A 59,473-nucleotide genomic window follows, 5' to 3' on the forward strand; every position below is an offset into this window, starting at 1 on the left:
CTCCCCTCTCCTTCTTCCCCATTTCTCCATTACTGGTTACTCCGGAGTTACAATCTAACACGGTTATCTAAATGCTCCTTCTGTGGTTTGTAGATATGCCAGTGCTGTCAACTCCCTTCTCAGAGATCCTCTAATTACATTTGCCCTTAAGACCCTTTAATTACATTTGCCCTTTGTTACTAATGACTTTTTACTGGTTTGGGAGTAACTATGTCCTTGTTTCTAACAAAGCTGGCAGCACTTCTAGTATATAATTCTCATAAATGTCGTTGGCCTCCCATGTAATTTATGAGGGTCCAAGCTATCAGACGTGAAGGTCTTCCATGGGTCTTTCTTGCATAATTCTATCTCTATTCCTGACTTCTACTGAAATGGCTATTTGGATAAATAAGTCACAAACCTAATCTTTTTAAGGAAATGGTTGGCCAACCATACACTTAACTGTTTTCTCCTGAATATACTTTTATTTTTTGCAGTATGGATAAGCTAAGAATTTTCCAAATCTTTAAGTTCTAGTTCTTTTTTGTTTAACAATTCCTTTATCAATAGCTCTCTCTCTCTTCTCTTTTTATTATACACAGCAAAGTAAAATCAGGCCACACCTTAAAGACTTTATTTAGAAATATCCTCAGCTAAATATCCAAGTTCATCACTTACAAGTTCTACTTTACACAAAATTTTGAACACAATTCAGTCAGTTCTTTGACCCTTTATAGCAAGAATTACCTTTCCTCCTGTTGTTATTCATAACATGTTCCTTCTTCTTGTCTGCATCCTCTTCAGAAGAGACTTTGTTGTTCATATTCTACCAACATTCGGTTCATGGTGATATAACGTTCTCTAAAAAGATTGAAATTTTCTCTACCATTTTCTTTTCTTTCTGAGCCCAAACAAAAATGCCTTTAATCCTATATTTTTAACCAAAAATCACTACAAGGCACCCTAGGCTTTTTCTAACATACACTTCAAAAGTTTTCCAGCCTCTGTCCATTTTCCAGTTCCAAGAGTACTTCTGCATTTTTAGGTATTTGTTACAGCAATACCCAACTTAGAACTGCACAAGCTCCCCCAAACTGGGAGTGTTTAGTCAGAGGCTGGATACCACTGGCAGAGAGTTACCAAGAAGAGGTAGGTCCTGCATCGCATGAAATGTTGGTCCTCATGTAGGTCCTAAGTGAATAATTAAGCAAATTCCCAATAACTCAGGCTTGAAACTCAGATTCTCAGTCTTCTCTTAAGTAAGTAAACTTACAAGAACCTTTATATCTTTAGGTGACATAACCAAAAGGAGAGTGGGCTAAGCCTTTGTCAAGCTCCTGATAGCAGTGAGGACTCTGAGAAAACAGCAAAGTCAACAGTTTGAGTCCAAAGAATTCAAACCCTTGAGTCCTGATTAGACTGGTGATACAGTGAGTTTTAGAACATATATTTTTTTTTTTATTATATGAGGAAAGAACTAAACATAGACAATCTTGCAGCCCTCCACTTCCTATCATATCCACACCCCCACTGCAGCATTCAACCCACACCAGTCTTTCTCCACCTGTCCCTCACTCTCCATTTATGCATCCTTTCTTAGTAATAGTCCTAAGACTCGTTCACGAATCTGCTTGGTCTTGACCCCATAGATAATGGGATTGACCATGGGTGGGAAGAGAAGGTAGAAATTGGCAAGGAGAATGTGCACATGTGGGGAAGCCCGGCGAGCCACACGGTGCATAACTGAGGAGATAACAACAGGTGTGTAGAAAGCTAAGATAGCACCTATATGAGATGCACATGTCCCAAAGGCCTTGTAGCGAGCCTCCTGAGAGGCAAGCTGTAGAACTGCCTGAAGGATGAAGATATAAGACAGGATAACAAAAAGTAGATCCAACACCACTATAAACATGGCAACAGCAATGCCATAGATATTGTTGAAGCGAGTGTCCCCACAAGCCAGCCTTACCACAGCCATGTGCTCACAGTAACAGTGGGCAATCTCGGGGCCTCGGCAGTAGTGGAAGCGTCTGAGCAGAAAGGGGAGTGGAGTCATTAATGTCACAGCCCGAATCACAGCAGCCATGCCAATCTTGGTGATAAGGGGCCCAGTAAGGAGTGAGGTGTAGTGCAGTGGCTTGCAGATCGCCATGTAGCGGTCAAAGGCCATGGCCAGCAGCACCGCTGACTCCATGATGGAGAAGGAGTGGAGAAAGAACATCTGGACCAGACAGGCATAGAAGTTGATCTCTCGATCTCTAAACCAAAAAATAGCCAGCATTTTTGGCAGTGTTGAAGAAGAAAGGACTAGATCAATGGCTGCCAACATAGCCAGAAATAGGTACATGGGCTCATGGAGGGCTACATCAACCTGGATGATGAAGAGGAGGGTGCAATTGCCAAGAAGGGCCAGAGTATAGGCTGAGCAGAAGGGAATGGAGATCCAGATATGTAGGTTCTCCAGGCCTGGGATTCCCATCAACAAGAAGAATGCTGGATGAGTTGAGGTGATATTGGAGGTTAACATGGCCACTGGAATTTTTCTTTCTGTTTTCTACTTCCACAGGGCCCTTGTAGAGTGTATCTAATGTCAGCTGAATTACAGTGCTCAAGTTCAAGCTCGGGTCATTCACATGGGAGAATTAGCCCTCGATCCCATTTATAGACCTTAAAAGAAATTAGAAAATTTTTCTAATATACATTGTCAAACATTATACATGATGTCTGCCTTAAAGGTGCTTATAAAATTATTGGGTGGTCAGGACATTAAATAACAATATAGTATCACAAGACAGCTTTCATTAAGGAACTGAGTAAACAAAGAGCTTTCTATGGTCTTTGTATATGGTCAAAAACAGCTTTATAGAAGATGTAGATCCCTGCCTAATTCAAATCTTACCCCAGAACATTCACTATCTTTCTATTTCCTCCAAACTCAAGCGACATTTCTAATTATGAAAGGAGAGTATCTGTCCCGAAATGCCAAGTTTGGCTGTATAAGAAATAATTAAGCATAGCATCTTCTAATAATTCACTTTCCTCCAAGGTCTATAGATTTTCTCTAGCCAGTTTCCACTGGTCCTTATTTGACACCCAGAAATCACACCATGAAGCCGTACCCCTCCAGCTAACTTGATAACATGAGTTCTATTGTTATCTTTCACCTAACTTTAGTTTAGCTTCCATATATGCATGCTTCTACCTTCACCTACTTTTCTCCACAGCATTTCATGACATTCAGAAAAAGCAATAGTCCACTCCCACCTGATTGTAAGACTTACCTCTGAACTTCACACCATTCTTTTCCCACCTGGAATCCTTTATCTAGCTTCCTGTTTCCCCTTTGATCATCATTTCCTTTGAAAACACTTAATTATTTGACCTATGCTCCCTTCTCTAATTTTTCAGATCCTACCTAAAAAGTTTCTTTTGAGGATTAATTTACATAACCTTTTAAAAAACTGAGCACAATGAATGAATGCATAAAAAATGTGGTATCTATACACAATGGAATACTATTCAGTTATAAAAAGAAGGAAATCCTGCTATTTGCAACAGCATGGATGGACCTTCAGAGAATTATGATAAGTGAAATAATTCAGACAAAGAAAGACAAATACTGTATGATCTCACTTATGTGGAACCTAAAATAAGCAAACTCATAGAAACAGAAAACAGATTGGTGATGGCCAGGTGTTGGGGGAAATGGGTAAATGTGGTCAAAGAGTACAAACTTCCACTTTCAAGATAAATAAGTTTGGGAAATAGTAATGTATAGTATTGACTATAGTTAACAATATTGTATATTTGAAAGTTGTTAAGAGAGTAGATTTTAAAACTTCTCATTACCAGAAAAAAAAAATTTAGCTATATAAGGTGATAGGTGTTATTTAAACTTGTAGTGATCATTTTGCAATATACTTGTATACTTGTATCAAATCATTATGCTGTGTACCTTAAACTAATACAATGTTACTGTCAATTATGTCTCAATAAAACAAATTTTTTTCTTAATTTTTAAATTAAAAAATTTATTAGCACAAATTTACATTAAAAAGTGCTTAGTAAATATTACTGCTCTTTTGGATTAAGAAAACTAAAGGTAAAATTACTTAATGATGATATCATGGTTGGTAAATGTCAATGATTAAACTTGAACTTTGAGAATTCTGGTTTCCTGCCTTTAGATACAATGTCTTAAATCACTATACTCTTCTGCCTCCACCTTGTTACTCCACGATTTGTTTGAACCCAGCATGTTCAAGTTAAGGAAAACTCGAACTCGTTACCATGGTAAAGGGGAAAGCTTTAGAATGTAAAGAGCTGGACCTAAGTGATGATTATGCCATCAGTCTACCAGCAAAAACTGACATTAATCACTGATATTTTCAATGGTTTTGTCTTTTGACTTATAAAGAAAGGTAATAACTATATCTCCCATGATCATCTTACTGAGTTTAACTGTGAGGAAAGGTGAAATCACATATAAAAATAGACCTTGAAAACTGTAAAGCATTATACAAATACTCTGTTATTCTTATCTTCCTTCCCTTTTACAAATCTGTCCCTTTTTCTAAAATGTATCTTTTAATTAACATTAACATGATCCTTTACTCCTTGGTTTTATATCCTCCTCCATCCAAAACTCTAATTCTGTTCCCCTTCACAGAACAACTTGTTTAAAAATTTGACAGTGTTCAATCTCTACTTCTTCATCTCTCATTTAATTTCCAGTTCTTTCCATCTCCACTACTCCCCTTACACTGATCTTGTCATCACTTCCTTTTTCCTTCATTCTCTCCTTTTCTTTTTTATTCCCTTTCTAGTCTCATACTTCTCTAGGTGCTCTCTTGGTTTTTTTACCGTGTCTATTCAAAGAATTCCCAAATGTATAGTTTCTACTTCCAAATGCAGAGTTTCACACTAGTATCTTGCTGCCTATTAAAAATTTTATCTTAGATGTCCTACATTTGTCTCAAACAAAGTACAACCAAAACAGAAATCTTACCTCCTCATACACTGTTCCCTCCCCATGCGTTATCTAACTTAGTACATATTACTAGCACCCATTCTATAGCAAGTCACTTCAGAAATGCAGGGACAATCCTCCTTCTTCCTTCATATCCAGTACATTATCAAATTTTATCAACCTGAAAAATGTGTTTTACTCCCTCCTCATTTCCTTTCCCTTACCAATAATCTTTTTAAATCACCATCATCTTTCATCTGGGCTAAAAAAGCCTCCTCACTGATCTTTATGATCTGAGTCTTGACTCCTCTATCATCTATTCTCTATACTGCAACAAAAGAGAACATTTATATTTAAAAGCAAATTATATTACACCAGGCCTTGCCTAAAACCTTCGTAGAATTACCATTACACTGAGGGTGGCATCCACCTTGGTTTACAAGTCTCTGCATGGTCTGGTCCCTACTCACTTTTCAGCCTCATCCCTTCCCACCTCTCCCTTTTTCGTTGTACTCTAATCACACAGCCTTCTCCCAGATGCTAGAGCTCTTGGAACTCTGTCTCAGTAGATAATGATTGTCCCTAGATTCTGCCCCTGAATTCTCTCACACCACTTTCCCCTCTCTGTGCCATTTGTATCTTCTCAAATTCACATCATCTCTTACCTGTATCACTATCAAGACCTCCTCTTTAGTTTTCCAGTCCCACTCAATCCATCCACTGCAATGCAAGAATGCACAGGGACTTCACATGCTTGCAAACTTGTTCCTGCCTAAATTATTGATCTCACTTCTTATCATCTCCCTAAATATTTATTGTAGGTTCAGCCACATTAGATTCTCTGTCACTTCCTAAAACAGTCATGCTTGTAGCTTATACAATTTACCTGGAATTCTTTCCTCTGTCCCCTTCCATACCTGGCCACCCTTTTGGTGAAGCCTATTCAGACTTCCCCAGGCAGATTTTCTCAGTATTTTCAATGAGGACTTGTTAACCCACTAAATTAAGTGAGAAGAGTTTGATCTGTGTTGCCAGTGCACGTGTCTGTCCACTTATAGGACTGTGAGTACTTTTAGTACAACAGTGGCTTACTCATTACTATATTCACAGACTACTGAACATGGTTGGTACACAAGAGTACTTTTTAAATGAATGTGTAAATTACTCCCTTCCTGGAGAAATTTTCTTCTCTCTTACTGTTGCATAATATACCACCCTCTGATCCAAACTGAGATTTATGGGTATCTCCCAATTTAGACACCTCCACAAATATAAATTGTATAAAACTCTTCCATCAATTTCATTTACTTGGATCAGAATAAAAGCCCTCTTCACCTTAGAAATGTCTCCTCCAAGTCTAATGTGTATCTGTCCATTTCCTCTAGGGCTTAGCTTTGGGATGGACAACATGGAAGCCCCATAACAACAGGGCTGCGTCTTATGTTTACTGCCACTAATATCTATAGCAACCATATAGAAACTTGCTAAATAGTTCTTGAATAAATGAACAAAAAGCCTCTTATACATGCTGTCACCTTATTCTTAAGTGAATATGCTTCTCCAATTCCAAACAGGTGTCTCCTCTTGCTGAATGCCCTTGCGCCCCTTCCTTCCTGTGTACTCCCTTCAACATACCTGGCCCTCAGTTTACTTGCCCTTACACCTCAGTCTCACAACTAGCCTATTCTGTCTAAAATTTTTAATAATCCATCAACATTCCTTCTTTCCAGGTTCAACTACAATATGCCTCTAGTTCCATTCACACTCCAGCTCTGCTTATCTGGTTTCCTCCTATCCCAACCCCTTCCACCCTGCTTGGCACAAACACTTTTCCAGTCCTTACATGTCATTGTCCTGTGTTTGTTTCCTGCCTCCACAGTGAAGATATCAGCAAATGACAAAATGAAGCCCGAGTCATTTATTTCTTTGTCTCCTAAGTGAAAGTGCCCATGGATCCATACCTAGAGAATATTCAGTCAATGCTGTAAACTATTTAGTAGACCACACCTTTATCGTGAGAGGACCTTATAAGAATGTATTTGGGGAACTAACCAAATCCTCAAATGGTCAGGGAGAAAGTTAGTAGCAGGTCTAACACAAATTTTACATCTCCTAACTCCTACACCAAGATTCTCTCTATAGAACCATACTGCAAAGATAAAGTTGTTTCTCGCTGAAATCTTTAATTCACAAGTGTACCTGACCTGTTCCTTCCATCTCTGTATTTCAGGTGCTTTCTTTACTCCCCACCCCCTGCCCCGGACTATTATAGCAGCTATGACTGATGTGGGGCCAGAAAGTGAAGTAGGAATAAAGCAAGCCGCACTCACAGGAAGAATGTGACTAACCAGATCTGGGTTGTTTAGCTAAGGTTTTCCTAAGGTGGCCCCTAATGCACAACACAGGAGCACAGGCCTGGGTGGCAGAAAAGAGTTTCTTATAATAATGGTGGGACAAGAGGATCTGGAGCTCATAGAAGATAATGCATTTCAGGAGGATATAAAGATGGTCTTTGGTTAGGTACAGACATCCAAGGATGAGAATGACAGAAGACAAGAGAATAGGGAGGTGAAGTAAGGCCTGAGGCCAGGGTAGTGTTTGGACACAAGAGGTACATGAAAGATGGACTCTGCCTTGTGCACCCTGGACTCATCCCCCTAACCTCCCCTATTTCCCTCAAACATTAAACATACTCTTCTCTTAAGGGGGCTCCACTCAGCCTTTGGGTATTCCCCTTAGTGATTATTATTTTCAGTTTTATTTCTATCCTGGCTATTCCAGTTTTCTCTGCCAGTCTCAGCTCGCATGGCCTCTTACCTTGACCCTGTTCTAGACCTCTGGTAGCCAGCCGATCTCAGTATAAGTACTCCTCCCTGGTCTACTCACACCTCATCCCATTTGTGCCAATGTCCTTACCATTCCCCATGTACTCCCGGTCTGCCCCAATCACCACTGTGCTCTCACCCCTTAGTGGGATGCTCAGTTCACTTCCTGTAGGCTTCAGGAAACACTGACGGAGTTTTCCTCTCAGTGAAAGGAAGGTGGGGAAAAGAGTTGAAAAGACGAGATCTGGCTATATCCTCACAATCAGCTGGTCTTCCCCCAAAAGACAAAGGAAACAGCAGGTTCTCTCCCTGAAGAATATCTTTAAAAGCCCCATGATGGACCTGGTGTCTTCTCTAGGAGTGACTCTAGGGAACTTCTCTTTCCCAGTCACCAGTCTTTTGGGGTTCCAGCCCCAGGCTTTCCACTCCCTCACCTCTGTGGCATTCAATTATGCCTCCCTTGAGGCAGATTGTAGTCTGGTTTCAGTAATTACCGTGACTTTTACCACCCTCACCTCCCTTCCCTGCAGAACCTACTAAGAATATACAAACAGATGCCTGCTGTGTGTGCTTTGGGTCTTTTGTTTTTGTTTTTAATTTATGATTCATTAAAGTATAGCTGACAGGTAATATATTAGTTTCAGGTGTACAACACAGTGATTTGACATTTATATACCTTATGATGGGAACACCACATTAAGTTCCGTAACCATCTACCACCAAAGTTATTACAATATTATAGACCATATTCTCTATGTTGTACACTACATCCCTGTGGCTTATTTTGTAAATGGAAGTTTGTACCTCTTATTCCCGTTCATCCCTTTCACCTAACCCACACCCTCCTCTCCTCTGGCAAGCATAAATTTGTTTTCTGTATCTGAGTCTGTTGCTGTGTTGTGCTGTTTTGTTTTGTTTGTTTGTTTGTTTGTTTGGTTGGTTGGTTGGTTGATTGGGTGTTTGGTTGGCTGGCTGATTAGTTTTGCAGAATTTTTTAGATTCCACACATAGGTGAAATCATACTGTATTTACCTTTTTCTGTCTAATTTTACTTAAACTAATACCCATGTTGTTGCAAATGTCAGAGTTTATTTTTTATTGCTGAGTAATATTCCATTGTATATACATACCATGTCATTTTTATCTATTCATCTATTGGTGAACACCTATTTTTTCTTCCATCTTTTGACTATTGAAATAATGCTGCAATGAATATAGAGGTTCATATACTTTTTTCAGATTAGTGTTTTTGTCTTCTTTGTATGAATACCCAGAAGTGCAATTACTAGGGTGTATGGTAGTTCTATTTTTAATTTTTTTGAGGAACCTCCATTTTGGTTTGTGACTTTTGAAAGATGAGTTTCAGTGATAATTGAAGTCAAGGTTACCTATTCATTTTTTTTTAATTTGTCTAATCTGGTTTGAATTTTTGAGGTTGTTATGTTTTGTGAACAGAGCTGTGAGCTAAGGCTAAGTGGGAGATTTAGGTTTGAGTCTCAGCTTGCAACCTGGATGAGGCACTTAACCCCTCTGTACCCTGGATTGTTTATCTATTGTGTAGGGACACCTACACCTCTCACAATTTGGGGAGAATCCAATGAGATCACTGAGGAATAGTTATCAATGTTGCTATTAATTGTTAGTAATTAATAATCATTAATAATAATAATACCAGTCTATCAATAAATGCTATCTGTTACATCTTCAAAGCATATCCAAAGTGTTAGCACTTTTCACTGCTTCTGCTGCTGCCCCTCTAGTTCAAACCACCATCATTGCACTCTTTGGCTACAACAATGACTTTCAAACTAAGTTCCATTTTTTATCCCTGTCTCTTTATATGAGTATAGCATCCAAAGTAGACCTTTTAAAATTTAAGTCACAGCATAACAGAATCTTGTTCAAAAATTTCCAAAAGCTATCTACTACCACGCTTCAAATACAACCTGGACCTTGCTTACCTCTCCAAATTCATCTCTTACCTTCTTTTCTCCATCATTCCATTCCAGCAACTGGCCTGATGCTATCCCTCAAATTCACTAAACACATTCTGGACCTCAAGGCCTGCAGATCTTCTCTTCCCTCTGCCCGGAGCACTGCCCTGCATATAGCTGCATGTCTTGCTCTCTCATTTCATCAATATCCCTACCAATTCAAATATCACCACCTTCCATGACCTCTGTGCCTAAAAATGTGCTCATTTTCTTCTTATCCTTTATATTTTTTCTTAGAACTTTTCAATACCTATTTATGTTATATATTATATTTAATAGAAGACTCTCTAATTAGCAGTAGAAATTCCATGAGAACAAGGACTTTGTCTTCTTTCTTCACTATTTCTTTCCTAGTACTTAGAGAAATGCTGGCACATAATAGGTGTTCATTAATATTCTGTTGAGTAAATATTGTTGATTGAACAAAAATCTGTCCAATGGTATCACAAATCAACAATTAATAGCCATGCTTATCCTTGACCCCCATCTAGATAACAGAAATCCTAGATATGGCTCTGAGTACTATGGTACTAGCAGAAAATTTAAGCGTCATCTCATTTATCTGCTATTGTCAGTTATTCCCTCTATTAGTATCAGTTGTATCTCTGAAAGATCTAAATGGGAAAAGGCCAAAACTCAGCAGTCCTAAAGCTTAATTATAAAAGTATCATTCCTCCATGCTCTCCACAGAATCTGTATGTTTAGAGAACAAAGCCTCCACCTTCCTCTCTATCATCTGGGCCACATTATCTCCACTAGTTCTTCCCTCCACCACCTGCATGCATTGAAAACTCCTGAATGCAAGAATATTTTCAATTCTTTGTATCTCCAAGACAATGTCAGGTACATATAAAGTCATCAATATATGTTTAACTTACTGATTGTCTGATATCCACCTTGTCTTCCTGACCTATGTTTGATTAAAATCCTATCTGCTTATTCAACAGCCTTCTCCCAAAAACCTAACATCATCATGATATTTGAAGCACTATCAGAGAGAGAAATTAACTCACCCTGGTCTCTGCCTTTGTATAAACTCATTGTGTGAAAGATAATATATTGACAATAACAACAAAAATGCATTGAAGACTTGCTATGTTCCAGGCACTGCAAATAAATATCTTATACGTAATATCCCATGACAATCCTCCCCATTTTTACAGATGGATAACAAGGGGTTAAGAGCTGTTATTTAACTTACCTAAGGTCATACCAACAAGATTTAGAGCAGACAATATCAGAAACATAGCATCTGATAAAATGTTCTGTGGACAAGAGAAGAGAGAGAACATGCAATGATGACTCAGAGTATCAGAAAGACTCATTAAAATGTTAACTTTGAACTAGACGTAATGGTTCCCAGAATATTCCCATATCCCTTTCCTGTCATGTTTTACACATGCTGGCCTCTCTCCTTGGTGTGCCCCTTCTTCGAAGCTCACCTTAAATTTCTAAACCCTAAATTCTTGGCTAACTTTTACAGAACTAACCCTTTCCCTTTTGAATGAGCCTCTGTGTCTTTTTTATGTCTACATCTATATCAATGAATTGTAATTAATTTGTATCTGTCTGCCCATCTTCTAAATCAGACTATGACCTCTTTGAGAACAGGGGCATCACCCTTCAGGTCTACGTCCTAACACCTAACATAGTCCTTTACATATAACAGATGCTCAATCAGTGATCATTAAATTATATAAAATAATAAAATAAAAACTATACTTTTTATAGAGCACTTGGCAAAATGGTAAATGCCTTGCATATATCATCTCATTGAATATTCATTGCCTCCCCATTTTACAGATAAAGAAATTACATCCAGAGAAGTAGCTTGCCCAAAAGAAACACTGAAAGACAAATATTTTGGACAGATGGGAGGGGATAAGAGAAAAAGCAAAATTAGCAAAATATTCTAAAATGTGTTACTATGTAAAAAAACCTTTAGAATTGTTTGCATTGTCCACCTGTTCCTTCTTACCCACACTGAACTTGCAGGGTACATATTTTCTGCTATCCTGTCTTTCCTCTCTACTCCATCATGGCCTAAATTTCCTAACTTCAATTTTCCACCTCTTTCCACCATCCCAGAGGTCCTTTTAGTGCTTTTATCCCCAGGGAAGTTTTACTGTCACCTAAGGCCCTAATCACAAGATAAATACTCCAGTTCTTTTGATCCCCACACTCTAAACCACACAGCACCTAAGACTCCACTACCACTCTTTGCCCCAGACCTGGTAAGTCTGTCTGTCTGTTCAACCCTACAATAGGCACACTATAATCAGATCAAAGACCTGACTGCTATTAATTTCAAATAAAAGGGATTTGCAAGTGAATCACACTTGTGTTAGGTAGTGTTATTGCTATTCATGTAAGTATCTCCCATAATAATTCCTCACAGTAGTCTTCCACTAATGAATGTTGAGTTCTTGGCAGGTGGCTTCCAGAAGCTCATGAGCACCTCCACTGATGAAGAACATGTTCCTTTCCTTGTTCCAGGTATCTGAGCTCCTATTCTTATATACAGGGTGTGCAAAAGTAGGTTTACTGTTGTGAGAACACAAAACACAGAGTTTATTTTTGTATTATTATTTGTTTATCATGGTATTATTTTTATTAACCTAATTTTGCCCACCCCTGTATTTTAGGTTAGGCCTTTCTTATACCAAACGCTAAGGTAATTCAGAACAAAGGGAGGTGTAGGACATAAAAGAAGTTATTCTGGATGAGTCATCTAAAAGAGGCTGGGAGTTTCTCCTTGCCTGACTTCCAGAGGGAGATGAATCCAAAGAAAATAACAGTAGGGTATAGCAGAAGCGGGTTCACAGGCAAAAAGAAAAAGCTGTAAGAGTCTCTAGCCATTCACCTTTACCATAGAGAGGCTTCTGCAGCCATGCCATTTACCTCCCAGCCCAGAGATCATTGAATCAAATAGACATGGCAAAGGAACCTTCGAACACTGGTGATGATAACCCACCTCCTGCTTTTCATCATTTCCCATTGCCCTACAATCTTCTTGTCCTGGACACTTTTCATGAGATCTAAATCAAATATTAGTGAGAAGACTAGGAAGGTCAAAACATTGACCTTGATCTCTTCCCTGAAATATGGTCATATTATGCTCAACATATGCTTTTCCAACTTTATTTTTCCCATCTGTGCAAATGAGACTGAGGCACAATGAGCTTTGAGGTCATTGTGCTATGTAGCTACAGAGACTGAGTAAAAGATTTTTGAGTGGCAGCTCAGGGACTGAGGAAACTTGATTTAATTATTAAAAGGCTGGGTGGAAGAAGGAAGGGGAGAGAAGAAAGCAAGGCTGCTTCTTTGTGGCTGAATAATTCAGCTCTACATTTTCTCCACACCAAAGAAAGAGCGCTGATGCATGGACAGTCCAAAAGCAATTTCTTACCTAACTATACTTGTCTTCTGAGCACAGCCTTGTTCATGCATTTGGCATAGCAACATATGTAGACAATCACATGCTCACTCAAACACGTAGTGTACTCATTCATAGAATGGACCAGTTTTACATATACTATTTCAAAAAGTCCTACTCACCCCCAACTCAGATTTTTCTCTTCTTGACACTTCAGCCAACACAAAAACTGAAATCCCTGAGAATATGCTTGGGCCAAGGCTGGATGATGGAAACTCAGGGAGGAAGATAGCACAGAAGAGAACATAGGAAACACATGGAAGAAGGGATCCTGAGACAGAAAGGGACAAGGTGATTAGTTCAATATCACAGTGACAGCCACAGTTGGCACTGAGAAGGGAAAACAGGCATCCTGGTCCAGCGTTCCTTCCCTTCTTCTTGCCTCTCTTTCTGGGTATGAATAGCTGATGCAAGGGATTTCAAGGAGTATTGCAGCTTAAAGTAAAGCATACAAGTGGGCTGTTTCCAGAGGGTCCAATTAGTCACCTACGTCTGTCCCAACTAGCAACCAGGACACAATCGCATTCCATTATATTAGAAATCAGTGTGAGAAAGGCACATTTCTCTCTCTCTCTCTCTCCCCCTTCTCTTTCTTTCTCTCTCTCTCTCTCCTCTCTTTTCTATTCTCTCCTATGTCTATTTCTTATTCTTTCTTTCCTCTTCATTCTTATCTCCCCTTCCTCTAATGTTCTTTTCTTAAGTATTTTAATCATCTCTTATTGTTATCCTATTACAGTTGTCCCAATTGTTCCCCCTTTGCCCTCCTCCACCCATCCTATCCCCTGCTCCCACAGTTAATTCCCACACTGTTGTCCGTGTCCGTGGATTGTTCATACATGTTATTAATCTCTCCTCTATTTCAAATTCTCAATAACTGGCTGTCTAGTGGATAAGAGAAAAATTGGAAGGTACATGTAAGTGAGGGAAGATGAGAGGATATAGAGTTTGGGTAATGGACAAAGAGATGGGGTGTGTATGTGTAGAAGCTCAGTACCATCATTTGACCAAAGTTAGTTTCCATATTTGCTTACAGTGAATGATTCTGTTCCCAGTGATCAAAATTGATTTCTTATCTCCTCTTTCTTTCACGTACCTTTGATTTCTGTAAGAAACTACATTTCATATGCAATCATCTCTCGATAGTCTTATCAAACTACATATTATGACCAAACCAGCCTAAAATCTACCACTGACCAGTTCTGCATGACCTCACCTGTTTCTACCAGCATCCACACCAGACACCTAAGGCAAGCATAGCATCTAGTACTAACATGAGCCTAGTGATGTTATAGCTGTAGCAAGCTGCAAGAGATTCAGCCCCTCACCATGTGTTTTGCTGTTTCTTGTTAGAACCTATGTTCTGAGCCTCATCTATGAATAACCACAGGCTCAATGACTTAAAAAACCCATCCAAGATCTCCCTGTTTTCCCTTATCTTCCCCTCAGTTCTGATCTTTCCCTCTTCTAAAGTAACAACATTTGAGTCTTCCATCCAATCTGCCTGACCTTTATTATTACATTACCCTTATATTATCACATAGAAAGATGATTCAGAAGAAAATAAAGTATAGACAGAAGAGGGTTCACAGACAGAAAGAAGAAAGCTCTAAAAGTCTCTAGCCTCTCACCTTCACCCTGGAGAGAATTCTACAGCTATGACATCGTTGAATTAGACACAAATGCAAAGGACTCCCTTGAACCCTGGAAATGATAACTTCACCTCCTGCTTTGAATCATTTCTCAGTGCTCTACAGTCTTCTCACCCTGGATGTTTTTCATGAGGTCTAACTTAAATATTTCCTGTTACCATTTCAGTTTCAGCCAAAGCATGAGAATAAATCCCAATGACTTCATCTCTCAGGGTTTTCTATAGCTGAGAACAATGCAATGAGCTCTTCTATACCCATCCAACTTTGACTTGGCTATGCAATTCACAAACCACAGCCATCAGAACCCAAACACTTTCCTGCTAATGGGAATTCCTGGCCTGGAGGCATCCCACTTTTGGATTGCATTTCCCTTCTGCTCCATGTATACCCTGGCAGTGTTCGGCAACGTGGCAGTGCTGCTGGTGGTGCATTCAGAGCCTGCACTACACCAGCCTATGTACCTGTTCCTATGCATGCTGTCCATCATTGACCTGGTGCTCTGTACTTCGACAGTGCCCAAGCTCCTTGCACTCTTTTGGGCAAATGCTGCTGAGATTGCCTTTGAAGCCTGTGCTGCTCAGATGTTTTTTATCCATGGTTTCTCAGCTGTAGAATCTGGTATCCTACTAGCAATGGCCTTTGACCGCTACTTGGCCATCTGCTGGCCACTGCACTATGGGTCATTGCTGCCACGAGAGGCTGTGGGCAAGCTGGGGGCTGCTGCTGTGTTTCGTGGCTTGGGGCTCATGACCCCACTCACCTGCTTACTGGCAAGGCTGAGCTACTGTAGCCGAGTGGTGGCCCACTCCTACTGTGAGCACATGGCTGTGGTGAAGCTGGCTTGTGGGGGCACACAGCCAAACAACATCTATGGCATCACTGCTGCCACCCTGGTGGTGGGCACTGACTCCATCTGCATTGCTATCTCCTATGCACTCATCTTCCGGGCTGTGTTAGGCCTCTCCTCTAAGGAAGCAAGGGCTAAGACCTTTGGTACCTGTGGCTCCCACCTGGGTGTCATCCTTCTCTTTTATATGCCAGGGCTCTTCTCATTCTACACACAGCGCTTTGGCCAGAATGTGCCCCGGCACATCCACATCCTTCTGGCTGATCTCTACCTCATTGTGCCACCCATGCTCAACCCCATCATCTATGGCATGAAGACCAAACAGATCCGGGATGGGGCACTCAGACTGTTGAAGTGGGGCTCTGCCCAGTCATAGTCTTCAACTCTACCCTGGAACCCTATCCTCTTCCCTTAGTCCTTAGGAAAGATGTTTAAGAGACCAGTGGCTCCCAGCAATGTGGGGAAAAAGAAATCCACACTCAATGCTGTCCTTATTTGATAAGGAGTGTTAGCACAAATCTGATGTGGGGAAGAACAACCAGGTGTTTCACACTTGTGATGTAGATATTGTTACAAAGCTTTGGGAGCCCCTGTCTAGTGGGAAACATGGTTACCAAGCTCACAATGGCCTCCCAGGGAATCCCACTCTGCTGTTCTGACATGGCTCCTACATTCCAGGAGACCTTGATAAAATGAGAAAGATACAACTACTGGTCTGACAAGGAAAAATAACTATCACCCACAGTCAGGTGTTTTTACCCTGATAAGGATACATGGATACCTTTCTCAGTGAGCTTTAAGTCTGATGAGATGAGAGAGAGAGAGAGAAAGAGAGAGAGAGAGAGAGAATTTGAGAGGCAGATAGATTGTTGGAGGAGGTAAACAAGAGGATGTTACTGCTGGTTGACCCTTGAGCCCAGGCATTCGAAGGCACCTCACCTCCTCCCTTGTCCTTTGAATATACACTCTGCCTACTGTTCCCACAATGGGAGCTGTTCCAAGGAAATAACCTTGGGAAAGTAATGCATTATTGAGGCTGTCTGGATTGAATATGTGACTGAACCTAGTTAAGGTCTATAATGTATAAGCTTTTAAGATTTTGTTGGGTGAGTGTAGAGATCTATTCATCTTGCAATAGCCCAAAACAAGCCTTGTATGTAATTTCCTGTGCCTATTAAACCTTCTCCCTACCCATCTGGAGTGGTCTGACTCTTTCTTTGGTCTCTCCCTGCCCTCTGTGTTCAGGGACCACTTTGTAAACTAACAGTGATGGAGACAAGTACTTGTTTTATTTTTAACTTTTAGTTTAACATTCCATAAAATTTTGGGTGGATTAGTCTTTGGAATTGCAGACAACAGTCAAAACCTTATTTAAACTCCAATATACTTGAAATGCAATAGCAGTAGCATTATTTTAGTTATTTCTAACCGCTATTTGAAAATGGTTTCTGCTTGCAATTGCATTTTGAGTTACATAAGAAGCCAGAAGCATTGAGCAATATTTAGAATTTAATCACAACAAAAGCATGTTACATCAAAATTTGTGTGATACAACTAAAGCAGTACTTGAGAAAATCTGAAATCTTGAATGTAAGTGTCAGAAAACAAGAAATAGTGGAAGCAAATGAACCTCACTACCACATGTGGTTGGTTGGGACATGAATAATCTATAACTCTCTCTTTTTCATAACAGACCAAAGAGAATAGGAAGGACCTCCAATAAGCTAAGGAGGTAGTTACAGCAAAATCTTTATTTTCTTTTTCAAGTACTTATCTCAGTGGATCTCAATCTTGAATGTATATACAATTCACCTGTAGAAGTGATTGAAATGTAGGTTTCTCAGCTCTTTTCTCTGAAGGTACTGAATCTCTTGGTTTAGGTTTGGACTGTAATACTGCATTTTAGCAAGCAATCTAGATGATTTGGACACATGATTTAAGAAATGATCCCCACTTATATGACAATGTATATCTACTGATTATTTCTATGGTGCTCTGAAATGGGGAAAAATGGCAGTTGAAATAATCAGTAATGTTTTCCATCACAAAGCAAGTTACACATTTTGATTTAATCCCACATTGAGTACTTTTTAGGTAGAAACCACTTAACATTGAGTTTTCTATGTTTGTGTTTTTGAGTTCTCAAGATTTAGGTGAGGCAAATATAGCAAAATTATCAGAATTAGTGTGCCATTTTGTACTTTATCTAGACAATCTTATAATTAAAAAGTATTACATAAGACATTTTTAGCAACCCCCCCCTTTCCAACAATTGTTAACAGATCAATTCTGCCCTTGAACTTACATCTAATTTCATCCAAATTGACCTCTATTGATTCACCAAGTAATATTTCTCAAGATAACAGGCTCAACCATTTTAAATTGTTATCCCAGGGATAATGTTAGCAGGAAGAATGAACATAACCCCATTAAATCAGAATACAATGTGAGTTTCCTCTTTGAATGTAAAAATTACTACAGATATTTATTTGAGAGAAAATGACATTTTGGAAAGAGTTAATTTTATCTCTAAAGCCCAAAGGACAAATAATTGAGCTCAATTCTAAAGGGCTTTCTTTTGTTTGTTTGTTTGTTTTCGTTTCTCTGTTTTTTAAATATGTTTTATTGATTATGCTGTTACAGTTGTCCCAATTTCTTTTCCCTCTGCTCCCCTCCACCCAGTGACCCCCTTCCCTTCAGTTGTCCCCCCCTTTTAGTCCATGTCCATTGGTTGTGCATATAGTTCTTCTCAACCTCTTCCTGTCTACTCCATTCCCTCCTACTATGCTTCTTAATTCCTGTACCATCTCCCTCCCTTTTCCCCCTTCTCTCTCTCCGCTGACTTCCTCCCAATATGTTCCCCATACTTATAATTCTTTTTCCACTCTCGTTGCCTACTTAGTTTGCCTTTGTTTCGATTCCCTAGCTTCCGTTGTTGGTTGTTGTGATACACTTTTCATTTTAATGTTCATAGTTTTGATCCTCCTTCTTCTAAACCAGTCCCTTTAACATCTCATATAACAGTGGTTTGGATCTAATGAACTCTTTCAGTTTTATTTTGTCCTGGAAACACTTTCTCTGTCCTTCTATTCTGAATGACAGCTTCACTGGATAGAGTATTCGTGGCTGTAGGTTTTGTTTTTCATTACTTTGAATATTTCTTGCCAGTCCCTTCTTTCTTGCAGGGTCTCCTTTGAGAAATCAGCTGATAATCTAATTGGGACCCCTTTGTACATAATTCTTTTCTTCTCTCTTGATGTTTTTAAGATTCTCTATCCTTAATTTCTGACATTTTGATTGTAATGTGTCTTGGAGTGGTTCTCCCTGTGTCCAGTTTTTCTGGAACTCTCTGTGCTTCCTGGACCTGTAAGTCTATTTCTCTCCCCAAATTAGGGAAGTTCTGCTTCATTATTTTTTCACATAATCTTTCAATTTTTAGTTCTTCTTCTTTGCCCTCTGGCAAACCTATAATTCTAATGTTTGTTCGCTTATAGCTGTCCCAGAGGTTTCTGAGCCTCTCCTCATTTTCCTCACTTTTTGTTTCCTCTTTTTGCACTGGTTGACTGTTTGTTCCTTCCCTATGTTCCAATTTGTTGATTTAATCTCTGGTTTTTGTTTCCTCACCACTTGTCTCGTATGTGTTTTCGTTCATTTCAGCAGGGTTAGTCTTCATTCCTTCCCCGCCGTGTTCAATATCTTTTGTTAATTCTGTAAGCTGCTTTATGACTATAGCTCTGAACTGAGCCTCAGAAAGTTTTCCTATTTGTTCATCGGTTAATTCTTTTATTTGCTGTTTGGTTATCTTCATGACTGGTATTTCAATCATTATTCCTGTTATTCTGATCATTTTCATTTATCTTTCCTTCTTGGGCAGGGTTGTCACATCTCCTATGCTATCGGGTGCAGCGCCCTGAGCACTCGTCACAACCTGGTGACCTTTTTCACCACACTGTGGCACTTTGTGTGGGGGCGGGAGTCCAAGATGGATTCCTGCTGCTACTCTCCGCTGAGAGACCGGGAGCCTCTTCCTCCATCCCCATGCCCTCTGAGCCTCACAGTCCGAGGCAATGGGGGTCTGCGTTCCCCAGCATTAGAATCGTGAGCTGACGGGTCTCAACTGCAGCCAGGACTGCTCCCCTGGCATTTCTCGCAGTCCTGCCACTATTAGCCCTGCTGCTTCTGCCGACAGCACAGCCTGACCTTTCTGCCCCGGTTTCACCCCTCTTACCCGTCCGGATGAGCACCACTGGTTTATCACTTCATACGTTTGACTTCCATGTAGTTTTATTTTCTGGAATTTCTGGTTATTTTTGGTTTTGAGGTAGTTGTAGTCCTTCTTAGTTGTGGAGGCAGACAGAGCGTGTCAGTCTAAGCCTCCATCTTGGCCAGAAGTCCCCTAAAGGGCTTTCATTCAACATAAACAACTAACATTATCAGAGGTTGAAATTTTATCCTTAAAATAGCATTATACAATAGAAGTGTAACTCTTAAGCTAGAGGCATGTAATTAAACAATAGGCCTAAAATTATTGATAGCTTACCATTTATCTGGAAGCTCTTATGGTTTTTTTTTTTTTATCTTAAACTCACTTCTGGAAGAAGTTTTCATACAATGAACTAAAATGCTGTTTCTTGGAATATAAATGAATGTGTCTTCCTGGTGATACAGTTTTGGCTTAAAAACTTATAGTGCAATAGACTTTTGGAAGTATTCTGTTTGAAAACATATAACGTTTAGGAGATTATGAGTTATTAGTAATATAAGCTGAAGTAGGGGAAATTCTTTCTATTTATCTGATGAGTCAAACATTGACTTTCAGAGCATGACTATGAAATAAAGGTCTGGGATTACTTTTTCATCTTAAAAGGACAACTATAGAGGAGTTTGACTGACTCCACGATACTCCAGAGTATGTACAGATTTATATCAAGTCTTAAACCTCACTACACTAACCCTGCAACCTTCCCCAAACCACCAACTGGCAATCCACGCTTCTATGTATCAGGCTTGGACTCCTTCCTTTCCAAATACTCTAAAATCAAATTGATTTCTTACATGAAGATTTGCTTGGTTTCTATGAGATATGGTTGATTTCTGAAATTCTTTTTTTTTTTTTTTTTTAATTCTTCGTACACCATCCCTAAGCAAATCATAACTGGGATTTTCTCTTTAGTGGAACAGTCAGACCCCATCAGTGGCAAATGCTCTCTTGTGTGGTTGTTTCTCTAGTCAAAGGTAATTTTATTGTAGTTACTGGACTCAAATTAATGGGGTTTACTAATCTGTTTGCTGCAGGTGATAAACCAAAGGAAATAATGCTGACGGAAATGTATCAGCACAAATGAGGAGAAGTCAATGTGCCCTACAGCCCAGCCTGAGTCGCTTCTCTTTTCTGCTAATAGAGGAGGGGGATGCACTAATAACACAGAAAACCACCATTCATCTTTGAATAGGTTACAGAGCTTTAGTTCACCACACATCCTGCAAAGCAGATCACTCGAATAGCATTCATTGCCGCTTCTTGAGGTGGATTAGTATTTACACATTAATTAACAATTAGAATTGGAGGGAGAGGAATTGAGTCTGACACAAGCTCTCTGAGGATGGCTTAATAGAAAAGCTCTGCTGCACCATTCTTAGTCATCCAGAGATATTGAACAATACCAAGCATAGCATCCAAAGCTCTCCTCTTCTCCAATTAAAGTGTTGGCCCATTTAGGTCTGACTCATTTTTTTAAAAGGCTCAAATTGGCCTTTTGCATTTTACATCAGTTATCATAACATAGAAAACCAGAGACACATGCTGCCAACCATAGGAAAAAATCCAAGTCTCAGAAGTTAAATAGATGTATATCTGTTAAACCAATTCTGAAAATAAATAACTAAAAATAAAACTTCACAAATTACATAAAAATAGGTAATAATTCAGCCCATTACCAATTATACTGTACCAGTTGTACCAGAAATACATTTCAGATATAAACTTTAGAATTTAATTTATTTTTATGTGGTTGGAATACAAGGTGCATCTATGATTATTAAGATTTCAGAAATAATGTAGCACCACTAGATTTATTTCTTTAGCCTTGTCCTACCTAAAACTTGATGCCTAGTTTCAAAGCAGTGATCTTTCCAAATAAAAGATGCTAGACTTATAGAGTTGGGTTTAAAAGGTGGCTCTGTTAACCCAAATGTCATGTGGGTTTTTAAAAAGTCATTCTCAGCTGCCTAGTTCCTCATTATTTTCATATTTCTTATGGCAAATTAAGGACAATACCATGTATCTTGCTCTTTACTATCCTGATATATCTAATTTGTGTGTGGGTACTTAGCATAGTGCATAATACATAGAAGATATACATATATAATAATTTATTCAGTATTCCTCTGTCCTCTCTTCTCTCTAGCAATTTAACATCCCAAAACAGGAAAAAATAGGTTCATATGCTTGGTTAAATTTATGGTATCTTCAAAAAGTATTTTTTGTTTCCCTAACACCTTCTCATACCTATCACACAACACATTTTTTATTCTTTGAAATTTTAGAAATTTTGCAGGTTCTTATCATGTTCCAAACCTTGAAGGTAAAGAGATCATTTCTAATGGATTTCTGTGTTTTGTTGAAATACAGATATCTCTTTGATGAAGTCTTTCATTTGACTTTTCTAGCACCTCATTCTGGATGCTTTCTTTGCCTTGAAACTAATAAACACAGCTCATGGCAGGTTGTCTCCCAAGTATGGGATGGGAGAAAAGAATGATCAATGGAAGTAAAAGTGCGGAACCAAAGACCAGTTCTATTTGCACATGAGACTGTTTCCAATTCAATTCATTCTAAAATCTACATTATCCAATAGTCTTAAAAATGCTTTTTAAAACTGGTATTCTTTATTTACTATGCTTTACCTGAAGATTAAATCAGGCATCAATCCTATCCTCTAGTAGCTTATGCCTCTACAAGACAGCTTTCTTCCCATCCCCCAACATAGGACTCAGCCCTGTTTGAAGGGTCTTGTGAAGAAAGGAGAAGCCCTTTCACCAAAGTAATCAAACCTGGTTCTAATAAACTAGAATTTGCACCTATCCCCTGGCTCTTTGGGGATTCTTAAGCCACTGAAGAAATAGGCAGAGTGTGTGGTTTCTATACTGTCTGGAATGACTTCTCCCTGTTACCAGGGAGAATGTGGGTTGCTGTGCCAGGGAGCAAGGAGACTATGCCTAAAACCCAAGTTATACACTAGAGAGAGTCCTCATTATCATCACCCGATAACAATGACTGATATGTTAAAAACGAGAATATTAAGGACACTGATCGTTCAGGAATGAAGATTTGGGTCATTGTCACCATGAAAAGAACACTGGAGTACCAACATACTGGCGGTGAGTGAGGGGAATTTGGCATGAGTGGCAACCGTGGTCTTAGAGCCAGTTACCAAGGTAGGGACTGTTGCAGCTATGAATATGTTATGTTAACTTATCTATGTGTGTATCATTGAACATGTACCAAAGCAACCTTGTGGTGAATGTATTAACATACAAATTTAATAGATTATTCCACTGAACCTGAGAGAGATGGCATATAGCTAGTAAATAGCGGGATTAGCACCAAATCCATGTCTGCCCTATCATGAGAGCTCTGCTTTTCTACCCCTCTTGATAGTGGCTTAGTCATTGCCTGCAGGAAACAACAAAGGGTCTGCAGTGATGTCAAAAAAGAGTCCTCTTCTAAGTATGTGCAAATTCACTTACAGGTCTCTTTTTCATTTAATTTTTTCACTCTCTTTTGACTTTGCTTTCTGATACTATGTTCCTGAAATCAAATCTGAGTACAGTGGCACAATTTGGACACTACGTGTTGCCTGATGCAAATTTACTAAGCAAATGCTCTTAAAAAGAGATTGGAAATTTCAAAGAAGTAGGAAATGTTTTTAAGTTTGCTAAACCTACAGTAAATATCAAGCAAAGTTCAACTGATGTATTTACTTAAATTATACAGGGACTGAATGGCCCTGGCTGGTTTAGCTCAGTGGATTGAGCGTCGGCCTGCGAGCTAAGTGTCGCTGGTTCGATCTTCCAGTCAGGGCACATCAGAGAAGGAAAACTCTGACTCCAAAAAACCTCCGCTGCCTTGCGGCATACCTCTTCAGGGGAAAGGCTAAGGGAGTAAACCCTGACAGAAAATCCGGAGCCGGAGTCCCTAAGGCGGTTTGACGTTGTAGTCAACACCGACAACTCCTGCGGCGCACCTGAAGCCAAGCTGTATTGACTCCGTCTTTCCCTTGGACCCTTCAGCTGCGAAGAGAGGGGGGGTCTGCTGCATGGGCAACAGCAGACCCTCCATATCACCCTGCCCAGGCTCTGTAGCTTCAGCTTCACTGGAGAGGACACTCCAGCGTCATCGCAAGATGTCGATTCAACACGGGAGGAGACAGATACCGTGTCACTCCCGAGTCGGACTGCACAACCATTCTCGGCGGTGCAGATAGACTCTTAAGAAGCTACACCATCGTCTCTCGAGACGGACGGCTGCCGACGACGACGACAGGGACTGAAAAAGAAAAAAGATAGAATGTCTGAGTTGGAAGAAACTGAGAATTCTTCCAGCCTCCCCACTGATCCTCTTTTCTCCCTCCTCCTCTACATCTTAGGACCACAACCCTACCACCTGCCCCTGCATCCTCTGCTTGAACAGACATGGCAGCCTGTTATCTCTGGGCTATCACTAAAAGAGGGTCTTCCCTGGACCTTTTACCCAGTGCACACATGCTTGTTCTGTCACTTCAAGCAAGTCACTTCCCTCCATTCTGCCTCAGCGGCCTCTCCTGTAATATAAATGTAATAACCCCAGATCACTAAATTGCTGTGTGACTATAATACTATAACTGGATATAGCAGCACTATTCACCATCGCCAAAGGGTGGAAGCCACCCAGGTGTCCATCGACAGATTAATGGATAAACAAAATGTACAGACATACAATAGAAATTATTCATCCTTAAAAAGAAAGGAAATCCTGTCACATGCTAGAATGTGGACGAACCTTGAGGTTATTATGTGAAGTGAAATAATTCATACAAAAGGACAAATACTTTATGATTCCACTTATATGAGACACCTACAATAGTCAAAATCAGAAACAGAAAATAGAATGGTGGTTGCAGGGGCTAAAGGAAGGGGAGGATGGGCAATCATTGTTTAACAGGGACAGAGTTTCTGTTTGGCAAGATGAAAAAAGTTCTATGGATAGACAGTGGTGGTGGTTGCACAACAGTCGTCGGCAGCCGTCCGTCTCGAGAGAGGATGGTGTAGCTTCTTAAGAGTCTATCTGCACCGCCGAGAATGGCTGTGCAGTCCGACTCGGGAGTGACACGGTATCTGTCTCCTCCCGTGTTAAATCGACATCTTGCGATGACGCTGGAGTGTCCTCTCCAGTGAAGCTGAAGCTACAGAGCCTGGGCAGGGTGATATGGACGGTCTGCTGTTGCCCATGCCCGTCCGTCTCGAGAGATGATGGTGTAGCTTCTTAAGAGTCTATCTGCACCACCGAGAATGGCTGTGCAGTCCGACTCGGGAGTGACATGGTATCTGTCTCCTCCCGTGTTGAATCGACATTGTGAATGTATTAAATGCCACTGAACACCTAAAAACAGTTAAGATGGTAAATTGTATGTTATGGGTATTTTAGCACAATTTTAAAAATAAAAAATAATAATAAGTAACCTAAGAAAATCTCTAGCTCAGTGACAGCACAGTTGGTGCTCAATAATTGTCCATTTCTTTCTTACCACACACTGGTGTGATGCACATCTTAGGGCCATGCAAAATAAATCTCTTACACCCTGATGTTAAAAGAATATCTAGTCTCCTGAAAAAGAACTGTGTCTGAAGGTAGGAAGCAGATGGTGGCAAGTGAGAAAGTGCTCCAGGCACCCTTCTCTCCACCCAAACCTCCGTGAGAACAGCTCCCACACGCGGGCACAGCACGTCGGTGTGGGGAGATGGCCACTCCATCTAGTAAATACCATATTTTACTATATTAGATAATGAGGACATGGGGTGGGGCACAAAGCAAGAAGCAAACCTGCAAAGCCTTCACTCTGACCCAGCCCCCCAGAAGCACTAGCCAAGCCTCCAGCAGCTTCTTACCTAGCCGGAGCTGGCTCCGCCTTCTCTCCTTGCACCTCCTCCTGCCCCTCTCCTGCCCCGCCCCACCCCTCGGTTTCCCCTCCTCCCCTTGCTCCTCCCACTCTCTCCCCTTGGCCCGCCCTCCCTCGCAGTCAGGCGCCTTACAGGAAATAGAAAGCGAAATAGAAAGCCGGCTGCCATCCCTTGAATCCAGTGAAAAGGTGAGTGAACCAGGCTGCACTGAGGTACCGCAGCCCAGATCTGAAGACCCCCTTCCGACCAGTCCCCACCCCTAGAGCTTGCGAGTCAGTTTCCCCTTCTCCGCCGCAGGGTTTGCTCAGCCCAAGCCCAGCAGTTCTTACCGCGCTCTTGGGTCTGCCTCGGAGAAGGCGGGGCTGTGAACGGGACTTCAAGTCACCTGGAAAGAACTAGGGCTGCCCTGCTGCTTCCACCTGAGCTGGGACGAGGGCTGGCTGCAGCTGAAAAGAAACGGGACGGAAACCTAGCCGGAGGGTGGTCCAGAGGATTCCGGTGTGGGGGAGGTCTTTCAAGTTTGAGACTCCTATCCCCAAAAGTCTCCCTGTGGAGGAGAGAGGGGCAGGGTTGTTTAGGATGTTAGAAATGTATGGGTCTATGCCCTGGAGGAAATGAAGACGGCTGCTAGGTTCAAGCAGCTGAGAGAAGAGGCCAGGGAGTGCTGACCACACATGCATGTATGTGTGTGTGAATATATATAATACATATATGCATATACATATGTCGTCGTCGGCAGCCGTCCGTCTCGAGAGACGATGGTGTAGCTTCCCAAGAGTCCATCTGCACCGCAGAGAATAGCTGTGCAGTCCGACTCGGGAGTGACACGGTATCTGTCTCCTCCCGTGTTGAATCGACATCTTGCGATGACGCTGAAGCTACAGAGCCTGGGCAGGGTGATATGGAGGGTCTGCTGTTGCCCATGCAGCAGACCCCCCCTCTCTTCGCAGCTGAAGGGTCCAAGGGAAAGATGGAGTCAATACAGCTTGGCTTCAGGTGCGCCGCAGGAGTTGCCGGTGTTGACTACAACGTCAAACCGCCTTAGGGACTCCGGCTCCGGATTTTCTGTCAGGGTTTACTCCCTTAGCCTTTCCCCTGAAGAGGTATGCCGCAAGGCAGCGGAGGTTTTTTGGAGTCAGAGTTTTCCTTCTCTGATGTACCCTGACTGGAAGATCGAACCAGCGACACTTAGCTCGCAGGCCGACGCTCAATCCACTGAGCTAAACCAGCCAGGGCTATATACATATGTACTTATAAGAATATATAAGAATAATTGTTCTTTTTTCTTTTATAGTTCTTATTTAGTACAGGTTTTTTTGTTATTTTTTAAATGAAATTTATTAGAGTAACATTGGTTAATAACATAGAAATTTCAGATATACAACATTTCAATTCAATGTCTGCGTGGTGACCCAAAGTCTAGTTTTCTTCCATTACCGTATATTGGACCCCCTTTACACACTTCACCTTCCCCCACCCCCCTTCGAACCACCATACTGTTGTCTGTGTCTATGAATTTGTTTTCTTTGTTCATTCAGTACTTTCATTTTCATATCCCACATATGAGTGAAATCATGTATTTGTCCTTTTCTGTCTGACTTATTTCAGTTGGCCTAATACTCGCAAGATCCATCCATGTTGTTGAATAATTTTTCTTGTGTATATATTCATATTATATATATAGATCTACTGCTGTTTTTGAAGATTAATGAGGATGTGTGCAAAGCATTGTTGCACCTTCTCTGGCACATGGAAGGCCCATGGTAAATGGTCACTATTACTATGGACAGAAAAAGCCTGGGCACTGAGGGTTTAAGCTGAGACAGACATGATAATGTAACGGCCCTATCTCTGAGGTTCTCAACAATTTTCACTGTCCATTTTGGGAAATCATTCTGTTTGACTGGATCAATGGACCTGACTGTGGAGGAGAAGTTCTTGTTATTCAGGTTAATGTTCTTATCTTGTTTTAACCCCCTCCAGTTCACTCTCCCTCATATCTTCCTTTGAATTGTTTTGTTTTTCTCATCCAACCTTTCTCATCTTCTCTCTAACTTTTTTCCTCTCCCCACTAGGTCACCTCAAGCTCTCTGCAGTGCTACTTAATCTGCACATTCTCACTATGGCCTCAGCAACGCCCTTGACAATGATGTGGGAGGAGGTTACATGCTCTATCTGCCTGGACCCCGTAACAGAGCCAGTGAGCATTGAATGTGGCCACAGCTTCTGCCACGAATGCATCTCTCAGGTCGGGAAAGATAAGGGTGGCATCTGTCCTGTGTGCCGGAAAACATTCCTGCTCAGGAACTTCCGGCCCAATCTCCAGCTAGCCAACATGGTGGACAATCTAAGACAGATCAGCCAAGATGCCAAGGAGGGCACAAAGCGGGAGCAATGTGGGGTGCATGGAGAGAAACTTCACCTGTTCTGTGAGAGAGATGGGAAGGCTCTTTGCTGGGTGTGTTCTCAGTCCCGGAAACACCGTGACCACCCCATGGTCCCCATTGAAGAGGCTGTTCAGGAGTACCAGGTGAGACCTTGGAATGGAGGCATGAACAGGTAGAAAGGAAATGGGGTCCTAATGTGTGCTTTGTTCCCCAGAGCTGGGGATGGGAGAAAGTCGCCTATAGAGTTGAGGGACTAGAGAAAGGGGGAGTGTTCCCTACTTTCTCTGTGTAATTTAAGGCTCATCACAGCTTTCTCATTCCCCAGGATCAGGAAAGCTGCTATGGGAAAATGCTGGAAGGATCCTGTTTCCTTGTGACTTCCTGGTTAATTTAGAATGAGTAGTGCCCTCATCCCTGCCACCCCAACAGTGTGGCTCTTTTCTAAGAAACATGAGGCTTTTCCCAAAGTATTCCCATCCACAAAATTCATACACCAATCAGACTCTAGTCCTCCTTCCTCTGCCCTCAGGCTTTTCTAAGAACCCATATGATCTTTCCCCACCTCACACCACGCAACCCTCCTTCTTGGTCTGGTTGGGCATTAACCTGGTATCTTTCTCTGCAGGAGAAGCTCCAGGTGACATTAAGGAAACTGAGAAAAGAGCAAGAACTTGCTGAAAAGTTGGAAATGGATGTTGCAACAAAGAGAACAGCCTGGAAGGCAAGAGTCACATCCCAAAAGAAATCTTAGATCAAAAGCCTAGGCAGGGTCCAGGGCCTAGCCACAGGAAAGCCCTAACCATAGCTATACCTGTCTGAGGAGTGATAGAGTCAGCATACCTCACTCTTCAAGAATCAACAGTCTTCTAGGTCTCCTGATAGAAGGAAATAAAAAGTATGGAGTTCAAAGAGAGTTTCCAATCAGACACAAAGATCAAGAGTCTTAGGAGAAGGTGCTGAGGAAAAAGCCATCACCTAAAGCTCCTGTTCCTTAAGCCCAGTATTGAGGGATGATGGTAGCAGTCTTTGGTATCTGCGCCATAGCTATCCCAGGAGAGATACAGCTATGTCTGTCAGGAAATGACAGGGGCTGTGAGATACAGACTTAAGGAAACCACCGAGGCCTGAGGTAGGAAAACCAGCCTGACCAGATGGTTGCTTGACTGTGTCTAGACCACGGGTCCAAAGTAGAATGGAGAACTAAAGTTTATTCTGCACTGGTGATTTAGAGGTGGGGGTGGGTAAGGGATAAAGAGGAGTGGAAGGAACTCATGGCCAATAAATAGCAGAAGAGGAAGATTTGGGACCAAGGAGAGGTGAACAAAGCTGTGATGACAAAAGGGGTCATCCTGTGTCCTCAGGTGACCTTCGAATCACTCGCATAAGAGGGCAAGCAAAGAATATCACAAAGACTCTTTCCCCAGGACTTAAGAATGGTTTTGTGGGCCTGTCTTTGTGAAGTTGTTTGACTGGGGACAGGTGTTACTCTTTCAGTAACACTGAGCTATGAAGACAAAGGACACATTTGGGTGCAGACTAGGTTTTGAGAGAAGTTGAGGCAAGTCTGATTCCCATAGGCTGATGCAGCTGTTGTTCTAGCACAGCTACACTGTGCCCTATTCCCATTGCCTTCTTAATCCCAGAAGCCTGACCCACCCACTTCCCCAGCAAAGTGTGTGTGTGTGTGTGTTTATTTCCAGACAGACCCAGAATGGTAAGTCTACAGGGAGTAGTAGGTATGGACACCTCCATCCCCGAAGCTTGGGAGATTTTGATAAAAACCACCTCTCTTTTTTCATTGACACCGTAGGGGAAAGTTGAGACACACAAACTGAAAATTCACGCAGAGTTTAAGCAGCAGAAAGAATTCCTGGCTGAAGAGGAACAGAGGCAGCTGCAGAAGCTAGAGAAGGAAGAGAGGGAACAGCTGAGAATCCTGGGGGAGACAGAGGCCAGACTGGTCCAGCAGAGCCAGGCCCTACAGGAGCTGATCTCAGAGTTGGAACGGAGAAGCCGGAGCTCAGAGCTGGAACTGCTGCAGGTGAGGTGGGAGAGGCTCCCACTCTGCACTCAAGGTGGAACCAAACAGAAGCCAGAGCCCTCTGGGGCTACCATGAGAGCAAAGAGAAACCCAGTCCATGGAATTTTCTTAAATAAAACAAATGGAATTCAGACCCATGAGCTGTCGCGGACAGCATTGTGGATGCAACAAACAAAATCACATGGGCTGCACTAATCTGGTGCAGAAAAGGGACAGAACGGTTGCTCACTAAATCAGTATGAGCGCCATGACCCTTGCCTGGACAGGCTTTTATTCCTTTCTGGGCGGATCACAGCAAACAAAGTTACAAATCTCTGCTAAGGTTGCTTTAGAGGGTTGTTGTTTACAGATAATAAAGAAAAGAATGTGCGTGCAAGGAAATGATAAGTATGGGAGATCTAGCCACATCCACTCCTTAAAACAGTTCAGAATAGACCTTGAGAAGTTACTTTAAAGTTGTACATTAAACATCTGTTGTTTTTCAGCTCAGGGTGAGCAAGTTTTTTAGCAAAAGCAAGCTTTTAAGCAGTATAGATACAATGCAGGCCTGATTCTCACGGGAAAGCCAATCTGCGGGCCTGGCTCCTGTGTGCCTCCTCGTGCCTGTTGGTTTTCCGAACCAGGGCTGAGCTACATTCGCCATTGCCACGCGGACCGGTTCCCTATAATGAGTGGTTTGCATTCAAGGCATGGAAAGATACAGATTAAGGAAGGAGTATTCCATGCAGCAATTTTTTGAAAATGGACATCTCTGGTAAGTGCCTGCTCTAACATGTATCAGGTTCATGACCTTGAGAAAGGTCCTTAATCATTCTGAGTATCAGGTTTCTCATAATTAAATGGATAGTATAATATTATATATCTCAAAGGTTTCTTGTGAGGATTAAATGAGAATCCACTAAGGCTCTTTGATAAGTGTCTGGCCATGGGGAGGTTTTCAGAAAACTAAAAATAACAACTAAAGGTTACGAGACAGTAGCCCAGCCCCAGCCATCATCATATCTCTCCATAACTCTAGGTTAAGTCATGTTTTCCTTTCCTACACCTAATTTCTCCATTTGTGAAACAAGGGAGAGGGAACGGACTAAATTACAAGGATTTACCAAACTTTGGTCATAAATATATCACCTTTACACTTTCTGCTACTTCTATGAACCACCTAAGTGATTTTAACATGTTATTTTTTTCTTTAAATTGTCTCATTCTTTTACCAGGATAAATTTAGTTTAAAAGGAAATTTGTCCTAACCAATAGTAGCCAAGAAATCACATGTTGATATTGTTACTGATATTTTTCTATTTCATAACAATAATAATAACTGCATATTCTTTTTTAAGTATATTTTATTGATTATATTGTTACAATAGTTCCAATTTTTTCCCCTTTGCTCCCCTCTGCCCAGCACCACCCCTCCCCCAGCAATCCCACCCCCTGCCCCCCAGTCCATGCCCATGGGTCGTACATACAAGTTCTATGGCTTCACCCTTTCCTATATTATTCTTTTTTTTATTTTTAATAGTTAATTTATTAATTTCTTTTTACAATAAAAAATAACAGTCCCCCCTCTCAGAGTTAAGACCCTTTATAATCTTATAAAGGACAATGGGGGAAGGTCTCAAGCTCCTCTAGCTCTTTAAGCTGGGCATGGTCGTCGTCCTACCTACCCTTGGTCCAGAAATCCCTAATAAGAGTGGGGGTGGGGAAGGGAGGGTGAATAACTGCATATTCTTAAAAAGCACATATTACATGCCAGGCATTGAATCCCTCGTGATAATGTGATGAGGTGGTACTCTTATTTTCCCCATTTTATAGATGAGAAAAATAGGGCACAGAGTTATTAAGAAATCTAGTGAGATATTAAAGCTAAATAACTTGACCAAGTTCTCCCAAATAGTAAGAAATAGAGCTAAGTTTAAAATAGGTACGTAACTTTTTTTAATTTACCAATATGTATTCTACTTAAAATGATCTCATATCCACTAATGAGTTGTTTGCCTCACTTTGGGAAACTAGAAACTAGATCGTCTCAAGAGTCCCCTCTGTTATAACATCCTACGGTTCTTTGCCCACACCTTTTCTCTGTCTCATTCAGATGTAGTCATAAAGCCATTTCTTTCTGTTTGGGCAAAAAAGCTGGCTGGATTGGTTGACTTGGCAGGCTCTCTTCTTCCCCTTATCTAAATCTTGCTTTAGCCCAACACTGAGCCAAGCTTCTTACGCACTTTTCACTTGACCTAGGAGCCTACCGTTTCCAGATAAAAACTCCCAACCTCAGCAACAATATTCTCAGGTGATTCGATTTCACATACATAAGGAAGCAACATTAACTACAGCATGGTACAGAGCTTTAACTGACCAGCATTTTCTCCCCAAACAAGTCAAGCCCACAAATGAGGAAGAGCAGTGTTGGTGCATCCTGACTTGGCTGTCCTTTCCATGTGTCTGTCTCTGGGCCTCAGCCTGCCTGGGCTATTTGCTCCTTTCCACTCTCCCAGACCCCTTTGGTCTCCCCAAGAATCTGGCCTTTCTCATTTGTTTTCTGAGTCCTTAAACATGCCATCCTTCTCTTGGCTGTAGGTTCATGTGGGTTTCTGGTTATCCCACAAGCATCCACACATTCCTCTGTTCCAAGTTGGTCAGAAATGTCTTTCAGGCCATGGCCCAGAGGAATTGGGCAGAGCAGTGCCTGTGACCTCAGGGTGGCATCGCATCACCCATAGGACTGAAGTCTGTCATTAAACCTATGATTCTGAAACTTACTCTGTCTCCTTTTTCCTCAGGAGGTGAAAACTGTCCTAGAAAGGTAAGGAGAGGTTTTCTTTATTAGAGGAAGGGGTGGCAAGAAGTGTATTTACCTGCATAAAAGATTATTGAGTTAGAAAAACATGCACTGAAATTTTTCCCATCTTCCTTCCTATTCTCAAAGATCCCATCCTCCATAAAATGTTTTTTGGTCTCAGAAGGCTAATCAATGGGCATCTCAGTTGGTGAGTTGCCCAAAGTAATTGGACTAACATCTTTACAAAGTGAAGCCCTAACAAACAGGTAAATTCTAGGAAGTTCTGAGTCTACAGCCTGATGGGACTCCTTTAAAAAACATCCAACCAGTTACAAATCTCCCAGAAAGAGCCATGAGTAAGACGCACTGTGTGGGTGAAATTCCTTGAGGTCCTTTGGAAGTGATTCAGCATATACCAGCACCCTGCCTGTAAAATGAAACAGAAGGTGCTTGTGTGGTGACCTCAGGCTTGAACAGGAGGTAGAGACTCCACATGCTGCAGAGGCCCATGTGACCCAAAAGGCTGGATAGGAAGTAAATCCTGCCTCCTTTTGCCTTCCACCTCCAGAGACCCTAAAACAGTAGGTATTTGTAAATCTGTGTTGAATTAAATTATCAGTCATCCACAAGAGAGGTTATAGCATTAAGGTTCGGGGAGGGTGGAGTAGGATTTGGAGACAGGATATCAAACTCTGTTTCCCCCAGGTGTGAATCCTGGAACCTGGAACAACTGGATATTGTCTCCCCAGACCTGAGGAGTATGTGCCTTGTGCCAGGGATGAAGAGGATGCTGAGGACATGTGGAGGTGAGGCAAGCTCCAGGAGTATCGGACTGGCCTGCTGAGCAGCAATGAGATATCAAGGGTGCAGAGTAAGTCCAAGGTCAGGGAGAGATGTCAGGTCAAAGTAGGTGGGGCAGGAACAGAGCTCAGGAAAGTGGCTCCCTCAAAGGTCCAGGCAACAACTGGAGCTGGCTGGGGGGTCATTTCCTCATGTAGTAAGGCTCAGGCTCACTGCCTCATTCCCCCAACATAGGCACCGGGTTAGTGACTCCCTACACTCTCCTGGCCTGATCGTGGTCCTCTCTCTTTAGTATACATCACTCTGGATCCACACACAGCCAATCCATGGCTCATCATTTCAGAGGATCAGAGACAAGTGAGGCTTGGAGACACCCAGCAGAAGGTGCCTGAGAATGAGGAGAGATTTGATACTTATCCTATGATCCTGGGTGCCCAGCACTTCAACTCCGGAAAACTTTACTGGGAGGTAGATGTGACGGGAAAGGAGGCCTGGGACCTGGGGGTTTGTAGAGACTCTGTAAAGAGGAAGGGGCAGTTTTTGCTCAACCCCATGAATGGCTTCTGGACAATTTGGCTGTGGAAGAAACAAAACTATGAGGCTGGCACCTGCCCACAGACTCCCCTCCACCTCCCAGTGCCTCCACGCCAAATTGGGATCTTCCTGGACTATGAGGCCAGAACTGTCTCCTTCTATAACATCACTGACCATGGCTCCCTCATCTACACCTTCTCTGAATGTGCCTTCACTGGACCCCTGCGGCCTTTCTTCAATCCTGGCTTCAATGATGGCGGAAGAAATGCGGCCCCTCTGACCCTCTGTCCTCTGAAGATGGGATAGTAGGGCTCTCTCTGGTCACTGACATCCACTTTGTTGATACCTCAGCCACGGACCCTGCCGTATTTTCCCATGAACTCTGAACTCCCTTTTTCTCTACAGCAGTATCAGGATACCAGCAAGCCAACTTTGGCAAGATCACTGAATATCTATGTCAAGTGATCTTCAGTATCTACAATCCTGCCCTAGGTAGCTTATGATTCCCCCCATGAAATAAACCACTTATATTTGGTCCAAACTCATCTGGTTATACTAAAACATTTTTCTGCCTTCTTTATGTAACTCAAGTTTTGTTTTCTCCTCCCCATCTCTAGGCCTTTGCTCAGACCTCTATTATATCTTACATGGTTTGAAAAAGTGCTTCTTAAGTAAATGCATCTCAATCTATCCCATTCAATTCTTATTCTCATACACATCTGGGATACTCTTTCCAACACACACACACATCTCATCATAGGTGACTCCACACTGCCTATAGAAAACAACCACATTTTTTTTAATTGAATTAGATTGCCAAGTTAAATATCCAGCCTGCTATGCATCCCCATTCCCACAATTATACCCCAACCACACCGTGTTGATAATTGAGTTGGTTAAAGGGCATATCAATCTAAATGGAAGTTGTGATGGTTTTTTAATGTGTCAGTTTGGCTAGGCTGTAAGCCCTCCATTTTTCAATCAAAACACTAATCTGTGAAGATGTGTGGTAGATGTCATTAACGTCCATAATCATTTGACGTTTAAGTGAGGGAGATTGTCCTAGATAAACTGAGTGAGCCTAATTCAATCAGGTAAAAGGCTTTAAGAGCAGACCTGCACCTTCCCTGAAGAAAAAGATATTCTACCTATAAAGAGCAGCTTAAGCTCATGCCCAAGAGTCCTAGCCTTGCTTTCCTGATGGCCTGCCCTGCAGATTTAGAACTTGTCTTGCCAGCCTCCATAGTTGTGTAAGTGAACTCCTAAATAAATCCCAATATTTATCTGCTTCCCAAGTAGAACCCTGATTGGTAAGAAGGCCAAGACTGAGGTAACAGCATCACCTACTGACAGCAAACACTTTCTTGAGTTTCAACTTTCAAGGTTGGAATAATGAAGTTCTACACCTGAGTGATAATAGGCTATGAATGAGAACCATCATCCTTCCAGGAACCCCGATTCCTCATCTCATATAAAATCTCAGATGTGCCTTCAGAACATCTGCTAAATATTTCATTAAAAATTCAGATACTGTAAAAGATGTTGATGACCTTGGAAGGAATATTGATAAATAAAAAATAAAAAAGACGTTTCTATCTTAACACTGAACAGGAAGGAGGTCCTTTGGAGAAAGGATAAAAAGAATAGCATTATCAGGCAAGATGACTTTACAGGAAGTTGGCAAAATCAAACAGTCCTTTGGTTGATAAACTGGAAGAATAATATGGAAGAGAACGCAGTCCTATATGAATGGGGGTGTATTGGGGAATGGGTGGATTCTGTATGTAAAGATCATGGAGAAATTTTTTTTTATAGAAGTGTAGATTAAATATAATCAGATTTTCTGCTTCTCTGTGCCTCTACCTTGGGGTGGGCCGATGTTAAATGATGGCTTGTGCCCTTCAATAGATATGCTGGTGGGAGGAAAGTACCATAATGATATAAACTTAATTATCCTTGTTTCTCAAAATCTGAATACCTTGGCATATTAGGTTACCCTGATGTTGGACAGGTACATTACACAGATGACATATTACCATCTCCTTGGTCCACCAAAGTGAAATAAGTAGTAGAGATTTTATAGTATCTCAGCTTTATCCCCACCAGTAATTACTAACAAGTGATCCAGGTACACCCCTGCATGTTACACAAAAATTCTCATGAGAAATGAGGAAAGATTCTACCAGCAACAATTCCAGAGTTGATTAATATTATCCTTTAAGATTCAAATAAAACCTGTTGATTTTTCTGATCTTTGATTCTATAACTTCCTTTTGAATTAAATCAGGCAGAAATTATTACACCAAATTTTAAAAATAAACAAGCTAAGACAGAAGAAAGTTGAAATTTCATGCACTGCTTACCCCGTGTCATGCATACTTTATATTTTTAGTTCTATCACAGCTGTATGATAAAAGTTTAATCAAAAAATTTAAAGATTATGGGGCCTTTTATTTCTAAACATATTTCATGTTTTTAATTTTTCTATCTTTATTGTGGTATAATTCACAAATAAAAATTGTATATATTTAAGATGTACACTTAAATATGTATATATACTTTGTGAAAATTACTACCACAACTAATTAAAGATTCATTGCTTCACATAGTTACCTTCTGTATATATGTAGTGAGGACACTTAAGATGAACTCTCTTAGCCAATTTCAAGTATACAATTCTGTATTATTAACTATAGTCACCATATTTAATGTACATTAAATCCCCAGAACTTACTCACCTTAACCTCATATAACTGCAAGTTTGTACCCTTCAGCCAATATCTCCCTATTTGCCCCACCCCTATGCTCCAGAAACCGCTATTCTACTCTGTGTTTTTGAGTTCAGTTTTGAGATCCCACACATAAGGAAGATCATACAGTATTTGTCTTTCTCTTCCTGACTTATTTCACTTAGTAATAATGTCCTCTAGATTCATCCATGTTGTCACAAATGGGAGGGTTTCCTTCTTATTGTTGAATAGTTCACCATTGTGTGTGTGTGTGTATATATATATATATATATATATATATATATATATCACATTTTCTTTTTTCCAGTTTTATTGCAATATAATTGACATAACATTTTATAAGTTTAAAGTATAGAATAATTTGATACAGATATTTTGAAATGATTAAAACCGTAAGGTTATTACCACATCATTCACCTCACATGGTTACATTTCTGTCTGTTATGTATGTAGAGAGAGAACTTTTAAGATCTGGTATTTTAGAGACTTTCAAATATATAATTCAGTGTTATTAACTATAGTCACCATGTTATATATTACATCAACATTATTTATTTATTTTATAACTGGAAGTTTTTACGCTTTGACTACCTTCAACCACTAATCTGTTCTCTGTTTCTATGAATTCTGGGTTTGTTTGTTTGTTTTTAGATTCCACATATAAGTGAAATCATAGAGCATTTGACTTTGTCTGATTTTTTTTACTTAGCATAATTCTCTCAAGGTTTATCCATGTTGTCACAAATGGTAGGTTTTCTTCATTTTTTTATAACTGAATAATATTTCATTGTATTCATATAATTTTTTGCATTTTCTTTACTCATTCATCTCAGGTTGTACTCTCAGGTTGTTTCCATGTCTTGGCTATTGTAAATAATGTCAAAATGGACATGGGGCAGGGCAGGGGAGTACAAATATCTCTTCAAGACAGTGATTTTATTTCCTTCAGACATATACTTAGAAGTGGAATTTCTGGGTCATATTGTAACTCTATTTTTAATTTTTTTAAAGATTTTACTTATTTATTTTCAGATAGAGGGGAAGGAAGGGAGGAAGAGGGGGAGAGAAACATCCATGTGTGGTTGCCTCTCACATACCCCCAAGTGGGGACCCAGCCTGCAGCCCAGGCGTGCGCCCCGACTGGGAACCAAACTGGTGTCCCTTTGGATCACAGGTCAGTGCTCAATCCACTGAGCCACCCCAGCCAGGGCTATTTTTAATTTTTTGAGGACCCTCCATACTGTTTTTCACAGTGGTTGCACCAATCTGCATTCCCATCAACAGTGCATGAGGGTTCCCTTTTCTCCATATCCTTGCTGGGACTTAACTCTTGTCTTTTTTGTTAAGTATATTTTATTGATTATGCTGTTACAGTTGTCCCAATTTCTTTTCCCTTTGCTCCCCTCTGCCCAGTACCCCGCCCCTCACCCCCCCGCCACCCCCACCCCCCCCGCCTTTATTTCCTGTCCATGGGCAGTGCATAAAAGTTATTTGGCTTCAACCTTTGCTGTATTATTCTTAACTTCCCCTGTCTATTTTGTACCTACCAATTATGCTTCTTAGTCCCTGCACCATTTCCCCATTACCTCCCCTTCCCCCTCCCAGCTGATAACCCTCCAAATGATTCCCATACCTATGACTCTCTTCCTATTCTGGTTGTTTGCTTAGTTTGTTGATTTTACTTTTTAGACTCTGTCTGTTGTTGATATTTGTGAGTTTGTTGTCATTTTAATGTCCATAGTTTTGATCAGATTCTCCTTAAAGTCCCTTTAACATTCCATATAATAAGGGATTGGTAATGATGATCTCCTTTAGCTTTACCTTGTCTGGAAGCACTTTATCTGCCCTTCCATTCTAAATAATAGCTTTGCTGTATAGAGTAATCTTGTTTGTAGGTCCTTGCTTTTCATCGATTTGAATACTTCTTGCCAGTCCCTTCTTGCCTGCAAAGTTTCTTTTGAGAAAGCAGCTGACAGTCGTAAAGGAACCCCTTTGTAGGTCGTTGGCAGCCGTGCGTCTCGAGAGACGATGGTGTAGCTTCTTAAGAGTCTATCTGCACCGCCGAGAATGGTTGTGCAGTCCGACTCGGGAGTGACACGGTATCTGTCTCCTCCCGTGTTGAATCGACATCTTGCGATGACGCTGGAGTGTCCTCTCCAGTGAAGCTGAAGCTACAGAGCCTGGGCAGGGTGATATGGAGGGTCTGCTGTTGCCCATGCAGCAGACCCCCCCTCTCTTCGCAGCTGAAGGATCCAAGGGAAAGACGGAGTCAATACAGCTTGGCTTCAGGTGCGCCGCAGGAGTTGCCGGTGTTGACTACAATGTCAAACCGCCTTAGGGACTCCGGCTCCGGATTTTCTGTCAGGGTTTACTCCCTTAGCCTTTCCCCTGAAGAGGTATGACGCAAGGCAGCGGAGGTTTTTTGGAGTCAGAGTTTTCCTTCTCTGATGTGCCCTGACTGGAAGATCGAACCAGTGACACTTAGCTCGTAGGCCGACGCTCAATCCACTGAGCCAAACCAGCCTACCCTTTGTAGGTAGCTCTCTGCTTTTCTCTTACTGCTTTTCAGATTCTCTATTTATCATTAACCTTTGGCATTTTAATAATGATGTATCTTGGTGTGGTCCTCTCTGGGTCTAGCTTGTTTGGGACTCTCTGTGCTTCCTGGACTTGTATGTCCATTTCCTTCACCAAATTTGAGGAGTTTTCCTTCATTATTTTTTCACCTAAGTTTTCAGTTTCTTGCTCTTCCTTTCCTCCTTCTGGCTTCCCTATGATTCAGATGTTGGCATGTTTAAAGTTGTCCCAGAGGTTCCTAAGCCTCTCCTTGTTTTTTTTAATTCTTGTTTCCTCATTCTGTACTGGTTAACTGTTTATTTCTTCCTTATGTTCCAAACCATTGATTTGAATCTCGGTTTCCTTCCCTTCAGCATTGGTTTTATGTGGATTTTTTTTTTTTCTTTTCACTAAGCTTAGCCTTCACTTCTTCTCTTCTACATTTGCTGTACTCAAGCATATCTTTCAGGCCAGTGAGCATCTTTATCACCAGTGTTTTGATGCCAACACTGCTGGCATCACACCACGTCCTCTCCATCCCGGCTCCGCCCCTTTTACCTGTCTGGGTGAGTAGTTCTTCTTTATATCTTTGTTTGTTGGACTTCCATGCCTCTAGATTCTCTGGGACTTCTGGTTGTCTCTAGTTTCGAGATAGTTGTATTCCTTCTTAGTTGTGGAGGGAGACACAGCATGTCTACCTATGCCTCCATCTTGGCTTTTTGATGATAGTCATTCTAACAAATTACGGTGATATCTCATTGTGGTTTTGATTAACATTTCTCTGACAATTACTGATGTTGAGAACTTTCTCATGTACCTGTTGCCATTTGTATGTCTTCTTTGAAAAATGTCTATTCAAGCTTTTTGCCCATTTTTTAATCAGTTTATTATTTTTGCTATTAAGTTGCATGGGTTTCTTGCATATTTTGCATATTAACCCCTTACCAGATATATGACTTTCAAATTTTTTTCCCATTTCGTAGGTTGCCTTTTCATTTTTTTAATGGTTTCCTTTGCTATGCAAAAGCTTTTTAGTTTGATGTAGTCCCACTTGTTTAGTTTTGCTTTTCTTGCCTTTGCTTTTAGAGTCAGATCCAAACATTGCCAATACTGATGTCAAGGACCTTTTCTCTGTTTTTGTTTTTTTTTTTTGTGTGTGTGTGTGTGTGTGTGTTTTCTAGGTGTTTTATGGTTTCAGGTCTTACATTTAACTCTTAATCCATTTTGAGTTAATTTTTATGTGTGGTGTAAAATAAGGGTCCAATTTTTTTGTTTTGCATGTGGATATCCAGTTTTTCTAATAGTTCATTTAAGGAACTATCCTTTCCTCATTGTGTATTCTTGATTCTCTTGTCAAATATCAGGTGACCTAATATGCACAGGTTTCTCGGCTCTCTATTCTGTTCCATTAGCCCTGCTTTTTAATTCAAAAAGAAGTTTTTCTTTAATGTCAAGTGTATATGTGATTAAATTAATGTATATTCTGTCAAGGTATTTTAATTACAATATCCTAGATAAATTTATTGTAGGAAAGAATTCTCATTGTTTAATATAATTTAGGTTGGTTTTGATATCCCTATTTTCTGGGACCCTATACATGTGCTAAGAGGAGTATCTACAAGAACAATTAACTTCCCCAAGCTCACAAATATCGTTTTTGATGAAGGCAGAATCCAAATCTAATTCTAATCCAAAAGTTCATGCTCTTTTCTAAACACTACCCTTCTCAAGATAACAAGGCAAAGAAAACGTGAGACCCTACATTGGTAAACATACCTCCTGATCAGTCATACAAACTCAGTAGAGTTTCTACTCTGAAGACAAAGTACTGACCACATGCCCTCAAAGCTGCCTGGTCTTGAACCCATAAATGATGGGGTTCAGCATAGGAGGGGCTAACGTGCAGACACTGGGCAGCAGAATGTGACTATAGAGAGGAACATGATGCCCAAACTTCTGGGTAAAAATGCCAGGTAAGTAGAACATGGAAATGACTCCAAGGTGAGAGCCACAAGTGCCCAGGGCCTTTTGCAAAGCTCCTTGGGAGGGGAGGCAGAAGACTGCATTGAGGATGAGGGTGTAGGAAACCACGAGCATGGCATCTAGCACTACAGTGGAGAGAACAGGTAAAGCATACCAGACATTGATATGAATATCAGCATAGGCACACTTGGCAGCAGCCATGTGCTCACAGTAGGTATGTGGTAGCACAATGCTATGGCAGAAAGGCAGTCTCCTCTCCAGAACACATTGGGAAGTATCACAGCAAAGGTTCTCTGGACCACAGCCAGGCCAACCCTTATGATTACTGCATGACTGAGCAATGTGGTGTAGTGCCTTGGGTCACCGATGGCCACATAGCAGTCAAACACCATGGCCAACAAAATTCCTGAATCAGCAATGAAAGTGGCATGGATGAAGAAGATTTGGGTGACACAGCCATCAGGGGAGGTCTCCCCAGCATGGAACCAGAATATGGCCAGGGCTTTGGGCACAGTGCTAGTAGACAGGATGAGGTCTGTCTGCCACAGCCAGCATGCAGAGGAAGAGGTACATGGGTTCATGGAGGCTGCATTCAGTCATGATGATGAAGACAAGGAAGCTATTCCCAAGGACAGCAACAAAGTAGGAAATTAAAAAGGGAAGAGAGATCCAGGTGTGCTGGTCTCCCAGGCCAGGGATGGCCAGCAGAATGAAGAACAAATGGCTAGTACCAGTGTGGTTGGGGGTTGCCATGCCCAGGACAATTCACCTGAATGTTGGTGTATAGGATTTGGCCATAAGCTCTTCTTTCTTCCTAAAGAGGTGAATGGGATGAGAGTAGGGGACATGTGAACAGATCATTTTCCATTGGATGAGCAGTGAAAAGGGCCCTGGTCAGGAAGTCAGGAAACATGGGTTAAAACACCTTGCCGGTCTATTCACTTGCCATGTTATCTCAATAACATTACTTCTCTGCTCTGGGTCTCTCTTCTGTCACCTTAAAACTAAAGCTGGAATGTAAAAATCAAAACAAATGAACAAAACAGAAACAAACTCATAGATACAAAGAACAAACAGTTTCCAGATGGGATGCAGATTGGGAATGGGTGAAAGAGATGAAGGGATTAAGTACAAATTGCCAGTTATAAAAATAGTGATGTGGATATAGAGTACAACATAGGGAATGCAGTGAATAATATTGTAATATGGTGTCAGATGGGTACAGGACATATCAGGGTGGTCATAAGTTATATAACTGTCTAATCAGTTGTGTGTTGTAAGTCAACTGTAATTAAATATTTTTAATTTTAAAAAAGCCTAAAGTTTGGGAGAAGTTGAATGAGTTCATCTGTAAGAGTTTTTCCAGCTCTAGAATGCCATTGACCTTAGTCTCAGGTTGTTAGAAACAGGCTGTTAAGAGCTGTGAATAACAAACACTGCAGTTTCCACTCTGACTGCTGAATGTGGTATGCCTCTCAAGTGGAGAATGGTAACTAAGTTGACTATCAATTTAGCAAACCTTACTGAGCACCTACCATGGCTTCAAGAGGAACTAGTTGGGGGAAAACAGACAATTAAGCAAAATACCTATTTACATAAAATGGATGGTGTACAGGAAAAGTTCAACACAGGGAGCTGTGAAAAAGTGAAGAGCCTCCTAGGAGTTCAGAAAAGGTTTCTCTAAAAGTGCCACCCTGAGTTGAACTTTGAAGAATGAGTAAGAATTTGCCAAGAAAAGTCACATAAGGAGGGAAGAACATGAATAAAGTCACAGAGATCTTGAAGGACATGGCGTTTGGAGGGAAATTTTAATGATTCAGGGTAATCATAGCAAAGAGGATGTAGAAAATGGCAGAAAATAATGTCAGATAGTGGGAAAGGGTTCAAGTCACTGAGGGTTTTGAGTACTAGCCTAAGGAGTTTAGAATTTATGCTGAAGCAGTAAGAGCTGCAGAAATATTTGCAGTGAGAGAAGGCATCATAAAGTGAGCATTTGGGGTAGTGCTCTCTCTTGCAGTATTGTGTGAGATGGTTGGGGAAGGGAGAAGTCAAGCTGGAGAATGGACACAGAAATCAGTTATGAGGGGCTCAGTGCTAAGAGCTGTGTGTGCATTTATCTCATGTCAGCACAGTGTGAGGTAACTGTGGTCATTTCTCTCATTTTATTGATAGGGGATTAAGCAGAGCTTAGAGAGTTTAACTAGTTCCCCAAACCAAGGTGCCCTGGCTGGTGAATGATAGAGCCAGAATTCAGGTACCCACAGCATCCTTCGAATCACTTCGTGTCTGCCCTACTCTACCTTAGTCTCTTTCATCGGGTGATTGTGATGTGTGATGTGTGGTGATTCCTGACTCCTGGCTCAAAAAAAAAAAAAAAAAAAAAAGGTTCTATGTTATTTATTCTCTTTACCTCCCCACCCTCATTCTGCCACCTACAGATTTATTTATATTTGAATCATCATTTCCCTCTTCCTCCTATTCGAGGCTTAAACCTCCATCTATTCTCTTCAAATACCTCTCCGCTTTAATCTGTCACTAGAATTTTAGACTCTCCCTCACTGTTGGCTCCCTTCTTCTTAGTGTGTACATGTGTTCAGATGTCTCTTCCCCCTTCATCTTTCCTCTTGCTATCCCCTTAATCTTGACCCAATGCCATTTTACACTAAAACTTCCTTCTCTAAATAATCTATCATATCATGGTTACCAAATCTAATGTTACTTTTAATTTTTTATTATCAATAATCTCCAGTTTCTATTATTAATATTTCTTTATTTTGATAATGGAAACCATTAAATATTTACTGAGTGCTATTTATTATTTCTAATCATTTCCCAAGTCTGTGAAGTTGAAAGAGTGTCACTAGTTCATGCATGAAGAAACTGACTCTCACAAAGTCAAGCAACTTGTTAGTAACTAAGGTGATATTTGAATAATCTTGACCCCCCCAAGATTATTAGGGTCAAAACTTGAAAAACTTCATCTTGTTATGTTGACTACCTAAACCACCTTTCTTCGGCTTCCTCCCCACTCCCTTCTAAGTTTCCTATTTATTCCACAACATCTAAGACATGTAAGACAAAGTAATACAGGAAAAATGATAAGGGCTTTAGTCCCCTGCCTGGGTTCAGTTTCAGCTCTGTTGGATGCAAGTCCACATATACACAGACACACACGCACTTCCATTCAGATCCGTATTTTCACACACATTTATTTACATAGTCACCACAGACATATTCACTCATAAAAACTTTGAGGAATGTTTACACACTAACACATTTTTACAGTTCACATAAACGGTGCTTTGCTGTGAGCACATTCACACACACACACACACACACACACATACACACACACACACACTTTAAAACTTCCCCTCACATATATACCCACCCAAACCCACACACAGTCAATACCCAGTCAAATCACTGTCGCAGAGATAAGTTATGACTTACCTAAGTCATAAATTTGCCTACATAAATTCAGTATGGTACATAAATTCAACATACTGACTATCCTATCATAAATCAGTTTCCTTGAGGAAGTGGAGCTTCCAAAGGCAGCCTTACAGTCCCCTAACCTATGCTGGAAGAGGATACTCACAAAGAAATGCAATTCATAGGGCAACCCTCTGCTTCACCTGTTGCACACTTGATTTGCCCAAACATCAATCTGAGATATATATCATTGCTGGTTGGTACTTCATACCAAGAGTCATTAAACCACAGCCTGTGGGCCAAATCCTATCCACCACTTGCTTCTGTAAATAAATTTTATTGGAACATAGCCATGCCTATCTATTTACATATTATCTGTGACTGCTTTAATAGGATAGAGTTGAGTCACTGCAACAGAGATCATGTTCAAAGCTTAAAAATATTTACTTTTCCTCTTAATAAAAAGGTTTGCAGTTACTGCTTTAGAACAACCTTGTCATACATTTATTATTTTCAAAGGTCATAGAAGACAGTTTTCCCAAGGTCACAGAAGAAGTGAGTTAAGTTTTTTTTTGCTTCTCATTCTACTAGTATTTCACAATGCCACAAAGCTTCTGCAGAAATATTTGGTTTGTCCTCTCTGACTCTGAGCTCAGCAAATGGAGAATTCCAAATATAGTCTCTGCTGGGTGACCAAATGAATAAGGAAATCCATAACTGTTTCCCATGTCTCTCATCAATAAACTTAGTGCTTCCCATATCCTTTATTCCCACACACAGTCAGACCTCACCATTCATACCCATGGGTAGTATGGCCCACAGAGGCACCAGGCTAATCCTGGTCAGTACAAACCTACATCTCTCTTCACCCCAAGCCATCCATCACAGCCATCAGGAACCACATACTGGAGCCGTGGCCCTGATTGACTAGCAGAGTATTCTCACAGCCAACAGACTCTGCAATGCCAGAGGACCACACTGGAGGAAAAGCTGCAGGGAAAACGATTCTATGTCTGAGCATCTTTGGGGATGATGGGCTTATCCATGTGACTTTCTTCTCCTCTAGGATATCTTCTACCAATGACATAACTGGAAAGCCTTTAACTCTTCCTTGTCTGAATGGCAGATGCCTGAGAGTCTATATGAACTTGGAGAGAAAATTGATGATAGAAAGGTTTTGGAGGGGAGAGGGCAGGGCAGGGGATGTTAATGTGGCTAAGGGCCTCTGTCAAAGCCCCCAAACCTACTCCAGTTTATCTTGTTCAGCCCTGACTTCCAGAAAGCACAGAAGCACTTTAGGAGCTGGAATCCTTTAGGTTCTTTCAAACATTCACTTATTCATTTATTCACCACCCATTCAACCAACATGAATTAAGTGCTATGTTGACAGTACCATAATAAAATATTGAACAAAATCAAATCTATTTAAAACATATTTATATATTTTGTAGATGTAACTAATGGTTTTATTCCATCATCCAAGGATTATTGATGGAACATTTTCATTGATAACTCCCCAAGTTTTTTTCTCCCTTACTTATGAATTGAGATCAAACTGTACCTGTGGCATGCTCTTTTATTTAATTTCTTAATATAGGAATTTACAATGATTACAACTGTTCTATAAATCAAGGGTCCCCAACACCTGGACCACCAATTGGTACTTGTCCATGGTCTGTTAGAAACCAGGCTGCACAGCAGGAAGTGAGCGCAGGCAAGCAAAGGAAGCTTCATCTACATTTATAGCCACTCCCCATTTCTCACATTACTGCCTGAGCTCTGCCTCCTGTCAGATCAGCTGTGGCATTAGATTCTCATAGGAGCACAAACCCTACTGTGAACCGCACATGTGAGGGATCTAGATTGTGCACTCATTATGAGAAGCTAATGCCTGATGATCTGAGGTGGAGCTGAGGCAGTGATGCTAGTGCTGGTGAGTGGCTGCAAATACAGACTATCACTAGCAGAGAGGTTTGACTGCACAGAAACCGTAATAAATCAATTGCTTGCAGACTCATATCAAAACCCTGTCAGTGAGTGGCAAGTGACAATTAAACTACATCTGGTGGCAGGCTTTATAGTGGCAAGTGAGTTGATGTACTTCAATTGTACAGCTGCATCTGGTAGCAGAATCCAATACTTATTTTAGTCTGTGTGTGGCCTACCCATTACTTTATTTACCACTTCTGATGACACCTCTTTCCCACACTGTGCACTTGTCTCAGTCACAGTTTTGGTAAGCCCATATGCTAACCCTAGCCAAAATGTATTGTCATGTAAAAATGGAACAGTAAATTGCTCTGAGTGGTGAGTCATGTGCAATTTTAACTTTCTTTTTATCATTTTTCTGTGGAATACTTATATAAAAAGAAGTAAATGTTTTCTAAAGAAGTATCAACAGTATGGTATTACCTCACAGAAGAAGTAGTACTTCATCTTGAGATGAGGTGGTTAATAATGGCTTTACTGAGTAGGTGACACCAAGATGGTCATTGTAAGATGAGTGATAAGAATTATTTAAAAAGTCAAGGAAAGGAGAGGTCATTCCAGGCAAATGGATCACTTAAGGAAAATGTACTTAAAAACATGACTGAACGTGGAGAAATTAGAGATATCCAGTCCCTTGAGACTGATGCACAAATTGCATGAAAGTGACATGGAAATTGTTGCTGGGAGGTCTGAATTTATTCTGTATCATGTTAAGAGAAACAGCCTTTGAGAAACAACTCCCCAAAACTCAAAAGCTATGAGCACAGCTCCCTTAATGTCCTCTAAACACCCATGATATTTTGAGAAAACATATGAAGGAATGATGATTTTACATGGGTGTCCATGGATGTGGTGAGATGTCTCAGGGTTTGACATAGCTCAAGACAGAAAACTTACTTTTATCTAAATGATATTCTTAATATTACATTAACTATTCCCAAAGTTGAGTTGAATATCACAGAGTTAGACATGACTACTAGAGGGCAATCTGTCTATTCCCCCAAATAATGAGCTGTATCTCAGTCAACTCACAGTTACTGCTTTCAGTAATCAGAGGCAAGTCTCATAACCTCAGGTAGATTTCTCCAGAGGCCCCTAACTCAATGAGTCACTTTTCCTAGTGACTCAGTTCTCACGTTCCTGTTCACTGCTGCCAAAGCACATTCATGGAGGACCAAAATTCCTGAGACACAAGTCTCTGCCCTGGCCAAAGTCATTTCTGCTTTGGAAACAACACATGAACTACTTGGTCTCTTATCTGTTTCGTCTTGACCCCATAAATGATGGGATTCAGCATAGGAGGAGCAAGCATGCTGACATTGGCCATCAGGATATGGACATGTAGTGGGACATGGTGTCCAAAGCGCTGAGTGAGAACTGAGAAGATCCCAGGTTCATAAAAGAGGATGATGACACAGACGTGGGAGCCACATGTGTTGAGAGCTTTGTGGCGAGCATCTTGAGAAGGGATACGGAAGACAGCACAGAGAATCAGAACATAGGAAACCAAAATTAAGACAATATCTAGGATCACTGTTGACATTAAGACAAAAAATCCATACCAAATGTTGACTCGGATGTCATCACAGGAATACTTGGCCAAGCCAATATGCTCGCAGAATGTATGTGGAAGGATGTTATTCCTGCAAAAAGTCAGCCTCTTCAGAAGGAATATCATAGGGAAAATTGCACCATGTGCTCTCAAGAAAATAGCCACACCAATTTTCTCTATCAGAGAGTGGTTGAGTATCATGGTGTACCTCAATGGATAACATATTGCAATGTAGCGGTCTAATGCCATAATCAGCAAGATGCCTGACTCAGAAATGAAGGAGGAATGCTGAAAGTAGAGCTGTGCAATGCAGCTATTAAGAGAGATTTCTCTACTATTGCACCAGAAAATGGCCAATGCTTTGGGTTCTGTTGTTGTGGCAAAGACAATGTCAACTCCAGCAAGCATACAGAGGAAAAGATACATTGGTTCATGGAGGCTGCTCTTGATAAGGATAATGAAGATGAGAAGACCATTTCCAAGGAGAGCAAAGACATAAGAGATAAAGAAGGGGATGGAAATCCACATGTGTAGGTCTTCTAGACCCGGAATGCCCAGCAGATAGAAGACTACATGGTTGACACCACTGTGGTTGAAGCTAGCCATTCCCGAGGCAGGCTAATGTGGACTTTTGCTTCACCTAAAAGAGGTAAAGAGAAACAGAGATTATATGTAAATGTTTTCCTTGAGTTTTCTGATTAAATATATCAAATTAAATGCCTGCCTTTACCATGGTTTCCTCCTAATGTCCTGCTAAAATGTTAGTAAAATAACAACATCATAAAATCAAAAGCAAAAGAGAAGCTAATAGCAGAAAAGGGGCAACAATTTTGAAAGCAAAGGGATGACTATTGACCAAACAGATAGGATAAACTTAATAGCTTCAAGTTGAAAAAAGGTGTAAAGATAATTTTTAGTATAAATCCCAAATAGTCTCAAGAATTAAAAGTATCATATACTTTTATAGAGAGAGACAGGTGGGATTTTTTAAGGATTTTTGGTTGAAAATCTGTATAAAGAAGTTAGACTGCTGGCTCCTCTTTCCCAACCTGTTCATTCAGGCACCACTTTCCTTACCCAGCAGAATACTGGAGGTTTATTCTTTGGTGAAGATAAGCCTGGAAAATTCTGATGAATCTAATCATAGCTGGGACAGGGGTACTATGCTAAAAGCAGAGGATGAAATGAAAGTCTTCGTACTCAACAAAATGAAACCCCAGTGAACTTCTCCTCCTATGTATGCCTGCTAATGCTAGCTTACAGACCCTTTATCCATATCTTACAATTCATTTTGACTTAGAATGAGGCACTAAAAAGTGACTAGAGGAACATAGGGTTTGTTTAGGGAGAGGCTTCCTGTCCAATTACTCCAATCAAGAATTTTATATCAAAATATGTCAAAAATTTTAAGAGTAGAAAAAGTTATTTAATATCTTCAACTACCTCTGACGATTTACCTCCCATTACCCCTGTCACAGGAAGCCACTAGAAGATAAGCACCACAAAACTAAGGAAATGACCAAAAATAGGGAAACACAGGCTCCAACAGAAGAACTTGAAGTGATACGATACCAGAAAGAGCATAGGCTGTGAAGGAGTGAGAGAATTTCTTGAACAATGGTGAAGGCTGACAACTGTGAAGAGTCCTAAACTATTGTGAATCTAAATTGCATCAAAGGTATAGAGGACACCCAAAGAAAAGTCTCAAAGGAAAAAAAACTTGTTTTGAAACAACTTATATTTCTAGTATAAAGTAAGGCATGTAAAGACTAGGGAAATAAAAAAATAGATAATCATTTATTCCATGGGAGAAAAAAATGTTGAAAGAGATGTGATCATATGTCATTGTATACCTAGGTGTTATAATCATAATAATATAAACATAAATATGTATCTTAAGAATCAAATATCAAGAAAAAAGAAGTCTGGATATGTGTGTGTTGTGGGGGAGGGGGGGTCAGAAGGCTTACACGTAAGAAAGCTAAATATCTATCTTCCATATAAGAAAGTCAGTGGGAAACATATAAATGATTTAAAATGTATGTAAAGCAAGAAATAATGATATAAGTGTGCTTTTTGTCTGTATCGAGATAAATACTAAAAAAAACAACTATAAAGTGTTAAAATGGTTTTTCTGAGGAGCAGGAATCAGACGTAGAATGGGCAGAGAATCTTTTTTTTTTTTAATTTTTCTATTACAGCTGTCCCATTTTTTCCCCCATTGCTCCACCCTGCCCCACCCACCTCCCCCCTCTCCTAGTCAATCCCCACCCTGTTGTCCATGACCATGGGTCCTTTATACTTGTTCCTTGACTAGACCCTTCCCCTTCTTTCTTCCTTTACCCACTCCCCTCCTCTCTGGCCACTGTCAATCTGTTCCTTGTTTCTATGCCTCTGGTTCTATTTTGCTCATTTATTTTGTTTGTTAATTAGGTCCCTGTATTAGGTGAGATCATATGGTATTTGTCTTTCACTGCCTGGCTTATTTCACTAAGCCTAATACTCCCCAGTTCCATCCATGTTGTCTTTTATTTTTTATTGTAGCCTTATAGGAGAGTTCATAGACCATGTATATGTATAGTATTCACAAAAATAAAATTAAAATTAAATTTAAATTAAAAACAAGTTATTGCAATTAACTGCCTGGCTCTTCTTCACCTAAGACAAATTTCATGGCAGCTCATAATTCTCTCTCTTTCTCTCTCTCTCTCTCCCCCTCCCCTCCCTGCCCCCATTTCTAATTCTGGAGCCAAAATTCATATTCTCTTTGGGCACCAGATTACCCCTTTAGAGAACATAGAGTGGCTCAGCTAAACTGACTCCTCTCTCTTAAGAGAAAAGTCTAGGGCAGCTGACATTAAAACAGGCATAGCCTGGTGAAAATGTTTCCTGCAATGAATTATTGCCTCCTATACATTGCATGCTATTAAAAAAAAAAACCTTTACCGTATTCCTAGAAGAAGTAGAAAAGTGGCACCAAGAACAATGAGGGCACAGTGGTGCACTGTAGACCCAATGACAAAAGAACAGGTGAAGGCAAGAACAGAGCCAGAGATAAAACAGAATCAGAAGTTGTATGGATGACTGCCTTCAGAACTTGAGGGAGGCTTTGAGAAAGTAAGAGTATCAGGCACCAGGGCAGGGTTGGGGTGGGGGGATTGATTGGAGGTATAGAGAAAAGTCAAGGAGTTGGGGAATGGCCTTTGGAAACAGTTGCCTAAAGCAACTCCTGGCCCAATTTCAATTTTATCCTAAAAGACTCTTCTCCATGCCTCCTTCCAAAAGAAGTTTTCCTGAGCCTGCCCCAGACATCCCCCTGCTTTGTGCTACTGAGCTCTTGCGCTGTCCCTCTCACCTGGAACTCCTTAAAATCTGCAAGGATAGCAGTTCTTTGCCTACATGATCCATCTCCCTTAAGTCACAATTGTCAATATTAGAAAACATATCTTATTAATCAGAAACTATGTTTTTATCTATGAAGCACCTCTAACAACTTTTGAATTCTTTAATGTATTGGGCATGTCCTTTTATCACCATGCACCTAGAACACAGCACAGAAAGAAAGGCAGACAGAAGAGTAAGAGGGAAGAAAAGCCAGGTGAGAGAGACTTAAGATTAGTGGCCAAAGCAAGGTTTTCCTTTGAGGACTCAGGTTTCTGAATCCAACTGAGACTTAGAAACTCCTGTGGGATCCATCTCTTTCTTCCCAATCAGCCCAAATATTGGCCACGGCTCTCCTCTACAATGTGTTCACAATCTGTTCAAAGACTGCAGGCAAAGGGCCTGCTATTCCAACATCACAAATTAGTTCCATTACCCTGGGCCTGTGAGATCTAATATCTACATCTACTCTCCCCTATTCCTAGAATCTCACCTCATGTATGACAAAGTCAGTCATCAGCTTCAGACTAGAAATGGAACCAGTGACTGGAGGAAACCCAGAGAACTGCAGATTGGACTACAGAGGTGATTATCTTCATGAGTTCTCAGGAGGTCACTTTTATTTCACAGCCCTATTGCCCTTGGGCTCTCATTCCACCAACTCACCTACCATCCCACATGGGCCAAGTAATTATGCCTATTTCCTGCTACCTTTTCCTGTTGACACCTGGCCCTTAGATCTCTATCTTCAGATTTTATATGTGCATATTTTTGGCTTTACATACTCAGAGGCTTTCACTCCTAACCTAATATTTCCTCCTGAGAAATTGGGAGGGGTATGAACCACCAGGAATCTGTCTCCCCACCTAGACAAAACCACACTAGTAGAATCTGTCTGTTACAGCAGCTTTGAAACTCTGGAGTCTATTGAAGGCTTTCAATTTCCAGGGGAAGGCATGGATAGTAAATTGTGATTAATTTTGGTCCCTTTCATCTCTTAGCACAATAGCAGCTACTCACCCCTTACCCTCAGCTTTATGGCAGGAAGCTGTGCATGTTTTCCTGGGTGGCTTGCATGCAGCTAGTGGGAGCCAGGGTGGGCAAAAAGGATCTTCTTCTCCAAATATGAGGAACCTGTGTTCTGTTCACCAATTGCTGCATCTGATCTCAGAGGTGCAAAGAGGCAGGCAGCCGTTGTTATTATACCGCCCTCCAAGGAAAGTGACTTTCAGGGGTTTGAATACATAGCATCCATTTCCCCCCTTTATTTTTCTCTTTTTCCCTTTTTGGGAGCCAGATATTAAAGATATCTGTGAAAGCAACTGCATAATGGGAGCATTTTTGAAAAACTGGCTGTGCATACCCAGAAAAAGACGCAGGCTCAGAAAAGACCTGCAAATACCTTAAGTTTACATCTCAGGTTGATCCTTGGCGCAGAAACATCCTACAACAATCAAATAAACAAAACAATATATAAAATAATGCTTCTGTAGCTGCATCCTACAGATTTTGATACTATGTTTTTTTCATTTTAATATAGTTCAAAATGTTTGTGACTTCTTGACCCATTGGTTATTTTGAAGTATATTTTTACACAGTTATGAATTTTTAAATAATCTTTGGGTAATTGATTTCTTTTTAAATTCTGCTATATACATACAACATGCTCTGAATGATTTCATTTCTCCGAAATTTGATGAGTATTGCTTTAAAACTTAGCACATGGTCAATTTGGTAACTACTCCATGGCATATGAAAAGATAGTGTACACTCTTGTTATTGAATGCAGTGGTCATAAATATTTAATAAGTAAATTTTTAAATTATGTTGATTACCCCCTATGCCCTGATTAGACTTATTAGTCTTTGGCTCTTTGTTTTTCATCTCTTGGGAAGTGTGTTAAAGTCTCCTACAATGATATTAGATTTACATTTCCCTTTAGTACTGTCAATTTTTACTTTATGTATTATATTTTGTAGCTATTACTTTACTTGGTGCATATAGGTTTAAAATATTTATGTCTTTGCAGTGAACTTATATCTTAATTATTATGAAGTATCCTCCTTCAGCTTTAGTTATGATCCTTACCCTAAAATACACTTTCTTTTTAATTAATACAGCAACATTGGTTTTCTTCTGGTTAGTGTTTATCTGGTATATCTTTTCCATCTTTTTAATTCTAACTTTTCTATGTCTCTATACTTAATAAATTTCTTTGCAAGCAGCAAATATTTTTTTTATCTGTGATCTAATCTAAAGTTCAATTATTTACTATTTTTAAGTATTTTATGAGTTTTATGTCATATTTAAGAAATCCTTTACCAAACCCAGGATTACTAAGATTTTCTTCTATGATTTCTTTGAGAAGTTTTGTCATTTTAACTCTTACATATAGGTCTATGATTTTTTAGAGTTAAATTTTATATATGGTGTGAGGTAGCAATTGAGGTCTTTGGTGGGGGTGGGGGAGGTATATAGCAGTCCAAAGTGTTCAAGCACCATCTTTAGAAAAGATTATATTATTACCATAGACTCTCCTTGTCACTTTTGCCAAAAATAAGTTGCAAAAAAAAAAAAAAAAGAACAGAGTAGGGAACTCCAGAGACTTGTGGTTTCCTGTTCAGGAGGTTTTGTTGTTGTTGTTGTTATTGTTTGTTTGTTTGTTTTCAGAAACACCAAATGAAAAAATGAGTAAAATCTGTAAAAATTAACTTTCTCAGAACTCTGAAAATAGTCAAGACTTACAGCATCCAAGCAAATGTTGAATCAAGAAAAAGATGGCTAAACATGGAAGAAGACATTTGTGGCATGCATTTTAACTGATGATGAGACTCCTTGTGCAATCAGAGGGAAAGAAGAGACTTATGGGGAGAAGATTCTCACAAGTACATTGTTGGCATAGTGTGCAGGTGGTGAAAAGAACCCTGAATAGTTCCTCTTACAAACACAGCGGAGAGAAACAAGTAAATTCTCCAGGATGCTGAAGATACCTGAATCAAGACTGAGGACATTCATGAGGTATTTGAGAAGTTGTTCTAAATTTGATTAACAAAAGAGAAACTAAAATACTCACAACTTTACCCAAAGACCAGGCCCCAAACACTGAGGCCTTAGCATCTCTTCTCTGCCTCCCAGAAGAAAATTTCTCTTTACTACCAAATTAACCAAAGTCCACTCCCATCTGTAAGCTGGTCCTCTTTCTAGTTACTTAACATTTATGTTGCTTCATTTTTATCACCTTTCCTGTTATGACTTTTTTAATGTATGACATACACACACCTAGCCATTAGCCCCCAATGACATTGTCATACCTATATGATTTCTTCCATCTCTTCCAAGAGGATGGATTTCCTTGGGGCACTCTATATCTCACAGTGGTTGTGAGGCCAGAGACTAACTGGTGGAAGTTACTGTCTATAGTAGGCACCCTCACATGCTTTTACTGAGCTCCAGTATCATGGTTTTATTTTTAAGACAATTTTAATTATTACTTAGAGAATATTATAGGAATGAAAACAAGAATACCCTGGAAATTAAATGTAGAATGAAGAGAATCAAACTTGGAAGGGCAGAGAACAAATGATTATGTTAATACTATGTTCCAGATCCTCAGTCATGCCCTGAAAATAAATGCAGAGAACTTGAAAGTTCTTATATACTTCATTATTTCATAGGCCCCTGAACTTCTCGCAACCTGAGTTGCACTAAGTTCCTCTCCTGAGAATGGAGATAGGGGTGTCAATCAAGTTCAACACATAAAGTAGGCATGGAAGAGGGTAAGCTCTAGAGTTTGGTCTCGGTAGTACAAACTATTTCCTTTTACAAATGTCGGTACTAGCTGATTCAATGGAATGAGTCCCAGGCCCACTAAGCCACCTGATCTCTTCTGGAATCTTAAACAACTTAACTTCTTTTTTTTCTTCTCCATCAGTTCTTAGAATTTGGGCCCACTGGACCTCCTTCCATGTTACCATCCAGCCCCTCTTCTTCTCTTGCTATGATGGATAACAGAACTGTTTATGAATTTCTCAGCCTGGAGACAAGGTCTACAAATATTTTAGGTTTTATTAGAATCTTCTCATGGTTGCATAAAGAGGCATTGATAAGGAAATACATCAAGTATTGGTGGAGTTTCAAACATAAACAATTAAAAAACCCATGTAATATTACCCCGGTTCTTTATTCTGTAGTAAAAAGGATAGGACATCACTACCTGCTCAGGAAATGCCTTTGTTCTTCTCCTCCTCTGACAACCCTACCAGTACTCGCAAGACCTTCTCAATTTCATTCAGTTCAGGAAACTCTTTTGCTCCTTAATCCACTCACAGAAGATTTAAAGTCATATTTATTACTCTTTTGAAATCTTCAAATCACAGCTAAGTTCTTAGAGCTGTGGCACTCAGATGCTGGGAGCCTGCTTCTCCCACTGCGGTGCACCAAGCTTTCTTGGCACCACTTATTTACTTTTGAGAGAAGAAATAGCCTCTGTTTATCAGAAGTTTGGTTAGGCAATTACTGTTTGTGTGTTATTTGTGTGTCTATCTTGTTTTGCGTGTACTTCATTTATTGAATTGGTTGTAAGAAATAAAATGGCATCTGAGGCTTCTAACTTTCCCACATCTTTTTGTCTCCAGACATGTGGCAGCCACCACCTTCTGCTCAGACTCCTGGCTGGCAACATCTTCCTCAAGGAAAATCTGCCATTTTAAATAAAGGTGTTTTGAAGCCACTCTTTTTACTTTCCTATCTTTCCAACTTTTTTAAAAAGTATTTTTTCTTTTACTCATTCTAAAGAGGGGAAAGGGGAGGGAGAAAGAGAGGGAGAGATACGTCAGTGTGAGAGAGAAATATCAATCTGTTGCTTCTTGCACACCCCCAATCAGGACCAAACCTGCATCCCAGGCATGTGACCTGAAAGGAGATTGAACTGATGACCTTCCACTTCATAGCATGATGCCCAATCAACTGAGCCACACCAGTCAGGGTCAATCTTTCCAACTTTATTTTGCACACTTGCTTTCCATCTTCTGTTGTTCATATCTGTTGACAAGTCCACCTTAAGGGGCACCCTTGAAAGAGTGAATCTCTTAAAGACAATGAAGTGCATTCTATGGTTGGTTATAAATTAATTTTTAAATGACTTTAAAGGAAGTCTTATAGCATGAAAAGTTTTGGTCATCTGAACAAAATCTTAACTTAGTCACTCTGCCAGAAACATAATTTAGATCGTTTTTCCCCTGAGTCTTGTGTTGTACATGGGACAAAAAAAGCTAGCATTTTAGAATGAAAGATATGAGATCTCTGTCTATGTTTATCTGTATGTTTATGTATGTCTATGTATGTATGTTCTAGATATAGCATATATCTACTGCTGAATGGTTTTGCTAATTTTTAACATCAAATTGGTTTAAACAAACACTTAGATGAAAATCCTCAAAAATATAACAAAAACTAACCCAAATGCTCTTCAGAATCACATGATCTGAGAAAATATATACTTATTAAAGCTGGTTTTGAGTTTGGTTTGGTTAAACAGTCATACCTTTAGAATCATTGGCATTAAATAATACTTTTATCCTGCTTGAGTTTATTAGTCAACTAAGTTCATGTTATATCTTCAAAATCTGTCATCAAAAATATCACTTGGCCCCTGACTGGTACGGCTCAGTTGGTTGGGCATCATCTCACAAAGCAAAAGGTTGCCGGTTCACTCCCTTGTCAAGGCACATGCTTGGGTGGCAGATTCAGACCCCAGATGTTTGGGGTGTGTGCAAGAGGCAACTGATCAATGTTTCTGTCTCACATTAGTGTTTCTCTACCTCTCTTTCTCATTCCCTTCACCCCACCTCTACAATAAATAAAATCTTTTAAAATGTTTTTTAAATAGAATGCAGAATAATAAAATTTTCATAAGTTATTTAAACTTAATTTCAGAAGTAAGTAAAATAAATATGTGTAAATGGAATATAAAAGCTTTTTTAATTAAATTTTTAGAAATAGTTCTATTGCACATATACTTAAGCAGTTTTCTAAATTTATTGGTAACTTGAAATTATTAAATATCTAGATATTACCAAATAAAAAAAATAATGAAGCATTAATTGCATTAGATAAGACTAAGTTTGCCAACTTTTGGCTTCTTATTAAAAAAAACTAAAAGATAAATGTGAAGCTGTTAGTAAATGTTTTGTACATTATTTTAAAAACACATGTTATTGAAAAATAGTAAATAATTACTAAAAAAGCTTATGGCTCTCAATGTTATGAAATAGATGTAGAAATTAGCCAATCTAAAGAACGTTAGCTGCTCACTTTTTAGTTGTCAGTAAAAATTAAGGCTTTAAGGGTTAAGAATGTTAACTAATATAAATAAGATAATCGTCGTCGTCGGCAGCCGTCCGTCTCGAGAGACGATGGTGTAGCTTCTTAAGAGTCTATCTGCACCGCCGAGAATGGCTGTGCAGTCCAACTCGGGAGTGACATGGTATCTGTCTCCTCCCGTGTTGAATCGACATCTTGCGATGACGCTGGAGTGTCCTCTCCAGTGAAGCTGAAGCTACAGAGCCTGGGCAGGGTGATATGGAGGGTCTGCTGTTGCCCATGCAGCAGACCCCCCCTCTCCTCGCAGCTGAAGGGTCCAAGGGAAAGACGGAGTCAATACAGCTTGGCTTCAGGTGCGCCGCAGGAGTTGCCGGTGTTGACTACAACGTCAAACCGCCTTAGGGACTCCGGCTCCGGATTTTCTGTCGGGGTTTACTCCCTTAGCCTTTCCCCTGAAGAGGTATGCCGCAAGGCAGCGGAGGTTTTTTTAATATATATTTATATATATTTTTTATATATATTTATATATAAGTTCATTATCATACAAATAGATGTCCAGGATTATTTGTTGAATAAATGAATGAAGAATAATTAGGAGTAAGGTTTCTCCAATCAGAGGAGGGAGTAAAAAGAATTCCGGGCAAAGAAAGTGACATGTGCAAAGATACAGAAGCAGGAATGGGCATGAAGTAATTGGTAAGTGACTAGAAATATGAGTAAATGGTCTGGCTGAAGATAAGGCCGTAAAGGTAAAGAGAATCCTGTTTGTAACTTTGGATTTTTTTGTAGTTGAGAATGTGAGTAGGTGGTAAAAATCAAAGGTTTTTAAGCAAGAGTGTGTTCCATTCATATCCGTGTTTTAGATATGTAATGTATTTTTCATCTACTGCTATTTTATCTATGAAATTTTAAATTCTGAAGCAGAGAAAGTCCTCATTCAGCATTGCTGCTCAGTTGATTAATCAAAGTCAGTTAAAGTGGGAAATCATAAAAAGCATATATATTTCAATATTTTATTATAGCTTAGAACATACAAATATACAACCACTTGCTAATCTTCAAGTGGAGAGAGGGCTAAGGTCTTTCCTTAAGTGTGGAATCCTTGAT

The 59,473-nt window shown here is 40.3% G+C and overlaps 4 protein-coding genes and 1 pseudogene across 5 annotated transcripts; 2 read left to right on the top strand and 3 right to left on the bottom strand.

Moving 5' to 3' along the window:
- Positions 1–1,561: 1,561 nt before the first annotated feature.
- Positions 1,562–2,506, bottom strand: LOC150018390 (olfactory receptor 52K1-like). Its single transcript, XM_090267303.1, has one exon. It carries the CDS (start codon positions 2,504–2,506, stop codon positions 1,562–1,564), a length of 945 nt encoding a protein of 314 aa, XP_090123429.1.
- A 12,621-nt stretch (positions 2,507–15,127) lies between these two features.
- Positions 15,128–16,134, top strand: LOC150018391 (olfactory receptor 52P1-like). Its single transcript, XM_090267755.1, has 2 exons — positions 15,128–16,049; positions 16,115–16,134. Exons 1-2 carry the CDS (start codon positions 15,128–15,130, stop codon positions 16,132–16,134), a joined length of 942 nt encoding a protein of 313 aa, XP_090123881.1.
- A 9,849-nt stretch (positions 16,135–25,983) lies between these two features.
- On the top strand, positions 25,984–35,089 carry TRIM21 (tripartite motif containing 21). Of its 2 annotated transcripts, none has more exons than XM_090264626.1 (7): positions 25,984–26,045; positions 27,933–28,387; positions 28,870–28,965; positions 30,055–30,285; positions 33,066–33,088; positions 33,770–33,870; positions 34,158–35,089. In XM_090264626.1, the coding sequence occupies exons 2-7, from the start codon at positions 27,980–27,982 to the stop codon at positions 34,703–34,705; spliced, it is 1,407 nt and encodes a 468-aa protein (XP_090120752.1). In that variant the 5' UTR covers positions 25,984–26,045; positions 27,933–27,979; the 3' UTR covers positions 34,706–35,089. The 2 variants fall into 2 exon arrangements, with proteins under 2 accessions (XP_090120752.1, XP_090120761.1); XM_090264635.1 differs by lacking the exon at positions 25,984–26,045 and adding an exon at positions 27,542–27,806.
- A 6,458-nt stretch (positions 35,090–41,547) lies between these two features.
- LOC150018393 (olfactory receptor 52B4-like) lies at positions 41,548–42,441 on the bottom strand (annotated as a pseudogene).
- Positions 42,442–48,325: 5,884 nt separating this feature from the next.
- On the bottom strand, positions 48,326–49,270 carry LOC150018394 (olfactory receptor 52B4-like). Its single transcript, XM_090267756.1, has one exon. It carries the CDS (start codon positions 49,268–49,270, stop codon positions 48,326–48,328), a length of 945 nt encoding a protein of 314 aa, XP_090123882.1.
- Positions 49,271–59,473: the final 10,203 nt, after the last annotated feature.

The sequence above is a fragment of the Furipterus horrens genome, unplaced genomic scaffold, assembly GCF_987537825.1.
Source record: "Furipterus horrens unplaced genomic scaffold, mFurHor1.1.pri manual_scaffold_2, whole genome shotgun sequence".
Classification (NCBI taxonomy): domain Eukaryota; kingdom Metazoa; phylum Chordata; class Mammalia; order Chiroptera; family Furipteridae; genus Furipterus; species Furipterus horrens.

Excerpts from the sequence above, each read along its gene's own strand:
- LOC150018391 (XM_090267755.1), top strand. The coding sequence starts at position 15,128 with ATGCAATTCACAAACCACAGCCATCAGAACCCAAACACTTTCCTGCTA. Across the intron at positions 16,050-16,114 it reads GGATGGGGCACTCAGACTGT|TCCTTAGGAAAGATGTTTAA; the intron begins TGAAGTGGGGCT and ends CTCTTCCCTTAG.
- TRIM21 (XM_090264626.1), top strand. The coding sequence starts at position 27,980 with ATGGCCTCAGCAACGCCCTTGACAATGATGTGGGAGGAGGTTACATGC. Across the intron at positions 28,966-30,054 it reads CAAAGAGAACAGCCTGGAAG|GGGAAAGTTGAGACACACAA; the intron begins GCAAGAGTCACA and ends TTGACACCGTAG. Across the intron at positions 33,089-33,769 it reads GTGAAAACTGTCCTAGAAAG|GTGTGAATCCTGGAACCTGG; the intron begins GTAAGGAGAGGT and ends TGTTTCCCCCAG.
- LOC150018394 (XM_090267756.1), bottom strand. The coding sequence starts at position 49,270 with ATGGCTAGCTTCAACCACAGTGGTGTCAACCATGTAGTCTTCTATCTG.
- LOC150018390 (XM_090267303.1), bottom strand. The coding sequence starts at position 2,506 with ATGTTAACCTCCAATATCACCTCAACTCATCCAGCATTCTTCTTGTTG.